Here is a 63,796-nt window from a genome sequence, read left to right as displayed (position 1 = left end):
AACACCGACAGGAACTGAAACTGAGGGTAGCAAGCATGATTAAATGCAAGAAATTTAAAAAGCGTTATTAAGACTTTATATAAAGCAGGGATCCAAGAAGCTTAGACGCCACCTACTGGAAACCAGAAGAAAAGCACCTTCTTTGCAGCAGGCTAAACAGAGACCTTTATATAAGATATCTTCTTTCTGGAAAAACAGCGGAATACACTTCCATTAATGCCCAGGCTCAGAAATAGTCCATTAAACACCATGAGTAACCAAGGTGACAAGACATCTCAGAAATAAAGAGAAAAGCTGAAAAACATAGAAATATGCGACTTAAATGACAGAGAATTCGGGATGGTACTTCTGGAAAAACTCAGTGAAATCCAAAACGACTCAAATCAACAATTTCAGGAAGTGAGAAAACAACTAGATGAGCAGAGCAGGGAGATTGAAACCCTCAAAAGGAACCAAATAGCACTTCTGGAGATGAAGAACACACTGCAAAAGTTGAAAAATGAAATAGCAAATGGGAAATAGGGTCGACCAAATGGAGGAAAGGAACAGCGATATCGAAGACAGAAATCTTCAGGAGACACATCTCAGTTCCAAAGACAAATATAGACTCAAAGCGAAAGGGTGGAAAATGATATTTCATGCAAATGGCATTCTGAGAAAAGTGGGAGTAGCGGTACTAATATCAGATAAATAGACTTCAAAATAAAAATGTAAAGAAAGATACTGAGGGACACTTCATAATGATAAAGGGAATCATACAGCAAGAAATCATAACACATATTAATATCTATGCTTCCAATCAGGGAGCCCCGAAATATATAAAGCATTACTAACAGAGCTAAAGGGAGAAACAGACCACAACGCTATTGTATAGTAGGGGATCTAAATACCCACTGTCAGATAGGGACAGATCATCTAAACAGAAAATCAATAAAGGAATAACATCCTTAAATGACACATTACAACAACAGGACATAATTGACATTTACAGAGCCTTTCATACCAAAACAGCTACTTATACATTCTTCTCTAGTGCACGCAGAACATTCTCAAGGATTGACCATATACTGGGACACAGATATCGCTTCAAAATATAAGAGGGTTGAAATCATACCAACCATATTCTCTGGTTATAATCCTTTGAAGCTGGAGATCAATTGTAAAAAGAAAGGGGGAAGAACCACAAATATATAGAGATTAAGCAACATGCTACTAAAGAATGACTGGATCAAAAAAGAAATAAAAAGAGAGATCAAGAGATACATAGAAATGAATGATAATGACAGTATGACATATCAAAACTTTAAGGATACAACATGGCAAAAGCAGTCATTAGAAGAAAGTTCATACCATTACAGGCCTATCTCCAAAAACAAGAACGAGCCCAAATAACCTAACGCTTCATCTTAAAAAACTGGAAAAAGAAGAACAAATGAAGCCTAAAGTCAGCAGAAGGAAAGAAATGATCAAAATTAGAGCAAAATTAAATGAAACTGTAAACAACAACAACAGCAAGAAAAACAGTAGAAAAAAATAAATGCAACAAAGAGCTGGTTCTTTGAGAAGGTTAATAAAATTGGCAAACCACTGGCTAGACTAACTAAAGAAAAAAGAGAAAGGACACAAATAAACAAAATCAGGGATGAAAGAGAAGAAATGATGACAAGACACCACAGAAATACAAAGGATCATACAAGAATACTATGAAAAATTATATAACACCAAATTTAATAACGTAGAAGAAATGGATCAGTACTTAGAAAAATACAACCTTCCTAGACTGAATCAAAAAGAACTGAAAAATCTAAATAGACTGATCAGTAGTATGGAAATTGAAACAATCATCAAAAACCTACCAAAAAAAGTCTAGGACCAGATGGCTTCACCAGTGAATTCTACCAAATATTTAAAGATTTAATACCTATTCTCCTCAAACTTTCAGAAAATAAAAGAGGAGGCAATACTTCCTAACTCATTTCTGAGGCCAATATTACCCTGATACCAAAACCTGGTACAGATAACACAAAAAAGAAAACTACAGACCAATATCTCTCATGACCACAGATGAAAAAATCCTAAATAAGGTACTAGTGAACCAAATACAGCAACATATTAAAAAGATTATATACCACGATCAAGTGGGCTTCATCCCAAAGGCACGGGATAGTTCGACATACGCAAATTGATTAATGTGATACGCCACATAAACATATTAAAAAATAAGAATCATGCGATCTTATCAATAGGTGCAAAAAAAGCCTTCGACAAGATACAGCATCCATTTATAATCAAAACATTTAACAAAATCGGTATAGAAGGAAAGTACCTTAACATAATAAAGGCCATCTATGACAAACCCTTAGCCAACATTATACTTAATGGTGGAAAACTAAAAACCTTCCAAGATCAGGAAGAAGACAATGATGTCTGCTGTCACCACTGTTATTCAATATAACACTGGAGGTCCTAGCGAGTGCAGTCAGGCAAGAGAAAGATATAAAATACATCCAAATAGGAAATGAAGAAGTCAAACTGTCACTATTTGAGGATGGCATGATTCTCTGTATAGAGAACCCTAATGACTCCACGAGAACACTACTAGAAACAATAAGCAAATAGCGTTCCTATATTCTAATAATGAATTGTCAGAAAAAAAGTGGAAAAAATAATTCCTTTTGCAATTGCAACAAAAAATAAAAAATCTAGGAATAAATCTAATGAAACATATGAAGGACTTATATAATGAAAACTACAAGACCCTATTAAAATAAATTTAAGAAGATACAAAGAAATAGAAAGACATTCATGTTCTTGGATGGGAAAAATTGACATAGTTAAAATGACCTTATTACCTGAAGCATTACACAGATTTAATTCAATCCCCATTAAAATCCCATCGGCATTTTTTTTTTAAAGAAGTAGAACAAAAAATCATCAGATTTGTATGGAGGCACAAAAGACCCCCGAATTGCCAAAGCCATACTGAGAAAAAAAGAACAAAGTTAGAGGCATCACTCTGCCCGACTTCAAATTATACTACAAAGCGACAGTAATCAAAACAGCATGGTATTGGCAGAAAAACAGACACATGGACCAATGGAGCAGAATTGAGAGTCTAGAAGTAAACCCATATTTATGTGGGCAAATAATTTTTGACAAAAAAAGCCAAAAACATATAGTGGAGAAAGGAAAGCCTCTTCAATAAATGGTGCTGGGAAAACTGGAAAACCACCTGCAAAACAATGAAGCTAGACTGTTGTCTATCATCACACACCAAAATTAACTCAAAATGGATTAAGGACCTGAATATAAGACCAGAATCAATAAAATGCGTAGAAGAAAACAGGAACTAAACTCAAGGACCTTGGACTTAAAGAGCATCTTATGATTTTGACCTCAAAGGCAAGGGAAGTAAAAGCAAAAATAACTGAATGGGACTACATCAAACTAAAAAGCTTCTGCACAGCAAAAGAAATTGTCAACAAGATAAAGAGACAATCATCCGAATGGGAAAATATATTTGCAAGCAATGCCTCTGATAAGGGCCTAATATCCAAAATATACAAAGAACTCATGCGACTCAATAACAACAAAAAAAAACAAACTCTCCAGTCAAAAAATGGCTAGAGGACCTGGACACTTCTCCCAAGAAGACATCCAAATGGCCAACAAACCTATGAAAAGATGCTCAATTTCACTAGATATTAGAGAAATGCAAATCAAAACTACAATGAGATACAATCTCACACCTGTTAGAATAGCTGTCATCAACAGGACAAGTAATTTAACAAATGTTGGAGAGGACGCGGAGAAAAAGGAACCCTCATACACTGCTGGTGGGACTGCAAGTTGGAAAACAGTATGGAGGGTCCTCAAAAACCTAAGAATTGATCTTCCATATGATTCATCAACCTCTACAGAATATTTACCCCAAAGACTTGAAAACTCATATCCAAAAAGATATTTACACACCGATGTTCATAGCAGCATTATTCATGGCGCCAGGACATGGAAGCAACCATGCGACAACCTGGATGGACCTCAAAATAATCATGCTAAGTGAAATAAGCCAGACAGAATAAGTAGAAAACCACATGCTATCGCTTATATGTGGGATATAAATCTAAAAGCAAGAAATGAATAGAACAAACTCATAGACATGGACAATAGACTAGTGGTTACCAGAGGGTATGGGGGAAGGAGGAGGAGGGAGGTAGAAGGGTAAAGGGGGTCAAATATATGGTGACAGAAAGAAATCTAACTATGTGAAGTGAACACACAATGCAATATATATGTGCCTTATTGTTAAATTGTACACCTAAAACACTGGATTTCGTTAACCAGTGTCACCATAGAAAATATATATTGAAGGAGAAATAAAGACTTTCTCTGACAAAAAAATAAATAAAAGAAAATAAGTTTAAGTAGGGAAGGGTAAGGTGATTTAAGGAAATCATTAGGTATCAAATATCAGATTATATGCGCATATGACAAACATGGTGATGATATAAGTGAATGCCTACTTCAGTGATTGCTCATTGCTAGAATAAGTCCAAACTCCATAATGAAGCGGCCACTCTATTTTATATAGCACTGTACAATATTAGTATTTTTAATAATATCCCCCCACTCCCAGCACTCCTGATCCCCTTTAACCTGCTCTACTTTTTCTTTTTATTATAAGACTTATCGCCTTCTAACATTTTGTATAATTTTCTTATTATTTTTATTGTTTGTTTCTCTTTGCTAGAATGTAAGCTTCCACAGTGCAGGAATTTTTTGTTGTTGTTGTTCTTTTTGTTCACTAAGTGAACAAAGTGCCTAAAATAGTACCTGGTCTGTTGTAGGTCATCACTAAATATTTGGTGCCTAACTGAATGAATGACCGTGACATTCACAATCCTTCACAATCTGGTCCCATTTTCTTTTCCATCTTCACCTCTTGTCATTCTCTCCATTCTGTGTCACTGATACTAGCAGTTTCCCATGCATACCATTTGTTCCCCCATATCTGTGCATTTACTCATAATCTTTCCTCTGCTCTGAATAAATAATCATGGATCTATGCAAAGATTTAGTTGTAAGAATGTTCTTCAGTCTGGGTTTGTACCAGTGAAAAAATTGAAATAGCCTTAATATCCATCAATAAGAGTAAGTTAGAAAAATCATGGTAAAATGATGGAGGGCATTTGGCACTTTCAAAATTACAAATGCACATAGGCTTTGAACCAGCAATTCAGCTTTTAGGAGTTTATCCCACAGATAAACTTGCTCATGTGCCAAATGAATATGTGTTGATGAGTCACTGCAGTGCTTTAGTCACTCCTATTAGACACAGCAGTGACAGAACTCATTAAATTATTATGTACAGCTATATTTATTGACGTGGGAAGATCATAATAGCTAACATTAATTCAACTTGCTATGTGTCAGGCACTGTGATAAGTGTTTTTATATATTTTTATCTTATTTAATCCTCATAACAGCCTTGTGAGGTAGTTACTTAAAATAGTCCTCATTTTACACAAGAGAAAATGGACTCAGGGAAGTTAATTTACTTACCCAGGGTCAGACAACTAATACAGCAAAGCTAAGGTGTCTGAAATTATTATGACAAAAAAGTATGTATACTACAACCCATTTTTGTAAGAAAAAGTACATATAGATATACAAATGTATATATGTGCATATAAAAAGATTGTAAAGGAATACATCAAAACATTAACAGTTGGATGGTGTGGTTGTGGGTGGTTTTTATTTTCTTTGCTTATTATTTTCTGACTTTTCAATTTCGAAGCTGACTTAGAAGGAGGAAGTGAAGCCAGCAGGCATGAATTACTTGTGTAATTTTAAAGATGACTAAATTTTAAAAGTTCAGTGGTAGTGTAGAACAGTGACACAGAGGGAAATGTTTTTAGGCTAAGATGAAAAAAACTAGCGGAGAGGAAGATCTTGTCCAGAGGGAAAGAGGATGCGTCCTGCGGCCAAGTGAACCTTAGTTTCAAGGGCACAGGTAGAAGAGGCAATCTTGAGGAGTAAGTTATCTTGTTCCTATGAGGCTGATGGGTGGGGAATGAGCAGGCACAGGCAAACAATGCAGTGAAGCAGGAAAGGGCAAAATAAAGAAGCAAGAATTGAGGGAGCTCCTGTTTGATTACCTGTGTCCTGTCCTTGAATTCCAAAACTAGGCCCTGTACTGAGGGATTGGGGTGAGGGTGGGGAGAGGATTTGGAACAGTTGCTAAGAGAAATTCAATACAGATATATAAAAGGATTGCTTCTCAGCCCTTGGGTCCCCCCCTGAGGCTAGCTGGCCTGGCTTTGTAGCAGAGCCAGTTAGTTTCATGACCTTCTCCAGCAATAGTTAGTAGCCTGGTAGTTGGGGGTGAGGAGAATGGATAGTGGGGTTTTCACAGGGCTGGAGATTGGCGGAGCAGGTGCTGCAGAAGGTCACAGGGGAGTAAGTCCATGGGTCAACACTAGCATGGTAAAATGGCTGATCATGAGGCTGACTTGAAAGGAGGAAAGGAAACTAGCTGGCTATAGATGACTTTTGGGGGGAAGGACAGGCTGGTGGCTACAGGGCCCAGAGAGTGGTAGAGGGAGGCCCATAGGAGGCTGAAGTCAGAGGGGTATTTCTTAGTTGGTATGTTGAAGCCGTCCCCTGGAAGTAAATGGAAAGGAGAAGCAAGGAAACCATGCATGATAAAATGGCAAAGACAGCATTAAAATAACTTACCTGATGGAGGGCAATTTGGCAATATCTATTATGATTACAAATGTACGTTCCCTTGCATCAAGCAATTCAGCTTTGAGGAGTTTCTCCTTCAGATACACTTACTTGCTTTTGTGCAAGATGAATGTGTAAGGTGAGACAATGCAGCATTATCTGTAATGGCAACAGATTAGAAACAGCCTAAAAGTCCATCAATAGTGATCTGATTAAAGTATGGCTCAAAAATGGAATGCTAGGTAGCTGGAAAAAAGGAGGAAGTTCTTCATGTGCTGATATGGAGTAATCCCCAAAATATTTTGTTAACTGAAAGAAGCAAGGTGCTTACCATCAGTGTGACTAGTTTGCAATTTACTTGCTAACTTATGCATTAAACATCTCCGGGAGGATACATAAAAAACTGCTAATATTGGTTGTCACTGAGGAGGGAGAGATATTGGCTAGGTGACAGGGAATGGAAGGTGACTTTTCACTTGTCCTTTTGTTTTGTACCTTTTTTTTTACTTTATGAAAGTATAATTCACAAATAAAAATTGTATATATTTAATGTGTACAGCACGACATGCCTTTTAAACTTTGAGCCATACGAATACATTACTTACTTAATGAAGGAACTAAAACATTATATATATTACACATATATGTATATATAATTTGAATCTCTTTTATAAATATGAAATCATAAAACAAAAGCACAACAAAAATTCCCATCATGATTTGTTTCAAACCAGTCAATTTGCCGGGGTGATGGGTAAGAATTTGGATGAAATGCAATTAACCATGGGTATATGGGGGTTCATTTTCACTTGAAACATGAAATTGCCATTTTAGTAGGTCAAAATGGTTGCATTTTGGCGATTTCACATGGTTTAAGCTAATGCTCTTCTTATTATTTTATGTAAATTTTACATAATATAAACGTTTCTAAAGAAAGGAAAAAAAAATGAGCTCCCACCAGGGCCTTGCTAGGAATATTTGTGTACTTTTTCATCCTGGCTCTTGTATCTCGTAATTGAGTGGAAATTCCCGTTCCCCAATTGACTTCTCAAACAGCAGTACTGCCTCACTGATTTCCCTTTATTATGGGACCCAGTACTGTTCTCAGGAATTTTCCTATTAACAACAATCTCTCCCCATCCTGTTGTGTGTTAATTGGGTACTACCTTATCCTTACTGCTGGTAAAGCCCATTCTGTCCTTGAAAAATCACTTCTTTAGTTTCTTATGATCACTTGATGTTCTCTTCCTACCTCACAATCTATTATTAGCAGTCCTAACTAATTTGGGGTCATGCCTTTATTCCAGTTACTTATTAATCAATCTGGGGGCTGATGTCTTTGGGACATTCAGTGTACAGCACCACAAAGTTCATCCCAAGCCATCAGTAGGCACACCTGTGTTCAACCTTTCAGCCAAGTTGCTTTGCTTATGTCTGCACTTCTTATGTTACCTTAGAGGCTATGGTGACTTTGGCCTGGCCACCAACACCTGTTTACCCATGCCTTGTTGTCTATCCTCAGGAAGCAGGTGCCTTCCTCTCACTGTCTACAGGCCTAGGCATCATCTCTATCCCATAGTCTATTGTTCAGATCTGTTTGCATTTCTCACTAGCACTCCAAACATTAAAGTTCTCCCAACTTTAAGCTTCCCCTTTACCAACTCTGTAAAGTGCCTCCTCTGACCCTATTCTCCTGGGAAGTCTGAGTTTAGCATACCTCCTATGTGCTCTCACAGCATACTTTATCACACTGAATTGTACTGGCCTCTTTATTTGTGCCACCCACCCCAGGCTATGAACCCTTGGATTAAGGATGGAGACCATGTCTTCTCCCTTGAATATCTCACAACTAGCATGGCACTGGGGACATGGTTAAATCTTCAAAATAATATATATATATTTTTTTTATTTCAAATACTTTCAACTTACAGAAAATTCTATACAAAAATAGCAAAAAGAACATTAACATATGCTTTATCAACATTCATCTGTTAGCATCTTGTTACACTTCTCTCTTTCTCTCTCCACACACACACTTTTTTTTCTGAAACACTTGAAGTTTCAGGCATCATTTCCCTTTGCCTTTTGATAGTTTAAGGTGTGTTTCCTAACAAAGACTTTCTCTTTTATAAACAATAAAACTAGCAAATTCAAAAACAATAACATCAATATAGTCATACTATTATATAATATACAGGTCATATTCAAATTTTGTGAATTGTCCCAACCAGGAATGTCTTTCATAGTTATTTTTTTTTCTGGTCTAGGATCACACATTGATTGTATTTAGTTGTCATCTCTCTTAATTCTCTGAAGTCTCCTTAAATCTGGAACAGTCCTCAACCTTTCTTTGTCTTTCATGACATCAACATTTTAGAAGAGTACATGCCGGTTATTTTGTAGAATTTCCCTCAGTTTGAGTTTGGCAAATTTGAGTTTGAGTGTACTCATGATGGGAGGTTATGCATTTCTGGCAGGAGTGAAATATGTAAAGGCACGTGATAATTGTTGGTGATGTTAACTTTGATTACTTAGTTAAGATGATGTCTGCCAGATCTTTCCACTGTAAAGATACTATTTTTCATTTTGTACTTAATAACTAATGTATGGGAAGATACTTCGAGACTATGTAAATAATATGTTTCTCATAAAACTTTCACTCACTAGTTTTAGGATCCATTTATGACTCTTGCCTGAATCAATTATTACTATGGTGGTTGCTGAATAGCATATTTTCAAAATAATACATATGTATTGATTAAATGAACTGCTCATTTGTCCTACAGAAGGGCTGCCTCCTTCACTAGCAGAGCAGTCTCTGGTTGGCTGCAAGAGTGGTGTCTAGGCAGAGACAAGCTGGCAGCTTGGCTCTAAAGCACAATGATAATTTGCAATGCTTGAAAACCTTAGATGAGGTCGGTTCTCCTGCAAGCCCAGCTGGCCTTTATCAGAGCTCAAAATGGAATCCATGGCTTCCCCAAGATAGTCTCCATGCTGAAGGATAGCAGCAGCAGCTGTTCGCTCAGCAGGCCCCATGTCTGGCCTGCTCTTACTGTTTTCCATCGAATTTGAGGGCAGAGGGGTAACGAAAGTGGGACACTCTTGCCTTCTATTTTGACTTATTTGAAAAACATAAAGTGGAATTCAGTATTCCACACAAGCTCCATTGCCATTCTGGAGACCCACATTTTAAGACATTGGATCAAGGCATCACTTTTATGTGGATTCATGTACAGAAAAGGAAGGGCACCATGACTACATGGAAGGTAGAGGGAAGTACACAGTGGGGTTATTTCTGTTTGACAGCTGTATTAGTTTCCTAGGTTCTGCCATAACAAATTACCACCAACTGGGTGGCTTAAAACAAAAGAAATTTATTCTGTCACAGTTCCAGAAGCTAGGAGTTTGACATCAAGGTGTAGCAGGACCATGCTCCTCCAGATGTCTCTAGGGGAAGATCTTTCTTGCCTCTTCCAGCCCCAGGTTTTCCTTGGTTTGTGGTTGCATAACTCCAATCTCTGCCTTCATCTTTACATGGCCTTTCCCCCTCTGCATATGTATGTGTACTCCTTATGTTTGTGTCCGTGTCCAAATTTCCCTCTTATAAGAACATCAGTCATATTGGATTAGGACCCACCCTAATGACCTCATCTTAACCTATTTCCAAATAAGATGACATTCAAGGTACCTGGGGCTAGGACTTCAACATATTTATTTGGGGGACCCGATTCAACCTATAACAAGAACTATATCTGAAATCCAGCTCATTAGAGAACACAGAGCGGGGTGCCATTTGCTATAGTACTTCAGCCCAGTGTAACAGAGCCCTCTGGCCCTCCTGCTCACTCCCATCTCGGTTGTCTTGCCAATATGTAAAGAAGGAAAATGAAGTAGGCAGATCATGCTCATCTCCCTTGGAATAGACTTTGGACATAATTTTCAAATGATCACAAGGTATTCGTGTAACCATTGCATAGCGGAACATAATAGAGAACAATCCACAGTCTGTAAGGCTCTGGCCCCTGTATTCCTCACAGAATTTTCATAATTATGATATAAATAGATTTGTCACTATTTGACAGATGGGGAGCATGAGAGCCAGAGAGGTGAAATGACTTCCCACAGGTCACACACCTACTGACAGGAAGTTCCGTGCAGAGCAGATTCATGTCTGTGAAGCATAGAACCTAGACCTGTGGTAGGTGCTTAGTAAATTTTTGTTGGCTGAATGAGTAAATGAATGACTAAATCTGGGACTACTGTAGCTCTGGTCTTCATTTCATGATCCATTACTCTTTCCACTGTACCTTACAAATGACTGTAGACTGAGGTATGGTCTCAAGACAATGACTGGAGTATAGATGTGAGCGGGTTGATTTCAGATTCTTTTGCTATATTTGATAACCTTCTGAATTCTGTGGTAATGAGCATATCAGTCTGTAAGTGATTTTTTTCCTGCTGTACATCTGATAAATTGATTAAGAAACCATTTTGTCAAAGTACTTAAACCATTGACTTTAGTTTTACTTGAGCTACATAATATTTGTCTAAAATTATATTTGTATGAAAAACAGGCCTTATCACATGGACAGTGTTATTATAACAGTGTAGCAAGGAAGTAATTTCCTATATTTGAAATGGAATATTGATGTTCTCTTATGCCCATTTCTGGGTCTTCATAACATCACTGAGGCAGCCAAGAAAGCTCCAGTTAGCCTAGCCAACAAGGACTTACAACATGCTGATTGCCCAGCCCTCTGCTAGGTACTGTGGCAAAAAGAACAGAAAGAAGCTCTCTCAAGGAGCTTACAGTCTAGTGAGTGATGTGGCATTCACAGGGGAAACAGTGGACAAAGAGAAGGGTAACTTTTGCTAAGCACCTGTTAGGTGCCAGACACTTTACAAACCGTGTAAGGCAGGTATTACTCCCGTTTCACATATGAGCAAACTGAAGAGCAGAAACTTTAAGACAACTTGCCTAAGATCACATAGCTAGTAAGTGGTAGAACTAGGATTTGAACACAGGGCCCTGCAACTCAAAATTAGAGAATATGAGAGCTTACAGTCCAGTGCTTGGTTGCATGGGCTAGATGAGATGTACTGAAGAAATTTCAGTGAGATGCATGGAATCTACAAAGGCCAAGATGGGGCCTCTGGGTGATAGTGTCAGGAAGCTGATAGCCTGTGACAGTGCTTCCATCCCAAATTCCTTTATAACCTGCCTGTTACAACTGCCTGTTCTCACTGAAGGGCTTAGGCCCTGTCGGCTCTTCTGATGTATTTGGGGAGGTGGGGAGGGGAAGTTGGTACACATTTTCACATGCAATGCAAACTTCCTCCCTCTCTGAAGCTAGCTGAATTATTTTTCCAAGTGCCTGATCTTCTGGGGCAATTTCTCCATGTTTCTCAACCCCAGAAGCACAGCTCCCTCTGAGCTGAAAGGAGCCTCTCTGCTTCATGCAGTAGCCTGGTGCCTCTTATTTCAGAACCACAAGACCCCACACCCTCCTGTCCTGCCCTTTCCCTCCTTCCTACCCTTATGCTTCTATTCAATCTAAGGCATGAAAGGAATTTAACATGTTTTTCCTTTTTTCCTTAACAGTGAGAAGAACTGCTTTAGTCAGATATAGAACCTTCCCAGTCTGCTCAAGGCATTACCAATCAAGTATCTCCATTCAAAACAGCAGATCTGTAGAATAAAGTAAAAGGAGAGCACATGCATTCTCTTTTTTTCCCCAATGAAGAAATTAAGAGGGAAAAGGAAAACTTCCTTCTTAAGTCTGTAGTTCATTTCATAGCATTATGGTATGTTGGGTTAGGGAGGTGGGGGTAGGGTTCTCTCAAAGGAAAATAATTGGATAAATAAAGGGTTTTGTGGAGCACTTAAAAGTAATTCAGGATGGTGCTTGAGATTTTTTTTTAACTTTTTATTTTAAAATAATTATAGATTTATAGGAAGTAGCCCTTCGCCCAGTCTCCCCCAATGACTACATCGCACATAATTATAGTAGCATATAGAGGCCAAAAAACTGACATAGGTACAATGTATGTATATAGTTCTATGCCATTTTATTACATATATAAATTCGTGGAACCACCACCATACTCACGATACAAAACTATTCCATCACTACAAAGATCTCCCTGGTGTATCCCTCCCTTTATAGTTACACCTATCCCACACCCTCCCACCATCCCTAACCTCTGGTAACCATTAATTTTTTCTCCATCTCTATAATTTTGTACTTTAAAAAGTCGAGTTACCTTAAAAAAATGGATTGGAACCTCTAGTTTTCACAGAATCTCAGGCTCAAAGGAGTAAATTGCCCAACCCAATCTTCTGGCCCTGCCCAAATTCCCTCTACAACATCTCTTGTAAGTGTCCATCTAGCCCCTACCACAAACCAGAACCTTCTCCAGAATTTTAGGAGTGTTGAGGTATTTGACATAAAAAAATTTAGGGTAAGGACATTGTTTTCTTCCATACATGTATTCAATAATTTGGAAAAAAAACTCTTACCTTTATATTGAATATTACGAAATGCCCTCTCACATGTTGATTTTCCCACCACGCATTGTTCTGTCCCAAACAAGTATCTCCCTTTTCCATTCCATTTACCTAATGAGAGGAATGAGAAACCTGGAAGACTCACGGAAAATTCCAGAAATTCCTTCCTTAACTACAAATAGTCTGACCTTCAGCATTTGGGGACTTTCGAATGTAAGTGGTTCATGTGTGGTATTTACTTCCTTAGCTGATTGTGACTGTGTTATCTACATATCTGCAAGGGTCATTCCTTGAGATAATCTGAACTGGAGCCCAACTCCCAGGACTCCCTTGTGGGTAAGAGAGCTTTGACAGGGCACTTTGCAGCCCAGAACATTAGAAGATAATGAATCAAAGTCATGCTCAGACCAGAAGGGGCTAGCAGAAGTGAAGCCATGTGGGGTTTCGTGGCAAGAATTAATTTGGATCCCCCATTTTTTCTCCCCTGGACTGCTTTGAAATCTTTCCACTTTGCATGAAATTAACTGGCTCTTCACAAAGAGCACCGTACTCTCCTCAACTGGACAGCAGCACATACACAAATCCAGACTCAGACCCAATGGGGTATGTCCTTTAGAAGAAATGAATTCAAACTAATGGTTCCCTCCACAGCCAGCCCCAGAGGCAGAGGTGGGGCAGGTATCTGACTTTGCGCCAAGAGACACTGCAGTCTAATGCTTGTCCTCTTTCTACTTGAAGTCAGTGCAATAGTGTCCCAGCTTCCTACTTTCTGAGTAGGGGTCCCTGCCTTCCAGAATACACATCACTTCCCCTTAGGTGACAGAGAATAATGAGCAGTGAGGGAGGGAAAAGGAGAATGCAGCTAGCTATGTGACCCAATCCAAGTGACATTGCTGAGTCCACATCACAGCTTACAACCCACAGCCTTCAATATGCATGATGAATGCAGCTACTCATGTCTCAGCATTTCCTCCCTCACCAAATAACCCACAGGTGTAATTTGTAATTTCCAAAGTGAAAAGATATTTTCAACTGATATAATAATCCTGAGATGTTATCAGCTGTCTTGTGTTTTTTTAGGGGATAATTTTGTGGCTACTCTTGTACTTTTTCTTCAACCTATGGTAAGTGGAAAAAGTCCTTATAAAAGTTTCAGAGGGAAAATAGGGTGATTAAAACATTCAAATACAGTATTAAAAGTACTGTTTTAAAATATTCTTCAATGTTTAGAAAAACATTCTTTAACTCTTAAAATGTTATCCATTTTACATTAGATGGCCTTTTTTTGGCCTATTTTGACTCAGTTCTTAGTATTGTTCACCATATTTTTTAGCATGAGGGCGAGGTTGGCCATAATATAAAGTCCATGTTAAAAAACTTAACTTCCACAGCTGAAAGCTTTTTTAAAAGGAAGGGTTTATTGAGCCATATGCTAGGCAGAAAAGGACCAGGTCCTGGGGCATGAAATCTAAAACAGCAGCAGCACCAGGTAGAGAGTCAACATTTCCACTGTCCCAGGCAATTTTATACATTATGTTTTGGGAAAGAAATGATATCACTTGTTTTGAAAGAATTTACATTGGCTACAGGTAAGGGGAATGGGGAAAGGTAAAGCGGCGGCAGTTCTATCGTAAGTGAACAGTCCTTAAGGAAGAAAAATTTACTACTTTCGATTGGTTGCAGGCGATGGTCTTGAATATTGTGCATATGCAGGATGTGGTGGCATCTAGTGGTCGGCTAATAGACACCTGGAGGTTTATTAGAAGCTTAAACACACATTCAAGAATGTGAACAGTCTTGTTAGTTGAGCCACGACTATTAACTGCTTAAGTATTCCTGTGTTTCTTACTCTCCAGCCACTGTAATTTAATTCAGAACATCTCAGAATTTTTCTGTTGTCATCGTTATAATGTGAGATTAAAAAAAAAGAACGAGGGATAAAGTGATCCAAATAGTTCTTTTAAGGCAGAGAAGTGCATTAGGAATTTGATTTCATGCATAAAGACAATTAGCTTTGTTGAGCCAGTAAGTTTACTACTTTTCAGTAGGATTAGGTTCACAACAGCAAGTCGTGTCCAAGTCATTTCATTGTAAAGTAGAAAGTCAGTTATAACCCCTACAGGGGCCTATCACAAGCCAGTTTGCATGCCTTTTCACCTGGCCGTGAGGGCAGATTGTCCTGAACTGGATCCCTGGGGCTTTGAGTTGAGCACTTCATCAGATTTCTGCTAGAAGCAATTAATCATCAAATCAGCTCATTGCAAAACCAAAGAACCATGCTGATCCATTAATGCAGGTCCCCAGGGTCATTAGGGCAGCAGAAAGAGAAGGAAATGGCTTAATCTCCCAGGATTAGAGGGGAGAAGTTCCTGAGATCTAATGAGTTCCTGCTAAACTGGGGGTATGCTCAAGGAATTATGATTTTTCTACCTTTCCCTGTAATATTCCTTCCAAAAACCTATCCAGAAAACAAAAGGGCCTATTGCATTGCTCAGCAGTTCTCAGCCATTTAAGGCTCACAGGTGATTGGAAAGTGAAATAGCAAACTACCTACCCTTCCTGCCTATATATTGTCAAACTGGTCTGATTTTTTTTAAAATTCATTTACCAGTTATTTTGGTTTACAGCTAATCTTTTTGTTCTGGGAAAGCTTGTGGTTTGCAGTTTGGTTCATATTTGGGTCAACAGTCACTGTTAAGAAGCGATACTGTTCCAGTTTTCGGTGTTTTTTGGGGGGCTGTTTGTTTCGACTATCGAAATATTTAGCTGACTACATGATATTTATGCAGGATAGGGCAAATTACCCCAAGTTGGTGGGGAGACCAAGCTCCGTACCGAGAGAAGAAGAGGGTCCTTTGGTGGGGAGTATAGAAAGAATTCAACACACACACCAAAGTTAGAGTCAAAAGGAAAGTTTTTTTAGGAAAAGGGTAACACTCCACAGAGTGTGGTCTCCTCTCAGAGGCAGACACTGAGAGGGACCCTGAGTGTTCAGGGAATTCAGTTTATGTATCATTCTTTAGTTCCTGTAAATTATAGTTTAAGACTTTGTTAACCCATTTCCTTTGATGTGGACACGCAGTGAGGAAGGGGAAGAGTATGTAGTATGAAAAGGTAAGAATATGTAGCGTGAAAGGCCTGTTGGCAGTTTCCAGACTTTAATCCATAGGTTCCCCATGGTTTTAGCCATAGGGAATGAATGACTTTATTTGTGTAGGGCGCCACTTAAAGACTCTGTTTTTCCTGTTTCCTCTTCACAGATGTGGGGAATGGGTTGTTAGCAATCCCAGCAGAAATCTTCCTTTGTTCTACAGGAGTCCTCCTGGCCTGGCCTCAGGGCTAATCAGCACACTGCAGTCTCTGAAAGTACCTTGATTCACATTTTAATTCTCTTGCCTTCTCCCTACATTAATGCCATATTAACTGGTTAAAAAGTGGGAAGGTCTTTCAGTGGAGCAAGTGATTTCTTGCTTGAGAGCGGTTTGATTTTCTGTTGTCATCAAGATGACTAGTTGTTTTGTGTTGTGTAAACATATACTATCTCCTTTTCTTTTTTTACTGAGTTGCCCCAAAAGTGGACTCCCTATTTTGGAGACAGCATGCTGTAAATGGTAACATCATAAACTCTGAAGCTAGACAGACGTAAATTTATTAGCTGTGAGACCTTGGAAAGGCTAGATAATATCTTTGAGCTTAGTTTTCTCATCTATAAATTGGGCATGATAATATCTGCCTTGAGGTGTTGCAGGATTGTTAGCCTATTTTAAGTGTCTACTTTTGGCCAGGCAGTCAGTGCTTCATAACTTTTAATGCCCATACAGATGTTCTGGGGATCTTGTTAAACTGCTGACCCTAATTCAGTAGGTCTGGGGTAGGGCCAGAGAGTCTTCATTACCAAAAAGTGGTGCCCATGTTGTTGGTCCACAGGCCACACTTGGAGTCACAAGGGTCTAGATATCAATTGCAAAGTGCTAGCACAGTTAGTGCTTAATACATGGTCACCCCAAAATAATCCAACCACTCACTTAAAAATTACTTGGAAGAAACCCTTTTTCCACCAAAGTAATACCAATCTTCCTATAGCTAGGTTTCCATTGCCTTTGCAAAATGTCTCATTGAGACTGGCCATGGTGGGTAATCTCTGAGTTGTACTTTCTGCTCAGTTTTGCTGTGAATCCCAAACTGTTCTAAATAATACAGTTTACCAAGAAAACACACACACACACACACACACACACAGCCACACACACACAGAAAACACCTGTTTCCTAACCGCCTGAGAACAGCAAAAGATACAGATTACCTAGTACAATGATTAGCACCAAAAGCATGTTCATTAGGAGAACTTTCACTTCAATTCTCTAAATAAATCTATTCCTAACCTTGCCTCCCATGACATAATCGTGCAAAAGTAATTTATCCATCCATCCCAGCATTAAGCACATTTTTTCCCCTTAAGAGCTCACACTTCATTTTGCCAAGATGGGTTTTGCATTGTTTTTCTCTACCCTGGTGGACTAAAATCTGTCTACATCCTCATGAAATAATTTCATTTATTAAATCAGGGCTTTCCCCCACCTACCTGCATCACATCCTAAACTGCCTGGTTTATGGGTTCATTAAGTCAGTGATTCACAAAGCAATCGCCCAGCTAATTGGGAAATGCATTTAATAAGCTGGACGTTTCCTATCATCATCTTCCTTGAACTGGACCCAGTTTTTATTAGGTACTAAGCTGACACAGCTCAGGGCACATGTCATTTTAAATTTTTGGACATCTTTTGACAGGCAAATCAGAGAGAAACTAAATGAACAAAATGTAGGAAACAGCCAGCTTGAGTTAGGTCTGTTTGTAATTCCTTGCTTTCTTGGTCAGATAAAGCCTCTCCAAACCATTGTCCTAATTCATTCCTCTTTTTTCTGCCTATCACTTACTTAAAGGGCCTTTGATGGACAAGACCTCATCTCAATGGGTGAGTCAACTCTTTGTCATTTTGTTTAGTATTTAATCCCTAAGAGTAATGTTCTGCTCTGGTATGTTGTTTATCACTTCCAGATTATAGGTGTAGCAAATATTTTCCTAATGAAATAATCACTAACTTGAAATTCTGCTACTGGGATAATAAAGCTAGGCTCTGTGGGGAATCTTCTAGTGTAGCTACATGGTCCCAGTCCCAGGGCCCTCTCCAATGTTTTTTTAGATCTATTTTAAATCGTTCCTTTTAAAATGTCAGGGCTTTAGGTGCTACTTGAAATCTTCAATCTCTTTCATAATAGCAAAGTTTTGAAACCTCAGCGTTCTATTTCTGTGTTCATGTTGAAACCCTATAGGTGTCTCCTGTGTAGCTACTATATAGTTTTTCCACTCAGTTGTTTGGTGAATGAAAATATCTAGGAGACATTCGTTTCCAGAATCCTTTCTAGAAACCTGAAGCTTTACATGCAGACTTTATACAACTCTTTTTGAGGTGAACTAGGGTGGCAGAATTGTGCAGGCCTAACGATTTTGAGGTGGCAGAAACACCTGCAGTGACAGATAATTACAGCTATTGCCATAGCTCTTGCTGTGCGTTTCCTGTTTGCTAACTGCTTTTTAGAATGAATCATATTTGTTTTCACGATGACAACTACTTCTTTATCTTCTCCCTGGATTAAACTTTGTAATACCTGTGGCCCCTTAGTAAGCTTGGTTCCTTCTTCACTACCCTATGTTCGGCCCTTTTAATCATGGCAGGAAAAAGTTTTCTCCATGGTAGATGGGTAATAATGGCACACACATCATAGTCAAATATCTCCCTGGAAACTTTCAAAACAACTCCCTTTACCTTGTGGCACACTCATCCTTGCCTTTTCTTGTGAAACCAACTCCTTTCATTTATGAATCAAGCCCACCCTTCAACAGCCAGCTCAGGTCCCCCCAACTGCATTTGTGGAGTATGCCACACACTTCAGCACAGAATTGGATCAAGGGCTGCTTGTGGTTCATTTTCTTTTCTGCCCTTCCCCCATGCCACCACACACTCAAATGTGGGCTGTAAATCCAGACACTGCAGACACACAGTGTATGATCACTTGCCAGGCACCTAGTTCTCAATGATTACAGCCTGTCAAAATGCAACACAGTTTGAATTAAAGGGAAGACTTAAGTGAGTTGAATTAAGTAATCTCTAATAGGAAGATTCTTGGAATCTACTTTGGAAATTAATTTTTGTGGGGGTCCTTTTTACAAAACTGAGAAATTACACTAAGGAGGGGAGGAAAACAACTACCGAGGGGAGACATCAGTTACGAATTTAGTCCTTGATATGAAATATTGCTACTGAGTCATCAAGAATTAACCTCTTCCGAATGTATAAAAGAATTCATTATCCCATATTGTCTAGCACCTTTATGGTTTCATTTTTTTACATTAAACATTTTGATCCATTTGGTATTGATCCTGGTGGAATGCATCGATCCAACTTCATTTTTTATCTAGATTGCTATCCAGTTGTTTTCATGCTATTTATTGACAAGTATATTTTTTTTCTCTACTGTTTTGAAATGACACTTCTATCATATACTAAATTCCTGGATGTATTTGAGTCCATTTCTGTACTTCCAATTATTTTCCATTGGTCTATTCATAGGCCAGTGCCACAGTGTTGGAATTACTGGAGTTATATAAATGTTTTAATTTCTGGGAAAAGTTCTCCCTTTACTCTTTTGAAGAGTTTTCCTAGCTATGCCTATTTCTCCATATGAATTCTAGAATCAACTTGTCTAGGTAAAAAAAAAAAAAAGATACCAAAACCTCTTGGAATTCTTATTAAAATTATGTTAAATTTATTTAACTTAGAAAAAGAGAAATATTTATGATGTCAAGAATACCCATACCCAAGAACATCCCAGATTCTTTCTATTTGTTCAAGTATAGTTTTGTGTTTATGAGGAGTATCTTATAATTTAAAGGTTTGGGAACTTTTTAAAGTTTAAACTTATGTTTCTTTTGGTTTAGCTTTTGCTATTGTATCATTAAATCTCCTAACTGGTGTTTGTGTGTACATATGTATCTATGACTTGTGATCTTGGAGTGGGGTAGAGTTTCTACCTATGATTCAAAACTCAGAAGCCATAAAAGATTAATAAATTCAACTACCTCAGAATAAATGTTACATGCTAATGATACCATAAGTCAAGAAAAAATGATAAACGGAAAAGAAATATTTGCAACTCATATCATCAGCAGCTCCTATAAGTCAATAAGAATAAAAACCACCCACTCACCAGAAAGCAGGGGGTGGGGGACAAAGGATATGAATAAATAACTCTGTGAAAAGATACTCAACCTCACTTACAAATTAATAAAAATTAAAACTATACTGAGATTCCATTTCTCATCTACCAGATTGGCAAAACACATGGCTGATGAGACTGTGGAAGAACACTCTCATGCATTGTTGATAGAACTGGTCAGGAAGGAATTGGTAAAATGAATTATGCTACATGCCATGTAAGAAAATACTATACAGCCATAATAAAAAGAATGAAGATACTCTAATTACTGATATAAAAACGTTTTCCTAGATATAGTGTTAAGCAAAAAAAAAAAAAAAAAAGGCTGGGTGCAGTATAGTGTATAGAACATGTTACCATTTTTATGTAAAAGCATAAAAATAAGATTTCCCCCACTATCCTAAAGTATTCTTATTTTTATGCTTTTATAAGGAATTGCATCCCTATGAAACCTTTCATAAGCTGAAATGATGTAAAGCAAAGAAGCAATTACCTTAGACCACATCTTGCTAAGGGATGCAAGATTAAAGCACACATGCTCACAGACACAGTTCAAAGCTATGACGATTGATGCTGACATGATAAGTGTGGTTCCAGGGGAAGGAGCTTAGTGGGCCCACTCTTGCTGTTCAGGGTAAGTGCTGTAAAAGAATGCTATTTTTACTTTTTGCCTTTTTTCATAAAAGCAGAAATCCTCCAGATTCCTTTCAGTTAGGGAAAACAGGTACTAAGTAAGTTTTTCTTAAAAGTGAAGAAGTGTAAAGCAAACTTTCAAAAAAGCAGGGGATACCTGCATGTATGTGTTTGGATAAAAAATAGAAACAATAGAAGCATATTTAAACTAATAAAAGTGGTCACTTGTAAGGGGCTGAGTGGACAGGGAATGGGGAAGACAGGGATGGAGAGGAGTAATTTTTCACTGTATACCTTTTTATAGTTTTTGATTTTTGAAGCATGTAACTGTTACTTATTCAATAATATTTTTTAAAAAATTAACTCCCTTAGTAAATTAAGAAACTTAAGACAGTTTAGCTCACATATTTCACTTATTTTTCCTATTTAACTCACAGGAATAGGAGACAGGTTTAGGAATTAGGAGAGCTAAAACTGTGAGAGGTAGGTAACCCAAATAAAAAGTATAAGTCAATGTGAAACTTGGGTCTCCATTTTCTTTTATTTTTTTAAAGTAATTTTTCTTTACAATGTGCTCATACACACACATGTGTGCACTTGCATACACACATACACAGGACTTGAGATGGACAGAGAAACAAAGATAGCCTCCAAACATAAGGGTTTTTTATAAAGTTCAAAATAGATTACATTAACATTTATGTGCTTTTTAGTCACTACACAATGTACAGACATGATCTGTTTAATGATTTATGCTCCCCAAATGGTTAAACAATGAGGATTTTCTAGGAAAGAGTATATGTAAAAGCTTTTAGTTTAGAAGCAAAGTACTGTTTCTTGCAAAAACCAACCTCAGGCAAATATTTTGTGTTTACACATATTCCTTGAGAGTACTATAATAGCAGTGCATAAGTTCATTCTGTAAAAAGATCTGAAAGATGATTTTCAAGAGACTCTTAATGCATTGTGCTCTCAGATAAAAATCCTAAATCAAAAAAGAGCAGTTAACTATGATAATAACAGTTAAAACAGCATATATATGTTAGAGATCAGAAGAGGCTATAAAGAAATGTAAATACTTGTGCTTTGGGGCTTTTTTGATAAAGTTGTTTTAGTAATAAATACAAACTTAAAAAATGTTTCAGTGACTGTTATAAAATAGACACAAATATCAAGGATTTTCTATACTTGGTTTAGGGTTTAAAGGTGAAAAATCATCTCACATAAACCACCCGGCATCTGGTAATCCCAATCTGGGCTAGTCGCTTACAGTTAGGCAAGAGGCTGGGGAGAAAGATAAAGTGATTTTTTCTTCCTATCAACATAAAGCATTATCCAGAGGTAAAGCCAGGGTGAACGAACTAAACACATACCTACCCTCCTTTAGAATTCTTAGACCAAACAGAGGTCACCGTACTTTTATGAGGTTTTAAAAAAAATCCCACATAATTGGTATCTGGACCACAGTTTATTCTGTGATTCAGAAGATGAAATAAATATGTCCTGTGTTCTATGAGCTCTAGGATAAGCATGATTCCTTAGTACTTTGTGCTTTTTTAAAAACCCTCTATACATTAACTGTACAAGTCATTTTTATAAACATCATGGCAACTGTTTATAATGATAGAGGACAAAATATAATTTACATAGTAATGCTGATGTTCCTAGCCAGGAAATAAATGTAATTTAATTTTTATGCTGGTCAGTTTGCTCTTTTAAGCCTTTAACTTTGAAGAACATGTGACCTTAACAATTAAAGTAAATTAGAAAAAAGATGAGAAAATAACAAGTGCTTTAAAGCCTTTTGCACAATAGATTTAGATATAAAAAGAATTTCTTCAAATAATTTTTTAGGTGTCACTCAGGAGCATCCTGCTGTCTGTAACATAATGTACTAGAGTTCTTTGAATAAAACTATAGAGTAATTTAAAATATATATTATACATTTATAATTATTGTAAATCATTCAATAGTTTATAGCATGTTAATGGAGTGAGATAGAGATAAAAGGCAGTCCACATTCATATTTTCAAGGTAAATTTACTTGAGAAGTCAATTGAGTTCCTTGCTCATGTTCTAAGTATAGCCATTGTGATAAGACCTGAAAGGGGAAAAAAAGGGAGAACAGTTAAAGACATGCATTTTATAAAATCTTCCATTCAATGAGCAATTGTTTAGCCCTCAATGAGCAAATAAAAAATGGCACATAGGCAAACACTCTACCAAGAACTCAAAGTCAATTTGAATTTAGTTGATACTATACAGAAGAAATCCATTTACAGCAATGGGTAGTCACTGGATAGATTTAATTCACTAATGTCTGGCCATAGCTAATTTTTTTTAACAAATATACCTCCCACTTTGCTCAGTCACATCCACTATAATTGCAGACATGCCATTTTGTTGACTTCATCAACAAAAACAATGCGGGTCCATTTGTATCCCAGGGCCCTAGGGCCACAAAGGGGCAGAAGCATTAGTATTCCTCCTTGGCTTGTCTCCTTTGAAGAAACTCCATACATAAAACCATAAAAATTTAATAATATACTCAGTCCTAAATGAGTATTAAAAAAACGTGAGCGATAAAGTACAGAGATAGAGAATAATTACCTGGGACTGGGGCAGTCAGAAAAGATACTCTAAAAGATAAAGTTGGAATCAGTCTAAAAGATGGACAGGAAAGATATTGAACAATGAGATGGGCAGGCATTCAGGTGAGGGAAGGTCAAGGGCATGGAGGTGGGACTAGAACTCTAGATGAGCTTTCGAGGATCAATAAGTAATCTAACGGCTCTAATCAAGGACTTATGTAGGGCAGCAGCTAGACAAGAGTAACTCAGGGAGGTCTGAAACAGAGTATGGAGAGTCTTAAATGCTAAACTATGGAATTATACTTCATTCATGGACTATGGGGAAGCGTTGAAGGTTTTTCAGTAGGGAGTGGTCGTAAAACCAAAACAGAATGGAAATCAATCTGACAGCAATATGATTGATGGTTTGAGGGAGAAAGTAACGGGGGATAGGAATAGGAAGAGAAGAGACAGAAGGTAGGGAGACAACTGAGAAGACAATTTTGAAGTGAGAAAGAGAAAGAGCGCCAAGAATAATGAGAGAATACTGAAAAGAGTTGGCATCTCAGGAGAGGTGAGAGAAGACTATGAGGAAAGAGTCGTTCATCGCCAGAATACTAATCCTTGACACATAAATAAATTTTTTTCCTGAAACTTCTGAACTGCGTTTATTAAATTTACAAAGCATTCAACATCATTAAACCTGAGCTCCAGAAAATATGAAGCAAGTTTCCTTTTTGGAAAATAACAAAACTCAAAGACTAGGTCAGAAGGGTGTTTGAGGCCAGTCAGAGCTGATAGAGTATCAAGTATTTTCTCTAATAGTCATATCTAAGAACATAGAACCCAGTATCTGACACATAGTAGGCTCTCGAAAAATTCTTGCAGATCTAAATCTGAGCAAGAGAATTAAGGATAGTGATCTCATATTTCCATTTACATGAATAAATTTTTGTTCAGTTAAACTGATTAAGATTCCAAGTCAGGATGACTACAAGAATGACTTAACAGGAAACAAGAGAACTTCTTTAAAGAGAAAGTTCACAATATTAAACAAGGCTTCATTGTTCATCTTTATGACTGAATTTACTTTGTCTGTTTTCCTAGGATCAATTCCTAGAAGTAGAAATGTTGTATCATGGAATATATGTATTTTACACGTTTTATACCACTGTAAGTCTGCAAAAGGAAAATAATTGAATATATACAGTATTAAGTACTAGGATAAATAAGCTGAAAGGAAGTAAATGTGAGCCAAAAATTAAATCTTAAAATATACTTTACCTCAACATGCTTTTAAAGCAATCTTTTATGTTTTTCTAAAAAAATCAATCTACTACCACCATCACCCCTATATACACATAAGACCACCACTACCACCTCCAAGCCATAAAAATTGCCTACAAATATGCCCCAAATGTATCTTTAAAACACTTACCTAAGATATAAGCAGCCACTAATTTTTGATTCACACTTAAGTGGAGGTAGAGAGGTACCAGCGATTCCACATCCCCCAGTGTAGGAAGCATCAGAGCTGCAATGCACACCACTCCCAGGAAGACAGTTAGTAAACTAGGTCCTGAGGAGACAGTTCTGTTATCTATAAAAAGACAAAAATCCCTGAGCTTGCTCCTAAAACAACTTACACAAATGTTTTTTCACATACACTGTCCACCACTCACCAGGATTCTGATTTTGTCTAACTACTCTCATTCCCCCATTATTCCCACTCCATGGGGACTTACCTGCTGGACTTATCTGGAAACCTATAACTTCTGAGTCATTATAGGAAGGAATGTTGAAACAGCATTGTGAGGTAGTGAGTTCCTGCTGAAAGGTTACCATTCTGCCCCCCATCACACACACCTTACCGTACTCAGTAGAAAGTGTTCGAGCATATATCAATGTGTATGTTTATAAATTACATGCATGAATACTGTACTATTAAGCTTAATATAAAACAATATAATACAAATAGAATTTTAAAAGAATGGGCTAAAAATAGACATTGAAGTTCTGATATTTTCTTCTTGTACCTCAATAGATTGCTCCATCTGGAGCCCACTGCACTACAGCTCTACTACCTTCCGGAAGCATCTTAGGTAGGTCTCCAGACAGGTTTGGTCCTAATAACTGCAGCATCCTGCTACCATTTTTGAAAACGTGAAGGTAGCAAAAAGGCACTACTTGAGGGTTTTAAAGTTGCCTATGAAGACTCTTATGCCCTCTGCTCTACCTCCATTTATAGCAAAGAAGAAAGCAGCAAAAACAAAATTTGGCAAACATACTAAATAGATGAATACATTCTAGAGATCTGCTATACATATTGTGCCTGTAGTTAACAGTAATGCATTGTACACAAATATTTGTGAACAGGGTAGATCTCATGTTAAATGTTCTTCCCACAATAAAATAAAATTTAAAAAAAAAACATTTATTATCTGGCCTGCTATTCTACAGTTCTGGGTTTATGTGTACAATATTCATACCCATATTTTTAAGAAACCTAATAACAGCATTTTCTATCATATGGCTTTCCCACTACCTTTCCTTTCATTGAAAGGAATACCCAACAGCAACACAATCTTTGTGTTTTATTAATGCAATAACGCTGTTCATTATTAAATACAGATTTTCTAAATTATTAATACCTTAGCTGTTGTGCAAAGTTTAACTGAGGCTTGTCAAAACCAGAGAAGTATGAAAACAAATTCAAATTTGGTAGTGATTATTGCTTGAGATGAAACAATAGCATAAATACCTAAAAACAAGTCTTATTTCAGTTAATAAATGAAGTATTTTTACATTTATATTTGTTACAAAGGTAAATTTTCAAGGAAAACATTTACAACAATTACACTGCTCACTGCAAACCCACAAAAAGAAAATTCCAAGGAATTTTTAGTAGAGAAATTCCAAAAACATTTGCATAAGTGCTTGAAATTTTTCAAAATGGAAATAGCTCTTTTTTGATTGTTGTAAAAATTTTATAAAGATAGAGAAAACATAAAAGTTTCTATGTAATCCTATCTTTCTAGAGATAACACTGTTAATGACTTGGTATAGATCCTTTCAGGTTTTTTAATATCCACATAAACATGTAAAATATTTTTTCCTAAATGAGACCATATTATACATACTGTTCTATGTATTTTTTTTTCTCTCACTTAGAAATAAATCTGAACCTCTTTCCATGCCAATATATAACCACCTATATCATTCTATCAGATCCATGTAAATGCTGCCTGGCAACACATCTCACAAACATTCATAATTTAGTCAACCCCCAAATGATGGGCTTTTAGGTCATTTTCAATCTCTTATGATTATAAACAGTGATAAAGAGCATACTTTTCTTAAGCCAGAGGGCACTGACTCAAACACTGCATAGACATAGCAGTTCATTAGTTATTGTAATTAAGACAAACTGAAATTCAGATGCATCTTTTTAAAACATCTTTTTTAATAACCTGGGTTTTGGTGTTTTGTGGGTTCCTCTTAGTTAAATTTCTATTAAATGAAAAAAATTAAGTGTATGAGATTATAGGTGCTTTTAAAAATTTATTGCTATATGTTTTTATATAATAAACTTAAGAAACTTCTCATTTTACTGCCTTTCGATACGTTTTAAAATCCAAATTTTTCATGATATAGCTATAGCCTTTGACCATTTTCCAGCTAGCTCAGAGCCTCACAACATTGTTGCACTTGTAATATGTCTAATAAACACTTTCCAAGCTACAGACATGAAAAAATAATGCCATTTCAAAACTTCCCCCAAAACAATCTCGATTTTTGTCAACACTTTAGTTCCGAGAAACTTAATGGAAAACCTTTAAATTCTACATACTGGAAACCACACATAAGTTACTGCAGTCATGTGCCACACAACGATGTTTTGGTCAACTACAGATGGCATATGCAACAGTGGTCCCATAAGATTATAACCGCGCTGAACAATTCTTATTACCTAATAATGTTGTAGCCATCATAATCTCATAATGTAATGCACTACTCACGTGTTTTTGGTGATGTTGGGGTAAACAAACCTACTATGCTACCACTCATATAAAAGTATAGCACATACACTTATGTACAGTATATAGCATTTGATAATGATAATAAACCACCATGTTACTAGTTTCTGTATTTACTATATTATACTTTTTATCATTATTTTAGGGTGTATTCTTTCTACTTATAAAATAAAGTTTGCCATAAAACAGTATGCTGTATTACACCAGTGGTGGCTGTCTCACGGGTCCTGTGTTTTCCATGTTTCCTGATTGCATCATTTTCTCTTGTGCTTGACTTAATCTCATATTATTCTATGCAGTAACATGCAATACAGATTTGTAGCCTAGGAGCGATAGGCTATAACATATGGCCTAGGTGTGTAGTAGGCTATACTACCTTGGTTTGTGTAAGTGCATTCTATCATATTCACAGAACAAAACTGTCTAATAACACATTTCTCAGAACGTATCCCAGTCATTACATGGTATATCACTGTATTATTTTAATAGTTAAAAATATCACTTTGTCAGCATAGACTAAATCAATCACCATTATACACTATTAAAGGAGAAAACATTACTCAGTTTCCTGTGGTAACTACCTACAAATAGGACATGTTGGCCAAGAATGGATATGAGACTGTTCTGGTATTGCCTTTGCTCTAGAGGGTGGCAACGGCAGTGGAAAACTTGTAAGACAAAGATAATCAATCCAACAGACCTTACCAGATAAGAAGTCCAGCCTTCCTAATGTAGCCCATGCACATATTTCCTGTGTAACTACAGCTAGTCCTTCTTATCCATGAGTTCTACATCTGCAGATTCAACCACCCTTGATCTGAAGATGGTTAAATCCAAGGATATGGAACAAATGGGTATGGAGGGCCAAATAAGGTACTTGAGAATCTACAAATTTTGTTATCTGAGCGGGGGTCGGGCAAGGTGTGATTCCTGGAAGCTATCTCCCTTGGACACCGAGGGACAGATGTACTCTGTGCTGAGGACACAATGGTGAACAAAACAAATAAGGTATCTGCTATCATTGAGCTTCTTGACATGGATGGCTTAGAAAGAGTTTTTTTTCCAAAACAGAGGTCACCATGTGTTATTCCAGTATCACCTATCTTCATTCATCTTCTCCAACTTTACAATTAGGAGAATACTTCAATATATTTCAGATACCAATTGTTCATTATAAAAATAAGAATAAAGTGCTCAGTTAATACACATTGCAATTATTTAGCCTTTTAGGGTGATTTTTCACCTGAAGTCTAATAAATTTAAAAATAAAAGGGGAAAAGTAAATATAACTAAACTTTTAACCCTTAATATTCTTGACTATTAAACTGGTCTGTAAAATATAAAAATGAGTTCCAATGACCACTTTAAGTTATGAATTTAACATCAAACAACAAATACTCATTACATGCCTTTCTTGTTCTATAGAAGGCATTTTAAAGGGGAATCTTGCATTTGATAAATATTTATAAGCCACCTTAATATTGATCTGAGATCAAGGTGACATTTGACAGAGGGTCTCTTTCACCTTTAAAAGAAGAAAAGCTGGTCCTGTCAGTCAATAATAGTTGCTGAAAAGAAAACAATCTACTAGCTACTACCTAGTTCCTAGTATGTGTATCACCAGAAAATGTGGGCACTCCCTACGTGGACTGAGAAGGCTCTTGGCTACAGTAAATCAAAGAGGCATTACCTCCTGTGATATCAAAATAAACATGCTAAGATGAACAAACTGATAGGGATCTATGAATTAATATAATAACAAGTAGACTTTTTAAATTCCTCATATATAATGTGGCAATTTCAAGTACAGCTGCTGTCACAGTCATATATCACTATCAATAAATGTCCATGGTTTTATATGGAAAATTTTATCTTCCTCCTCTTATAATAGGGTTGAAGGGGATAATAAGAAGTTAAGAGCGGGGTTGGGGGGAATGATGTCCAAAGAGTTGAAGATGAGGATAGTGTCAATGTTGAAAGAATATATCATAACACTTCTGAATATCTAAGCTGGAAGGAAATGAGGAATGGAGAGGGATTCAATTAATAGCCCACAGGGGATATTATAATCTACTTAGTTTAATTAACTTCAACTTTAATGAGATTTTTTTTCAAAATAATATGAACAGTGCACCAAGCTTGGCTTATTGCCAAACACAATCTCTCCTTCTTTGAACTAATTAAATGAGAAAGGATATAGGAAAGTCACAGAAACAAAAGTATATAATTGCCAAATTATGCTAGTATTATAAAGTATGGTACCTGCATTTTCAGGTTTTATAGATTTAAAAGGTCATGGCAACATTTGCCCTCTCCTTACAGCCTCGTCTAGTCTTGTCTCCTTTGAAAGTCCAGCTCTTGGCCTTGGGCTTGATTTTAGGTACAGATCTCTAGGTTCGGTTTTGAAGTAGTTGATTAGGTTTAAAGTGGCAGATTATTGTTCTAGTAATTATTATTGGCTCCCTGGTTTTAAAATTAGAAATGTATAAGATCTCAATAGGGCTTCAAAAACAACTCAACATTACCTGGTTGAAACGACTGCTCGAAAAATAAACTTTCACTTAAATGTTCCTTTATTCTTTTTTCCTCTTCTTCCTTTTGTTGTTCTTTTGCAGAAGGGAGAAGAGTAGCCACAACCTCTTTCCTTCCTAAAGCCTTCCTCTGGCTTTGCTCAGAAACTTGGAGACGGAATTTGTCTATTACACCGTAGTGACAGGATCGAACATCTCTGTGACGAATCACACTAAAAGCATTCAAAAATAACAAATACTGTTTAGGTTTCTGGGAGCTTGCCAAATAGAATTCAGCAAGAGATTTCATACATTAAAACAATATTAACTGACTATAACCAAATACTCAAATACAGAAATTTGCTAATGATGTTAAAAAACAAATCACAGTAAAACCCAAAAAGAAATGGCTAATTCTAAAATATTTGATGGAAACGCATACTCTAAAACATACAATAAAAGTCAAGTAAAAAAATTCCTTTGGGCAATGGCATTTTTTCTGGATATCTGTATACAACAATATTTACTAAATAAGATACATGAAATTGTTTCTTCCCCACAGAAGTCTCATAAATTTCTATTGCCGCTTATTGTTTAAGTAATTAATCTTACCCTAGACTTAAAGTCCATGCACACAGGTAAAAATAAGCAATTTCATAAGTAAGTAATCCAGTATGACCAAACCAACAGAAGGCTAACAATACACTTCTGTATCTCTGAAGAGAAAAGAGTATAAAGCACTTGAATTTTTATGAGAGTTATCTGCAATTCCATTTATTTTACTTTGTTCTTAATAGAGAACACAGAACAATTAGGTTAAAGGTATTTATTTGGCAAGAGACTACATTTCTTTGAATTGTTCTTGCTTATTGTATACTGAATGAAAATCAAAAGAAATGTGCAAAAATACATCCTCAAAGGTACATCATTTTAAGGCTTTGAGATGATGAAATGTATTCGAAAGAAAAGACTTCTGTTTCTCATTCTCACAGATTTAAACAAATATAGATTAGTTGGTGGCTTGAATTAAGTACTGGTCAATGGGTCCATCTGGTCACTACCAGTTCTGAAGTGAAAATTAAATATGGAAAGCTTTAACAAACAATCATTAATTTGATACTCTAAGATAAAATTATCTGGAAGAGCTCAGATAACCTTTTACAGATGAGTAGTTGCATACTTGCTTCCTGTTTGTATAGCTTAACTTCCAAGCTTATTAAATGAATCATTGCAGATGAACTTATATACCACTGTTCTGAGAATGTAGTATTATTAGTTTCCCAAATGTCACTAAATAGCAAGATGTTCCAAAGAAAGCTAAATTCCCTATTATAGAAAAGTTTGAATGAATAAGTTAGAACTTTAACCTTCATAAATATCCCTGTTATGACTAAAAGCACAACAATGAGGAAATGTTCATGGAAATATTAATACACGCATCAGTCCCAACATCATGAAATATTAAGTATTTGGTCAACCTGTTTAGATCATAGAAACTTCTTAACAAGAATTTTGATAAACTAAAAATTTCAACAAAAATTCAACATGTAATAAATGCCTATGTGGGAACAGCTTTAAGAAAAGACCTTTGCCAAGTTACACACATAAATATTAACACACTTAAAACATGTTACCAGGAAGTGATTGGGACTTACATATCCACACAACACTGAGGCTTTACTGCACCTGCAGCATCAACGACAACATACTTATTTGGAGTAGTACACAAAACTGAAAGAAAAAGTCACAATGGCCATTAGTGTTTTGTTTTGTTTTGTTTTTTAATTAGCTTCTACAAGTAAAAAATTAGTAGGGACTGTTAAAAGCCATCAAATAGACCTAGGAGACTCACCTTTGAACTTTAAGGCAAATTCATAGGGATTATATAGAGTCAACACTTGCTTATGTGTTGACTGGTCATCTGCATAAAATATTAGCTCCGTGGGAAACACAAAAACAGGAAGATTTCCTTCCACTAACTCTGGATGTCTTTTTTGTTGATGCATTGGCACTGAATCCCCCTTGCTGTAGCTTCTGTTTTTACACTCTCAAATCTATTTTGGACTTTTCTTAAAGTCGGTTAAAAACACCAAAGCATTTTGGCAATCTAGAAAGAGAAGAAAAGAAAAAGAAAACTGAATGATAAAACGGTTTTCATTTGCTGTACCACCACAAAAGGCATGTTCAGCATGCATTAAAATAGGCCCCCAAATCATTTAAACACGACTTTTGACTTTTCCTCTTGGCATACTTATATAGCTTTTTACCAAACTATGCAAATAAATTTATACGTGCTCCTTTCACATTCAAGATTTCAACCCATGATAAATAACAGACTCGATTGAAGGAATAAAGGAGGCATTCTACCTCAAATTAATCACCTTTCAAAGAGATGAGATCAATGGAACACTCTTTTTAAACATCAGATTTTTTAAAAAACTAATTTTGAGAGCCAATCAGAATTCTTAAAGACTAAAACATGTAAAACAAAGTAAGTTTCCATGATTTATGGGATAAAAACATGAGAATCATTTTTACACTCATTTCAACAATGCTTTAGTTAGTGCCTTCTGGCAGCATGGGTGGGAGATTAATCTTTTTTTCTACCAAAACCCAAGATAAACAAAAAAAATGTCTGGAAGGGAAGCCAAATATCCAAACTTGCTAAACAGGCCATGGAGTTTTCTATGAAAATTCAGTCAGTAAGTAGACCTTGGCATTCCAGTGGCACTGTGCCTCCCCTCCTACGTCAAATACACAGGCTTCATGAGAGCTATTTTTTTTCCAACTTCAATGACCTTTTTGGATTCCTTCTGGGGTTCTTGAATATGTTCCAGATAGTTGTAACTGGCAGAAGTCTGACTGATAAGTGCTGTTTCTGTGTTTATTTCCTAATATAATTTTAAGCAAAATTCTAATTTAGCTAGAACTGTATGACTTTTTAAAATAAAATACAAAAGCTAAAACATACAATCAGAAATTGTCTGATTTTCACCCTGTAGATCATAACTTTAAAATAGGCCATAAAGCATTTAGTACTTTGCATTCAGGTTCTCATACATTCAAAGAGAAATAAAACAAATGATTAAATTGTTTGGGGCACATGTGCTCTGATTCTGATTGAAGCCTGTCCACTGTTTATCAAATACAATACTGTATAGTCATGTATGCAAATTTTTCTTTTCTTCCAGCTGAATACCTTTTATAGGCCTGGAACTATGTCAAGAGTTGCACAGAGACACAGAGATGAATAATGCACAAGCCCTGTCCTCAAGAAACTCAAGTCTCATTGATGAAACAAAATAAATATTTAAGCTACCTCTAATATAATGAATACTGTTGTTTATCAAGTACTAGGGAATTAGAAGACTACATGAATAATTTTACCCGGAAGAAAGGCCAGGAGATGGCATTTGAGGTAATCCTTAAAGAAAAGAAGGGTACACACTTCTGTGCTACGGATTGGGGGTATAGGTAGGGAAGGCATTCAGGCCTAGGGAACAACATAAGCAAAGGTGCAGAAACGTGACAGTAAGGGAGAACTCTCAGAAGGTCTTAATCCATAGGCTGTCCCCGATCATCATGCTACTTTATATCCACATACTTTATGGTATGCATGCAGCTCATAACAGTGTTTTTTTTTTACTGAGCTGAAAGGGCCTATAGACATTTTTATTTGTAATAATATTTAGCATTTGTATAATTCATAACAGATTATAAACTTTTCATTATATACATTGAATGAATTAATATATATAAAGCTTTTAGTAGTTACTGTAGTCCAAGCAATGTTCTAAGTGTTTGTTGTTGTTATTAAATTAGGAAGAGACCAGACTAAGACAAAAAATGTCAGCAGGCCACCTCCTTCCTAATAGTATTCTTTCCACTATACCAAACGTACTGTCCATTTCAATAAAAGATTATTCTGAAAAGCATCTGATTAAATAATTGTAATTTTAAGTTTTTATTTGCCATGAATTTCTTTTCCTAAGAGCCATACACACTTGTATTTGGATAATGTGCTCTCAGAAGTTTGGTATCTTATTTTTTTCAATAGAAAATAATAAGCTCTATAATTACTTTCTCAGTAAGCTTGGCTATCAGGAATAGACCACCTAAATTTGGCATCACTGAATAATATTAACATCACATTCTAAAACAAGATGAGAAGTTAGCTTATGATAAAAGGTGGAATCTCTGATTTGTAGAAGCCAGTTTAGTCAATAAATGTTGATAAAAGAGGGTATACATCTAGGGAAAAAAAGTTGAATTTATTTCTCACTCCTTATAAAATTCCAAAACTTTATTAAGGTAAATTCCAAATGGATCAAAGCTTTAAATGCACAGAAATAAAATAAAACACTAGAAACCATGGGAAATCTATTTTTTATAATCTTAGGCTTTCTAACAACCAGAAACCGAAAACTATTGATAAATTCAACTATATAAAAATTCCTAAAATTTTGCATGGCAAACAACTTTTTTTAAGCAAAGCCAAAAGAATATTTTCAATCCATATTATAGGCAATGTCTAATTTCCCTACTATATAGAGAAGGCCTACAAATCATTACAAAAAAGACAACTCGATATAAAAATGAGCAAACACTATAATATTTTATAGAAAAGAACAAATTTTTTAGACTTACAAAAGGTTGTATAACATCATTCACAAGAAATATAGACTAAAGCTATACTGAAATAAATGTTTTTACTTGTCAAATTGGCAAAAATCAAAAAGTTTGACAGCACTAGGTGGAGCAATCAGGCATGTTCTTAACATTGCTGGCAGGGAGATAAATTGGCACATCCACTGTATCTGCCAAAATAAAATGCACATTGTAATGCAGGAGCCTCAGGTCTGGAACTTGCTCCTGGGTTTGGATATTCCAGAAAAACCACTAGGAGGACCAGAGGGGTGAGAAATGCCGTTTATTACTCACAAGGCAGGGAAGCTTCAGCAGCGGCTGCTTGGAGCTGCAGGAAAAAGCTGCAGCTGACCAAGAGCAAGCAGAGTTTTTTATGCCCACAAACAGAGGGAGGGTTAATCTTATTGAGGTAGCAGCCACCTTCTCAGACGGATGGGAGCAAGGTGTGCTGCTTGGTTACAGGAGCAGATAATGTCCATGGGAGCAGCAGAAAACGTCCTTAGGAGTGGGCACTGCCGAAAGCTCTTTGTGCACTGTCTTTTTTGGCTGCTGGCCAGGTAGCTATCAGTCTCCTGAGTATGTGGAAGGGCTGTGTTCTGAGTTAACCCTACACTTCACCCCAACATAGCTCCTCCATCTCACATTCTTCACGTCACCTCTTCCGGACAGGAGGTCCGTGGATGATTGGAGCATTTGTATATTGCATCTATATATCACAAATAAAGACTACATCCTAACACTAACAAGAGTACACATAAGCCAAGCAGTCCTGTTACCAGGTAATGGCCCCAATGGCTCAAGGAGGGCCACCAATTGGTTAAGGGCTTTGTTCCAAGTGCTGCAACACATGTGGCTACAATTCCTGTTACAACTCCCACCAGTTTCTTGATCATCCCTCAATATTGAGGGAAGAGAGGCAACAACCGCTATGGCTGCTTTTTGCTAAAAAGAGGCAGAGTTCAGGGGTTAGAGGAATGAAACTATCCTACATTCCAGTGAACGTATTGTTAGTTTTTGGTTTACTATGACTACAAAGCAACTTTCTACATGAGTCTACTTATTTGAGTCTCAACTTCCCCAGAGGTATTACTGTAGGTTTAGCAGGTTGTATTAGCCATTGTATAGATGCCTCCTATGTCTATGAAAACAAAAGGAAAACAAAGGTTAATAATCGGAGCAAATTATAAACCAGCTTCTGAGTTTGTAAGGCTGTCAGTAAAGATTTCTAGATATAAGGCTGGAAGCATCTTCCACAACTTGAAATCTCCTTGATGATGTCCTCGGACATCAAGGCAAACCCTTTGTGTGGCCCACATAGCACCAGTCACTGAGATTGTTCAAACATAAGCTGTTGTGGCAATCTCTTTAATTTTATATTAAGTTGTCCATCTTTGGCTTGCATGGCTTGGAAAAAGCAGTTATAGTTTTCAATAATTCCTAGTTAAAGGATGGAAAAAACATTACAAATTGAAAACACATTCGAAAATCCACAGAGAGATATTGGAGAAAACTAGAAGAATTCAGGACCCTGTCCGATTTACAAGTAGAAAATAAAATAAAACCTAAAAGACAATGAATAGCATAAGAATCTAATGTTTACCTAGGTATATTTCAATTTTTTTAAGTTAATTTTTTTTTCACTTATAGTGGGCATACGATACTGTATTAGTTTCAGGTATACAGCATGATTAGACATCTATATAATTCACAAAGTGATCACCCTAATAAATCTAGTGCCCCTCTGACACCATATATAGTTATAATATTATTGGCTATATTCCTTATGCTATACTTTATATCTCTATGACTATTGTGTAATTACCGATTTGTACTTAACCCTTTCCCCCCTTTTCACCAACACCCCCAACTCTCTCCCATCTGGTAACCCTCGAAATGTTCTCTGAGTTTTTTTTGTTGTTGTTCTTTAGATTCCACATGTGCGCAATCATATGGCATTTGTCTTCCTCTATCTGACTTACTACACTTAGCACAATACCCTCTAGGTCCTTCATGAAATATCTTTTTCCATCCCATTACTTTTAGTCTGTGTGTGCCTTTTAATCTGAAGTCAGTCTCTTTTGTAGGCTGTATATGTAAGGGTCTTGTTTTCTTATCCATTCAGCCACCCCATCTTTTGATTGGAGCATTTAATTATTTTTCATTTGAGGTACTTGTCAATAGATGTGTGGTTACTGCCATTCTTTATTTAGACTTTTGATACGTATATATTTTTTCTTCTTATTTTTCCCCCTGTTTAATCCCCCCTCCCACTTCCACCCTTGACCAAGGGATGTTGCCATCTCCTTTTTTTTTTTTTTTTTTAAGAACTTCTGGATCTGAAGTGAGTGTCTCTTCCCTACGCATGCGGCGTGAGAGGAGACACTTTTTGCATGGTTTGTGGCTCCACCTGGGATGCGAACCCAGGATCTTCTGAGTGTAAAGCAGACATGCTAACCACTACGCTATGGAGCCACCCCTATTTTTTCTTCTTAAAGAAGTCTCTCCAGCATTTCCTGTAATACTGGCTTGGTGGTGATGAACTCCTTTAGCTTTTTCTTGCCTAGGAAGCTCTTTATCTGTCCTTCAATTCCAACTGATAACTTTGCTGGGTAAAGTAATCTTGATTGTAGGTCCTGGGTTTTCATCACATTGGATATTTTGTGCCAAGCCATTCCAGCTTGTAAAGTTCTGTTGAGAAATCAGCTGCCAGTCTTATGGGAGCTCCCTTGTATATAATTAATTGCTTTTCTCTTGCTGCTTTTAAGATTCTCTCTTTGAATTTAACCTTTGACATTTTAATAATGATGTGTCTTGGTGTGGGCCTCTTTGAGTTTCTCTTTCTTGAGACTCCCTGAGCTTCCTGGGGTTGTATGTATATTTCCCCCACCAGGTTAGGGAAATTTTCTGTCATTATTTCTTCGAATAGGTTTTCAATTTCTTGCTCTCTTCTCCTCTGGTACTCCTACGATGTGAATGTTGTTATACTTGACAGTGCCTCAGAGTCTTCTTAAACTACTCTCATTTTTGGAGGGGAGGGGATTCTTTTTTCTTGTTGCTGTTATGATTGGGTGTCCTCTGCTACTCCATCTCCTATGTCACTGATTCAATCCTCCGTTTCCTCCACTCTGTTGATTCCCTCTAATGTACTCTTCATCTCAGATATTGTATTGTTCATTTCTGACTGGCTCTTTTTTTGTTTTCCATCTCCATTTTTATGTTTCCTATTTCTTTGTAAAAGTTCTCATTGAGTCCATCTACTCTTCCCATAAGTTCCTTGAGCATCCTTGCAACTAGTGTTTTTGAACTCTGCATCTGGTATATTCCTTGTCTCCATTTTGGTAAATTCTTTTTCTGGAGCTTTGTTCTGTTCTTTCATGTGGGACATGCTTGTCTTCCCATTTTGTTTGCCTCCCTGTGTCTGTTTCTATGTAGGTAGGGCTCCTAAGTCTTCCAGTCTTAGAGAAGCTTTGTGTAGTAGGTGTGCTGTGGGGCCCCTTGGCACAGACCTGGGAGGAGTCTAGCTAGCTGCAGGCCAAGTTCAGCCATAGCCTGTGTACCTCCAGGGCCACCTGTTAAGAGTCACCAAGCAATCCACATATGGCTGCCATATGTGGGGCTTGAGGCTGTTCAGCAAGAGGTACAGGGCACGCTAAGACCAGATGCTGCTTCTTGGAGTTTTGTGAGCCTGTGAGAGACTTTATGAAAGTCTGCAGCAGGAACCAAGACAGCTATATGGCATAAATCACTGCAAACGGCTTGGGTGGGCCCACAAGTGGGGAGCAGCAGAGTCTCAGGGAATCCCCTAGGTGAAGTGACCTGTGTTATCCAGGTCCACAGCGCCTGCATCTGCAGCCTGGGTGTGGGGAGGACTCAACAAAGGAACAATGGCTTCTGCCTGCGCTTCTATCTGGGAGCAAGCCACCCCTCTAGCCCTTGCGTGAAGCCCGACAGCTCAGTGCCTCCCTATAGGTCCCTGGCGCCCCTCGAGCAGCTGCCCCAGTGCTGGAGCTCAGAGTGAGTAAGTCCATCAGCAAGTAAGGCCAGGCATGGGCCCTTTAAGTGGAATGTCTGTGGCTCCTACAGTCTTCCGTCTTACTCAGCCACAACCTCTGCTGGTTTTCAGTCAGAGATTGTGGGGACCCCTCTTCCTAGCACTGGAACCCTGGGCTGGAGATCCCAGTGTGTGGCTGAGACCCCTTGCTCCTCAGGTGGGAGAGGTGGCTCTGCAGCCAAGATAGCCCTCCTGATTCTCGATCGCCACATGCAGTTGTGGGACCCGGCCATTTCACGTCTCCGCCCCTCCTACTGTTTTGAGGTGACCTGTTACTTGAGGTGACTTAGTTGTTGGGCTTCTGTTCAGCCAGGCCTCTGGTGAATCCGCATACTGGTTCCTCTGGAGTTTTGTTACAATTTCGGTGTGGTCGCTAGAGGAGGTGTGAACAGCCACTACCTTCTAACACCAACTTGAATTTTTATCAGGACATGTTTTTTTCTCTCCTCTCCAACTACCCCTATATTTACCAAAGATAGCCAAATTCAGATTCATTAATTTGCAAAATAAGTCGTTTCAATAAACTTGGCCTAACTAACATTTGCGTAATCCCAGCAAGAATTTTAATTAACCAGCTAGGCACTTTTAACTCTGCTTTGCTAGAATTTTACAAGGAATCTTCAGATTGATCTTAAAAGGCTTCACAAGGCCAGAAAAGTCAAGGTAAGGACTTGCCCTCAGAGGATGCCTAAAATACCTATAGGTTTCAGTTGAGTTTCTCTCTTCTTGAGATCTCCAAAATATCTCGAGATTCTTGCACCTGCCAAGAAGTGACACTCTTTACTCAAATAGGAAGGCTGCTGGGAACCAGGAGAGCCATGTACCAGGCCAATATTCCCAAAGGCTTTTATTGGCTTCCAGAAGTCAACCTTAATTCCTTAAAGTTGTTTGGTCATATCTAAGTCTCTGCATTTCTCTCAAATATGACACTCCAGTCAAAGGCTTGGTAATAAAAACTAGTTTCCAATCATGTCCTGTTATAAAGAGAACAGATTGTTATTGAACTTATGCAAATAATCACATTGCCATGAAATTAAGACTACTTACTCACTAAAAGTGTTTGGATTCTGGAGGGGTAAGTAGGGAGGAAAAGAAACACTCCAATTCTGCACAATTATTAGCAAAACCTAGTTCTTACTGTTGTGGAGATTCAATTTCCTTAAGTAGCCAAGGGCCTGATTAAGACAACATAGAACATGGAAAACGATTTTGATAAAAAAAATTTTAAAAATTGTTTTCTTCAGGCAGGAAAACCTTTTCTATAATATCAGTAGCAGACTAATAGTCCAAGAAACTCTGTCTTATTTAGCAGAGGGAGAAAACACAACTCTGATTTTAAATTAGTCTGCTTTTGACATTTAAATTTATTTCCAATCTTGTTTAGCTTAACCATATCTACAGTTTCCTCTTTCAAGATTTCACAGACCTTCTGCAACTTTATTCATCTCTTCAGTTTGCCTCTTCTTACTCCATTAAAAATAACCAACTTTAGGACAAACTACTTTCCTTTTATCTCCTTTAAAATACACCTCTATACCTTATACCTTCTGTTACTAAACATACACAGTTCTCTTTCAATTGTAATACGAATTCTTAACTCTCAGAGACCTCAATTTCTAATGGCAGTTAGAAAGTAAACAATTAACATCCTTTAGATTGGCAAATTTATGAATATATTTTGTAACCTCTAGAAGTATTTCATTTGCCCTTGACAGTTTTACAGAGGCTGGGAAAATGTGGGGGCAAGGTATGGCTTGCTGTAAGTCTGAAAGAGAGTCAGAGGTTAGCATGACATCATCAATATACTGGTACAGTTGTATGGTAGAGGGTTTAGCCTAGCCAGTCAAATCCTCAGCCACAAAACGATGGCAAATAGTGGGGCTATGGAGATACCCCATAAGTAGGACAGTGAAGGCCCATTGTTGTCCTTCCCAGGTAAAGGCGAATTGATCTTGAATGGGTAAATATTTTGGACATATCCTGGTCCCATAAAAAGTCATCCAGGCAAGGAGCTGAGGGTTGAGAGTATCCCCGGCTTGAGGTCCATTCAAAGGTACAGACAGGTGCCAGCCTGTCAAGCAAGGGTTGGAATTTCTGCTCCAGTTTAAGCTGCTGCCACAGAGCTACCAGGACTGTATTGGGTTGCTTATTAATCGTTTCTGGGTCAACCCCGGCCTTTATCAGATCCATCCATAGTTGCCTTCTGGTCACCTTTACTGGGCCATCCTTACTTTCTGCCTGCACACCCACAATTGACTCTCTCTTTCCCCTGGACCCATCAGGCCCCCTGTTTCTGCTTGGCCAGTTCCATTTTGTCCAAATTGGGAACAACCTGTGCTGCCACCTAGATTGTCCTCCCCCCTCGGGTGGACAGAATGGGCACCAAAGTACCATAACAGGCCAGCAGGGCAATCTGGATGATGCAGTCCCGCATACCTGCAGTAAATGGCACCACATCAAGGCCCTCAAATGGTTCGATGTAAATAGCATGCCTCATTCCCATCTCCCTAACGAACACTTACAGTTCTGACATGGATATCTAGCACAGCTGGGCCATCGGCAAATTGCCTTCATTTGGACAAGCCCTGCGGCAACCCGCCATGAGCCAATTCAGCAGAGATGCGTTTTCTGCATATTGGATTGCCTCATATGTGTTGGCGCAAAGAGAGTGAGTGGTGACAGAGGCCATGTGGGTTAATTCCTCCCCAGACAGTATTATGCTGTACACACCCATGTCCCAGAGGTGGAGTAGCCACCCTGCGATGGGCTCTGATCCTTTCGGGCTCTGATCCTTTCTGGTGGAACTTGGCAGCCAGCTCTACCAAGTTGTATATGGCTGGGCAGAGGTGTATAGATGTTGAAGGGGAGGAGGCGGGTTCCTCGAATCTTGCTGCTCGGGGCATTTCTATTGTCTTTAGTTTCTAAACAATTACCGTGCAGGCCCGAAACACACATGTGGCTTCCTCTGGGAGGGACGCCTCTATTTCTTCATCTGACTCAGACTTTCTGTTGTGGGATCCCACTTATGGGGGTTCCATTCAGACTGTGTAATTACTGCCCAAAAGCTCTTGTTAGCTTTTGCCCCCAAACCTGTGCAAAGCAGCAGGCTAGGTCCTGCTGCTATTCGCTAGTCTATTCTGTCATCCAAGAATATCCTTGCTATTGGCCTATGTGACTCACAGGTCTCCTTCTAGCCTTACTTCCTCTTCCACATTCTTCACCCTTTCCTCAGCCTGCAACTGTTTAGCGGTAGCCTCATGCAGTGCCTGCAGAAGGGGCCAGCCCACTGCGGCTGCTACGACCTGCAGCTCTTTCTTTTTAAAGAATACAATTCCCCTACTTTCAGTAAAACCTGTAAGAGGCCCATAGGTGTGTTGGGGGTGTCCTCCCATTCCTTTGTGGGCTCCAAGAATCTAAAAGGCTTGCCACATCAAACAACATGGACCTAGAGGCCCACTCCGGGATTCCTCCTGGCAGACTCTCACCAGGCATGTTCTCCCACTCACTTGAAGTCAACTTAACCAGGGTACTTTCCAGAATACCCTCCCAGCTACACCAATTGTAATACAGGAGCCCCATGCCTGGAACTTGCAACTGGGTTTAGATATTCCAGAAAAACCACCAAGACCAGAAGGGTGAGAAATTCCACTTATTAATCATGAGGCAGAGAAGCTTCAGCAGCAGCTGGTCAGAGCTGCAGAAAAAGCTGCTGCTGACCAAGAGCAAGCAGAGTTTTTTAATGCACACAAGCAGAGCGAGGGGTAATCTCACTAGGGGAGCAGCCACCTTCTCAGACAGATGGGAGCAAGGTGTGCTGCTTGGTTACAGGTGCAGATAACGTCCATAGGAGCAGGAGAAAACGTCCTTAGGAGTGGGCACTTCTGAAAGCTGCCTCTGGCCGGGCAGCTATCAGTCTTCGGAGTATGTGGAGGGCCTGTGTTCTGAGCTAACCCTATACACACACACCCTCAGATCTAGATATTCTACTTCTAGGAATTTATCCTGTATAAATATTCCCCTTGTGTGAAATTATGTATGTGAAAGGTGGGTTTTTTTTTTTTTGCTTTTTTTTTCAGCACTGAGGATTAAATAATTCATGTGAAGCACATAGAATGAAGCTTGGCAATCAATAAGAGCTAGATGTTGTTGTCAATAGCAAGATTGGAAACAGCCCAACTGTCCATTAATAGTCGATTCATTAAATAAAGTATAATACAGCCATCCGTTGGGATACCAAATATCTGTTAAGAAGAAAGAGGAAGCTCTCTGTGTAGTGTAGATTTGGACTGATCTTCAAGTGTAGCGTTAAGTGAGAAAAGCAAGGTGCAATGCAGAGTGTGGAGTATGCTGCCATTTGTGTGGAAAAGGGAGATAAAAGAATACATAAACCTATTTTCATGGATATGGGTAAAATATCTCTGGAAGGATAGCCAGGGCTGCCCCTGGAAAGACAATCTGAGTGGCTGGGGACAGGGGTGGGAGGAGAGTTTCCTCTGGATACACTTTTGTATGTTTTGAATTCTGAACCCTATAAATACCTATTCAAAAGTTTTTTTAAAGGTCAAATTAAATAACAACCCACTAAGGCCTAATTTGGAAAAGGTACCAGTTATGAAATACAATATGGAATTTAGAAACAATGTGTGAAAAATCTGTTAATTGCATTTTCCAATTTATGATCCTTTGATAACATTGAAAACCTTAATACTATGTGTAAAATAGAATAATTTCAGTTATCTAAAATAATTTTACATGCAACATAAACTCATTACAATAAACAAAAGGTTTATTTAAGATAACTGGCAAATAGGAAAATGTAAAACTTTTTGTTATAAAGGAATATGAGTTGATTTGTAAATCTGACTAGAAGTCAAAATTAACCACACAGAACAAGTGCTAAACTCTTGGTTCTAACTCTAAGGAGAAGTTAGTTGTCACAGGTCAGAGTAGAAATTTTACTAGCTTTAAGCTTTCTCTTTACCAGTTGAATACGTACACATTTTCCTATGAATTGTGAATAGGCTGACTACCCCTGGTCACCATAAGTGTTTAATCATTTATGAGCAGTTTATTATCCCTGTTCCCATCTCTCACTTATCTTGCCTAAGATAAAAGTGGCCTCCTAAACTTCAACCAATGGATATTAGGGAGGAATTAGCACCAGGTCACCAGGGCAATACTGGAGACTGCCAAGAAACCTAATGAAGATAACATGTGCCTTTAATTGATGGTTTTACAGATACTAACACTTTCTCCTTGCTCCAGTCCATATTGCAAAATGATAAGGTATGAAAATTCTGGGGACAGATTATATACTAAGCCAATAAAACCTTATAGCGAATTGGATTATAAGGTTGCTTTCCAAAAGTCAAGCACACACAAAGTCAAAGAATATTAGCTCCCGACCCTTATCATTTTACTGCTGAGGAAATCATGCCCAGGGTGGTTAAGGGACTTACCAGGGTATTGGTGGCACGACTCTGGTCTTCGGACTCACACTTCCCTATACAGTCATCATCTCCTCTGTGTCTCAATTCAAAAGTCCTGCCTCCCTTGAGTGACGTCAGAAGCATGGCGGAGTGAGGGATGTCCCCGGATCTCTCCCCTTGAAATAACAACAAGCTCAACATCTAAAACTCAACAAATAACACCCAACCTGAACACAAGCACGTCTGAGTGAGTGATCTAGGCTTAAGAGTTTCCAGAGGTCAGAACTACGGGAGTCTGGAGGGTAGACTGAAAGGAACAAAGAAGCTGCCTCATGCAGCCAGAGCTCCCTGCAAGAGGAGGGGGAGGGGAAAATTTGAGGCAGGTTCCCCGAACAGCCCTGCCTGAGGGATCAGCAAGTTCTACGCATTGGTGCCCAAGGATCAGGGCAGAAAGTGGAGCGGGAACTAAGTGTGGAGGGGCAACTGTGTCTTAGCAGCCGCAATTGTGAAGCAGGAGGCTGAGACACAGAGACTAATAACAACCCCCACCAACCAACCCAGAGCGTGCCCTCCCTCCACCCAATATCCTCTCAGACCTAGCACCATGAAGCCCTAAGAGAATCTGACCAAATGATATCAAAACAAAACCCACTATCAGTACCCTGGGAGTGAGGGTAGCCAATCGTGACATGAATATTTGATATACCAGAGAGAGAAAAAGCATTATTAGCCTCAAAGCAGAAATCCAAGAGGCTTGGATGCCACTTACTGGAAATCAAAAGAAAAACACCTTATCAACAGGCTAAAGAGAGACCTCTATATAATAAATCTTCTTTCTGAAAAAAAAAAGCAGAATACACTCCCATTAATGCCCAGCCAGAGAAATAGCCATCAAACACCATGAACAACCAGAGTGACAGGGCAGCTCAGAAAGAAAGAAAAATCTCCAGAAAATAAGCTTAAAGACATAGAAATATGCAATTTAAAGGCCAGAGAATTCAGGATTGCACTTCTGAAAAAACTCAATGAGAGGCAAAATAATTCAGATAAACAATTCCAAGAAATAAGAAAAATATAGGTCAGCAAAATGAGTTTTTTAGCAAGAAGACTGAAGCCCTAAGAAAGAACCAAATAGAACTTCTGGAGATGAAGAACACACTAAAAGACATGAAGAGTAAAATAGTAACATTAGGAAATACAGCTGACCAGATGGAGGAAAGAATCAGTGATACTGAAGACAGAAATCTAGAAATAATTTAGAAGGAAGAAGAAAGAGACAGAATGAAAAATAATAAAAGAAATACGAGAAATAGCTGACACCATCAGGAAAGGCAACATAAGAATAATGGGTATACCAGAAGAAGAGAAGAAGGGATCAGAAAGCATATCCAGACAAATAGTTGATAAGAATTTCCCAAATCTAAGGAATGAGATGAAGCTTCGAATTCAAGAAGATAACAGAACATCCAATTATCTCAACCCCAAAAGGCCTTCTCCAAGACACATTATATTAAAATTATCAAAAATTAAAGACAAAGAAAGAATTCTCAAGGCAGCCAGGAAAAAGAAGACAGTAACCTATAAAAGAAAACCCATTACACTACCTTCGGACTTCTCAGCAAAACCTTACAAGCAAGAAAGGAATGGAACCAAATATTCAAACTATTAAATGAAAGGAATTACCAGCCAAGAGTAATGCATCCAGCGAAGCTCTCCTTTACATGTGAAGGAGAAATAAAGACCTTTCCAGACATACAAAACTTGAGAGGATTCTCCACTATGAAGCCTGCATTACAGGAAATAATGAAAGGAGTCAGCTCACCTGAAACAAAATGACAAAAAATTACATAACTATGAGTAAGAAGACTAGCAGGCAGACAGAAGCAGGATAGGTCAACTCTTATTAAGAACAGGGTGTTATAAGCTTAAACTATAAGAACAGAATTGCTATTGCAAGTTAGAAATAAATGTTCAGCATACATAGGGACAATTTGAGACAACAATAACAGAAAATAGAGGAATCAAAGACCCAAATTCTCAAAGGGGAATGGAGATAAGACACACGAAGAAGAAAATGGAATACTATGTATGTATGTATGTATGTATGTATGTTATGTATGTATGTGTGTATACATATATGTGTATATGTATGTATGTACGTGTGTGTGTACATACACATACACATATACACATACACACACATACATACATACATATACACATATATGTATACACACATACATATATATACATACATATATACATACATATATGTATGTATATATAAATATATATAAATATATATAAAACTTATATATATAATATATATTTATATGTATATATATTTACATATATATAAAATACATATAAATATATGTATTTTATATAAATATATTTATATATATTTATATGTATATAAATATATATAAAACTATATATATGTATGTACGTGTGTGTATGTGTATGTGTGTATATGTGTATGTGTATATACACATATGTGTGTATATTTATATATATTATATAAATATATATAAATATATATTTATATACATTTATATAAATATATATAATATATATAAATATATTATAATATATAATAAATATATATTATATATTAATAATATATATAAATATATATAATATATATATAAATATATAATATATAATAAATATATATTATGAAATGTAAAGTTGTATATACATATACATATATATATTTATATATATACATATATATGTATATATATATGTATATATATATACATGTATATGTGTATATATATATACATGTATATGTGTATATATGTATATATATGTGTATATATACATATATATGTATATATATAAATATAAAGATAAAGATAAAGATAAATAAAAATATAAATATATTTATATTTATATATATATATATATAAAACTATACTTTACATTTCATAATGGTAACCACACAAGAAAGATTCAGAACTGATGTACCTAACATAAAACAAGAAGGTCCAGAGAGAAAATCCACAAAACCCAACCCCCAAAAAAAATTTTAAGAAAAAAACAGAAACACAAGGACAAGGAAGCAATGGAAACACCGAGCTACCAGAAAGCAAAAGATAAAATGTCTATAGGAAAATCTCATATTTCAATAATCACCCTAAATGTAAATGGACTGAACTCACCAATAAAAAGGCACAGAATTGCAGAATGGATCACAAAGCAAATCCCAACCATATGCTGCCTCCAGGAGATACATCTCAGCTCCAAAGACAAATATAAACTCAAAGTGAAAGGGTAGAAAATGATATTTCAAGCAAAAGGCATTTAGAGAAAAGTGGGAGTAGCGGTACTAATATCAGACAAAATGGACTTCAAAATAAAAAAGGTAAAGAAAGATACTGAGGGACACTTCATAATGATAAAGGGAATCATATACCAAGAACACATAACACTTATTAACATCTATGCTCCCAATCAGGGAGCCCCGAAATATATAAAGTAATTACTAACAGAACTAAAGAAAGAAACAGACCAAAACACTATTGTAGTAGGGGATCTAAATACCCCACTGTTGGATATGGACAGATCATCCAAACAGAAAATCAATAAGGAAATAACATCTTTAAATGAAACATCAGACCAACTGGACATAATTGACATCTACAGAGCCTTCCATCCCAAAACAGCTGCTTATACATTCTTCTATAGTGCACACGGAACATTCTCAAGGGTTGACTACATACTGGGACACAGAGATAGTCTCAACAAATATAAGAAGTTTGAAATCATACCAACCATGTTCTCTGATCATAATGCTTTGAAGCTCGAAATCAACTGTAAAAAGAAAGTGGGAAGAACCACAAATACATGAAGATTAAACAACATGCTACTAAAGAATGACTGGATCAGAAAGAAATAAAAAGAGAAATCAAGAGATACATAGAAATGAATGATAATGATAGTACAACATATCAAAACTTCAGGGACATGGCACGGCAAAAGCAGTAATAAGTGGAAAGTTCATATCATTACAGGCCTATCTCAAAAAACAAGAATGAGCTCAAATAAACAACCTAACACCTCATCTTAAAAAAAATAAAAAAAAAAACTAGAAAAGAAGAGCAAACGAAGCCTAAAATCAGCAGAAGGAAGGAAAAAGTCAAAATTAGGGCAGATTTAAATGAAATTGAGAACAAAAAGACAATAAAAAATAAATACAACGAAGTGCTGGTTCTTTGAGATTAATAAAACTGACAAACACCTGGCTAGACTCACTATAGAAAAAAGAGAAAGGGCACAAATAAACAAAATCAGGGATGAAAGAGGAGAAATTATGACAGACACTGTAGAAATACAAAGGATCATACAAGAATATTATGACAAAGTATATAACCCCAAATTGTATAACCTAGAAGAAATGGACAAGTTCTTAGAAAGATACAACCTTCCTAGACTGATTCAAAAAGAACTGGAAAATCTAAGCAGACCTATCAGCAGTATGGAAATTGAAACAATCATCAATAACCTATCAAAAAAGTAGAAGTCCAACACCAGATGGTTTCACCAGTGAATTCTACCAAACATTCAAAGGAGATTTAATACCTATTCTTCTCAAATTCTTCTCAAAAATCGAAGCAGTGGCAATTTTGCCTAACTCATTTTCTGAGACCAATATTACCCTGATACTAAAACCTGGTAAAGATAACACAAAAAAGAAAACTACAGACCAATATCTCTCATGAACACAGATGCAAAAATCCTAAATAAGATACTAGCGAACCGAATACGGCAACACATTAAAAAGACTGTATACCATGATCAAGTTGCCTTCATCCCAGGGGCAAAGACAAGATTTAATATACACAAATCGATTAATGTGATACACCCACATAAACAAAATAAAGAATAAGAATCATATGATCATATCAATAGATGCAGAAAAAGGCTTTGACAAGATACAGTGTCCATTTATGATCAAAACACTGAATGAATCAGTATAGAAGGAAAGTACCTTAACATAATAAAGGCCATATATGACAAACCTTCAGCCAACATTATTCTTAATGGTGAAAAACTAAAAACCTTCCAAGATCAGGAACAAGACAATGCTGTCTGCTATCACCACCGTTATTCAATTGGAGGTCCTAGCTAGTACAATCAGGTAAGAGAAAGAAATAAAAGGCATTCAAATAGGAAATGAAGAAGTCAAACTGTCACAATTTACAGATGACGTGATTCTCTGTATAGAAAACCCTAGACTTCACAAGAACTCTAGAAATAATAAATACAGGGTTTTCAGGATACAAAATCAACGTTCCAAAAATCCATAGCATCTACGGCCCTGCTACCCTGAACAAGCCCAATCCTGTCTGATCTTGGAAGCTAAGCAGGATTGGACCTGGTTAGTACTTGGATGGGAGACCACCTAGGAAGACCAGGTACTGTAGGCATAAAAAAAAAATAAGGGATTGTAAGCTGACAAGGTCCTCACAATCTGAGGTCAACCAAGGGTTGTCTTGCCTAAAAAAAAAAAAAAAAATTCATACTTGTTCTCTACTCTAAAAATGGATTGTCAGAAAAAGAAATAATAATAATAAAAAAAAACAATTGCTTTTGTAATTGCAATAAGAAGAATAATATACCTAGGATTAAACCTAATGAAATATTTGAAGGACCTATATAATGAAAACTATAAGACTCTATTAAAAAAAATTGAAAAAGACACAAAGAAATAGAAAGATATTCCGTGTCCTTGGACTGGAAGAATCAACATAGTTAAAATGACCTTAATACCTAAAGCATTATACAGATTCAATGCGACCCCCATCAAAATCCCATCAGCATTTTTTAAAGAAATAGAATAAAAAATCATCAGATTTGTATGGAAGCACAAAAGACCCCTGAATCAAAGCTATCCCGAGAAAAAAGGACAAGGCTGAAGGCATCACTCTGCCTGACTTCAAATTATTTCTACAAAGTGACAATAATCGAAATGGCATGGTATTGGCAGAAAAATAGACACACAGACCAGTGGAACAGAACTGAGAGTCCAGAATTAAACCCCCATTTATATGGGCAAATAATTTTCGACAAAGGAGCCAAAAACATACAATGGAGAAAGGAAAGCTTCTTCAATAAATGCTGCAGGGAAAACTGGAAAGCCACCTGCAAAAGAATGAAACTAGACTGTTGTCTATCACCACACACCAAAATTAACTCAAAGTGGATTAAGGACCTGAATATAAGACCTGAAACTAAATTGCTCAGAAGAAAACATAGATACTAAATTTATGGACCTAGGACTTAAAGAGGATTTTATAAATTTGACCCTAAAGGAAGTAAAAGCATGAATGGGACTACATCAAACTAAAAAGCTTCTGTAGAACAAAAGAAACCATCAACAAGGCAAAGAGACAACCACACAAATGGTAAAATACATTTGCAAGCAGCCTCGGATAAGGGCCTAACACCCCAAATATACAAAGAACTCATACAACTCAATATCAATAGAAAAACAAACAATCTATTTAAATAATGGGCAGAGGACCTGAACAGACACTTCTCCCAAGAAGACATACAAATGGCCAACATGTGAAAGGATGCTCAACTTCACTAGCTATTAGGAAAATGCAAATCATAATCACAGTGACATACCATCTCACACCTGTTAGTATGGCTATTATCAACAGGACATATAATAACAAGTTTGGAGAGCATGTGGAGTAAAAGGAACCCTCATACACTGCTGGTGGGACTGCGAATTTGTATAGCCACTATGGAAAACAGTATGGAGTTTCCTCAAAAAAGTAAGAATTGATCTACCATTATGATCCAGCAATCCCTCTACTGGGTATTTACCCAAAAAAACTTGAAAACATTTATCTGAAAAGATACATGCACCCCAGTGATCATAGCAGCATTATTCACAGTGTCCAGGACATGGAAGCAACTGAAGTGCCCTACGATAGATGATTAGATAAAGCAGCTGTGGTACATATATACAATGGAATATTACTCAGCCATAAGAAGAGATGAAATACTGCCACTTGCAACATCATAGATGGACCTTGAGATAATCATACTAAGCAAAATAAGCCAGACAGAAAAAGTTGAAAACCAGATGATATCACTTATATGTGAGATATAAACCTAAAAGCAACAAATGAACAGGACAAACAGAGATTCATGGACATGGACAATAGACTAGTGGTTACCAGAGGGGAGGGGCAAGGCGGGAGGTAGACGGGATAAAGTGAGTCAAATATATGGTGACAGAAAGAAGTCTAACTATGGGCAGTGAACACACAATGCAATGTATAAATGAGTCACTGTCGCATTGTACACTTGAAACTTATTGGATTTTGTTAATCAATGTCAGCCCAATAAAAAATAAAAAATAAAAAGTCCTGCCTCCCTGATGCTGTCACACATGCCCTCATCTCTCAAAAATTTCCCTGCTTTTCCTGGAAGTTCTCAAAGGATGATCCAAAATTCAAGTCTTGATACATGAGTTTCTTTTTCAGTTTTATAAAGAAAAAATTGAAATACAAGTCCACTTACTAAGTTGTATATGGTTTATTTTCCTGATTATGAAAGAATAACTATGGCTGTCAGTAACTATTCATTAGGGTATTAATAACCAAGGTTTATCTTATTCTTCCTCTCTGGACCCCAAAATTTTCCTCATTCTTCAAAGCCTAGCTCAGCGCCTCCTCCACCTTGAAGCTTTCCTCTACTACCCTGATCTACATGGATCTCACTAATTGTCATTTTTTAATGTACTTACTGTATGGATTGACTACTTTGACATTTGTGTGTATTAATTTTGACTCCCCTGATTTTGAGCATAATGCCATAGTTTTCCTGTGGGTTCTTTTTTCCCTTTTTGCATCCTTCATAGACCCAAGCTCAGTTTTAGGTACTTAGCAGATACTGAGCTTATCACTTAACCTACAAGTGTTTACTAATAATTGTCTCCTTCATCAAGAAACACTGCCCTTCCCCGTAGAAGCAAAGGGACCAAATTAGAGGAACAATAAATCTACGGTGGCTACTTGCCAGGGGTTAGGGTAAGAGGAGAACATACAATAGTATTCCCAGCTGCCTCTCCTGCCTCCCTTCTTCCCTATCTTCCTCCCATCTCCTCTGGCTCCTCAGTGCCCAAGTGGGCCATCAGTGTTTAGAAATCTGAGTCCTCAACATACCCCCATACCCCTGACCTTAACAGGGAGACAGTACGGCCAGGAGCTGGTGCTACAGGAAACTACCTTGTCTTCCTTGTCCTTTTCCTCCATACTAAAGGAACAGAAATGCAATCCTGAAATTTGAAAGAAAACACACTGGTACCACTTGTGACCAGTTTACAAACTTCTCTACCAAAAAAAAAAAAAAAAAAGCCTAAACACACTAAAATCCTCACACACACCTTCTACCATCAGTCCAGGGAGACTAGTACCCCAAAGTGTGATTATTTGTGATTATTTTCTGCTTCCCTCACTTTGGATTGACCAGAGAAAGGAAAAGATGAGACTCTGAGGTAAACAGGGGAGTTTCAATGTCTTCTACCACCGCGGATTCTAAACTTGGAGACTGTTAAAGAACACTTTAAAAGCACATTGTCATTTGCACACACACCTTTTTATGGGAAGAGGAGACTGCAAGAAAAATCAAATGAAGTAAGTGAAACTTGGGTATTCTTGTACTGAAGTGGTTCAAAGTTTGAAACGGTTAATGATTCAAAGTACAAACTTCCCCAGAAACCAGTGACCTATCTGCTTGGCTTCAGAGCACCAGCCATTTACTACCTGTCTGGGGCTCTACAGTGTTTACTCCGTTTGGGTTCCTAGCTCCACCTCCAAGCCAGCTCCCTGTTATCTGGGCACAGGGGCTATCTTCTTCCTCCATACTTGGTGGAGTCCTTGCCAATAGCCAAGTAAATGTGAAATAGTTAAGAGCCTAAGTTATTTGGCTTTACTCTCACTGGTATTAAAACCTCTCTTTCCTTCCCATTGTATAAACTCAGCTCTCTCCCTCTTTGAATTTCCAATATTGTCTATTAGGATTTTTAATGGCTGATATGTTCCTAAAGTCAACTCTTTCACAAGCGATGTTATAATGTTCACTCCATATTTTTAAACAGTTCAATGCTCAACATTAGGCAGTTTTGTTTTTATACATTTTCTAGGTTTTTTTTTTTGTATAATTTGATATCTTACTAATGGGACTGACTGCTATAAATAATATGTAGTGACAGACTATTACATATTCAAGATGTAAAAGGTGGGTAGTATATGCTTTAAGCGTTTAAAAAAATATGCGCTCCAGCAATGTCTTTTTAAAAACATTTTTAATTTTTTTTATTTTATTATTAGTTTCAAGTATACAGTACATTAGTTAGACAGTTATATAGTTTACAAAATGACCCCCCTAATTGCTCTTTCTCTCCTCTGGCTCTTCACCTAGCCTTTACATTAATGCTAACTGCATTCTCTATGCTGTGCTCACCATTCCTGTGACCATCTATCAACTACTAATTTGTATTTCTTTAACCCTTCACCCCATTCTCCCAGCCTCCCAACCCCGCCCCAACCGTCACCAGATTGTCCTCTATATTTGTGTGTTTTTGATTAGTTTGTTCTTTTTGTTCCTTAGATTCTGCATATAAGTTAAATCATATGGCATTTATCTTTCTCTAACTTATTTCACTCAGCATAATAACCTCTAGGGCCATCCATGTTGTTGCAAATGGCAGGATTTCATTTTTTTTAATGGCTGAGTAATAGTCCATTGTATATATGAACCATAACTTCTTTATCCAATCGTCAGTTGATGGGCATTTAAGTCGCTTCCATATCTTGGCTATTGTAAATTGTGCTGCCATGAACATAGGGGTGCATAGATCTTTACGAATTATTGTTTTGGTTTTCTTTGGATAATTACCCAGAAGTGCAATTGCTGGATCAAAAGTTAGATCTACTTTTAATTTTTTGAGAAACCTCCGGACTGTTTTCCACAGTGGTTGTACAAATTTGCAATCCCACCAACAGTGTATGAGGGTTCCCTTTTCGCCAACACTTTTTCTTTGATTCATTGATGATAGCCATTCTGACAGGTGTGAGGTGATATTTCATTGTGGTTTTAATTTGCATTTCTTTTAAGCTAGTTATTTCAAACTGTTGTTTTATTATAATATCCCAATATGTCTTCAGTTATTTCAAGATGTGCAATTCTTAAAGCAGAATTCATATTAATTCATTATATGAAATATATATATTGCTACATATTGCATTCTCAGAAGTTTTAGGATCACAAATTCAACAAACATTTACTAAGCACTTATTATATACCAGGTACTGTGCTAAGGAATATGGAGAAAAGATGAAAACATTGTCTCCACCTAGCAGGAAGAAGATACTCATAGTAGTTATGATATGATGTGGCAAGTGTTAAATTGCTAGTAGATACAAAATGCTCTGAGAGTATAAAGAAAGTGAGGTCTGCCTTAAATAGTAGTTTTCAGTAGGAGTGGAGGGGTGGGGTGAATTCCAGGAAGAATACATATGTAGAGGCATGAAAGGGACTCTTAAAATGAGCTTTGGCATTTCATATGGTTTCAAAAAAACAGCATGTATGAGGGAGTGGCAAGAGACAAGGTTGGAAAGGTAAGCTGGAGGCAGATAGTGATAAATCTTATAAGCCAAGTTTGGGGTTTTAGACTCGATTCTGGATGCCAATGTTTCTCCATATGTGGTACTGGACCAGCAGGACCAGCTTCACCCGGGAACTTGTTAGAAATGGAAATTCTTGGGTCCCACCCTAGACCTACTGAATCAGAAATTCTGGGGTTGGGACCCTCTAGATGATTTTGATACATATTACACTTTGAGAACCATGGCTCCAGGAAATGGGAAACCTCTGAAGGATTTTAAGCAGGAAACTGACCAGCTAAGATCTGAAGTAGGAAACCAGCTGACATTGACCAGTCAAGCAGAGGACCTGGCTCCAGAGTAGTTATAGTGAAAAAAAAACTGTTGAATGACTATGGCATAGAGAGATGATGAGGGCCTAGACTAAGGCAGTATGAATGGAGAGGAAACATATTTTTGAGATATTTTGCAGGTGGCCCAGGTTCAATCAGGTGAATAAACTATGTCAATACAAAGGTGTGACTGAAATAGTTTTTATATAAAAGCACACCATACTTTTGTTGAATGTAGCAACTGCTAGATGTTCTAAGAAAGAAATGGTCCACATTTATAGACCCTATAATAATGGAAGGTCAAGAGCAATTTCTATATGTTCCCATAGTATCAAGAGCAAAGGATGTCCTGGCTTATACATGAGTCTTCTGATATGCTTGGCATTTCTTCTTCCCACTGTAAGTTAGTAAACTGGCATTCACATATTAACATAGACATATTTTGTGAGTTTGGAGTGTGAATAAATTCCCGAGATCAATGTATAATTCCTGGATGAGCTGGCAAAATTAAATTCAAACCCTGAAAAGCTAAAAAAAGACACTGGTTCTGGTGATCTAACCAAGGTACTGTCAAGGTGAGACCCTGCTAGAGCCACCTTTTTATTCTAACTTGACCCTGGTCACATAGCCCACTTAGCTCAGGAAAAAGCTGTAATAAGTGAAAGAACTGGACTTTATACTATGCATGAAGCTCAAGTGGAACTGTTGTTCCTAATTGTGGAGGCAGGATTTAGCTGAGGCAATCTTCAGTTTCTCGATGGAGAGAATGGTGGGGGGGCAGGGAGGAGAAGGGGGAGAGAGAGAGGGAGGGAGGGAGAGGGAGAGGTTTACAGGTCAACCTATACAGCTAATTTACCAATGAGAATTTTGCAGAGTGAAATTTCTATTTCTGTTAGGACTCTAGATACTTCTTGTTACTGAACATTTTTTTAGTTGATACCAATATCTTGGCTTATTTGACCAACTTATTTCGGCCAAGAATAGTTTCTAATCAAAAACCACTATTTTAGGGAATTTGAGAGCTATAAAAGACCCTGGAGATTAAAACAAAACTTTCATATTACAGATGAGGAAATGGAGGGCCTCAAAGAGTAAATCACTTAATCTGTTTACTGTAGGGCAAAATTCTCCAGAATACTAGAAGGTGGCAAAATAAGATTAAGAGCAACACGGATAATCTGCTCGTTTAAGTTTTAGACAAGATTTTTAATTCCTCTATTTTCCATTTTAAACTTTTTTAAAAGCAGAAAAAGAATAGCAAATTACTTACTTTATTGGATTATTAGAGGATGAGGAAGGTTTTCTTGTAGTTTCTTAATTGTTTTGTTTTCAGAAATTGGAGTTAAATGTAAAAGCCCCATGAAAAAAAAAATAATATTTGGGAAGAAAATGTGCGTGAACAATTTAAGGGGAGATACATGCATTATTTTATAAGCTATTTGTTCTATTTTCTCTTTTGCCTATAAAGGGGTAACTTTATACTAAATAACATCCATTATATTTGATTGTATATTACATGTAAAGGGAATCTATCATAATCACCTGTCACAGATTTGAAAAATTTCACATTTTCAAATATCCTGGTATTTGAGTAAATCTCTTATTTTGAGAGTTCTAGAAATGCTTCGCAAACTAGTTTAAACTTGCATCCTGTTTAACTATGTGGAAGTGAACAACTTGAAAGGCACATTTCGCCCGTTTCCTGTTTTCCAAACTTTCCACTACTTTATACCAAATATACTGCAATCTAAAAGGTGGTGTCCACTCTCTATTAAATATCCTGTATATAGCATCTCATAGGCAAAGATTTCCCAGCACTTAGAGGAACCGTCGAGAAGATTTTCATCATCAAGAATATATTAAACTCCATGTATTCTTTGCCTGAAAAGGTAGACTTCTCCCTTTCAGTCTGGAATTCAAATTAAGAACGCAATGCATTCTTAAAAAACAGGACTGCTTTTTAGGAAAGACTAAAGGATCCAATTTTTCAAGTTTGCGTCGACCTCTTATTTCCCTCAAAGGTCAAAAATCCGGGAGTGTTTTCATTTAATATTTGCCCTCTCGCTCCCCGACGTGAGAGGTCTCTTTGAGTCTACTCTGGCAGAAATGCTACTGCAGTCCAGAGAGGACAGATGTTAACTTTACACTGAGGGGAAAACACAGAACAGATTAAAGGCCAGAGTGCAAGAGGGAGTCTCAAACAGTCCGTCCTAGGACTTCAACTGCACCTGATTGGGCCGGTCCCAGTCTTTCCAGCCCACGTCCCCACACCGGCCGGCTCCGTGTGAAACCGGTCATGTGAGCCTGTTTACAGCCGAGCAGCTGGTGCAACCATCAAGATCCATGCGGAGGTCCAGGAAAGGGGAAGCAGACAGGCCACATACCCCTACACCGCCCCCTCACATTTTGCATTCCAAGAATGCGCTCGCTCTCCCTCCCTGACTCTCCACCCCTTTCATCTCCCTCCAGCCACCCCGGACGCCTGCCTCCATCCCCGCCAATTTCCTTCCAGTTGCTCGCTGAGGGGACCGGCTGGGCTGGAGGAAGGAGGAAGGGCGAGGACGGTGTCACCCCAAATAGGGAGTCGAGCTCCCTCCCCCAGCCCTCCTCAAAACATCCGCCTAAGAGTTGTCCCCGGAGTCGCCTCCCCGGGGCAACCGAACTCTGCCAGGCAGGCACTGGGAGGATTCCGAGCCTTTAGCCTCCGCCCGGGCACAGACAGACAGACAAGACAGACAGACAGACACACACACACACACACACACACACACACGGGCCAGCTGGCAGACTGGGGCTGCGGTCTTATGCAGGTAGCAGAACGGCGGCAGTCAGCGGGATGGGGGCAGAAAGGACCCCATCTGATTCCTTCTCCCCACCTCCCACCCGAATCCCGGCGCCGCGGAGCCCTGCTGTCAGTCACCGAACCAAGCTCGGGGTTTGGGGACTGCTCGCTCTTTCTGCTGGGTCTCTCGGCAACGTAACTTCCACGTTTTCCCGAAGTCGGAGGAAGTGGGTGACGGGACGGTTGGGGACTCTCACCTCGACACACCAGCTCCTCGCAAAGCAGCTGCGACTGCTCCCCCGGTTCTTTGTCAGCGTCTCTAGGCTGCACTGCCTGCTGGGATACCGGAGGACTCAAATGCCACCTCTCTCCGCCCTCGAGGATGAGCTGCGGTTGGAGGGTGGGTGGGAAAAGGGATGAGAGGTGGGCTGGGGCTGGGGCGGGGTTCACCACCTTGCCTCTCTGGTTTCCTTGTTCTCTGTCTCTGATCTGCTCCTCCCCTCCCCTATCCTCCCCTTCCCTCCCAGCCCGCCGGCTCTTGAGGAGACTGGAGACTCTTACAAAGGTGCCATCTCCCTCTGCACTTGTTAGACAATCACCCTTGACTCCTCCCCTTTCTTACTCCCCTACACACTCACATCCAGTGAGTACCCAAGGCTATTTGATACTACCTCTGAGTACTCCACTCCTCAGTGCTTCAGGCTCTGTTTAGGCCCCATTACCTTTTGCTTGGATAGTCCCTCCACTCTTGCCTTTGTCTATACCATCTCCCAGGCAGCAACCAGAGGGATTTATCTAAGGTGTATAGGTGACTGTGTTACTCTTCTGATTGAAACCTTTCAATGTCTCAGCAGTACCTACAACTCCTTACCATGGAATATAAGGCCCTCTGTGATCCTTTTCTAATGCACCCAATACTCTAGCCCAATATACTGGCCATCCATGGAAGACAACGGGGCCTCAAGACAACTCAACCTGCACTGGCTGCCCCAAATCCCCCCCACCCTTAAAAGGAGGCTGCGCAGTCAGTAACGATCATAGGCCCTTGGGAGTATCATTAAACATAGAATTTTCAAAATTAAATTTTAATGATGTTCAGAAAAGAAGAGTAATATGCAGCTGCCACAGGTCTCCTCTCCACAAGTATAAGGCCCAAGGAATTCTCCCTAGTTGCCCACCTGAGCAATGGGCTGCCAGAAAATATCCCTTGGGCTCGGGCTTCTGATGCCTTTGCTCAGCTTACCTCAATTTATAATGCTCTTCTCTGTCTTTAGAATACCAATCTATTTTTCAAGGCCGCTTCAGCAGCGGCTGGTCAGAGTTGCAGGAAGAGGCTGCAGGAAGAGGCTGCAGCTGATCGAGAGCAAGTAGTTATTTTTTTTTATGCACACAAACAGAGGGAGGGGTTATCTTATTGAGGTAGCAGCCGCCTTCTCAGGCAGTTGAGAGCAAGATGAGCTGCTTGGTTACAGGAGCAGGTAAAGTCCATGGGAGCAGCAGAAAACGTTCTTGGGAGTGGGCACTGCTGATAGCTCTTTGGGCACTGCCTTCCTTGGCTGCTGGCCAGGCAGCTATCAGTCTCCTGAGTATGTAGAGGGGCTATGTTCTGAGTTAACCCTACAGCCATCCATATGTCTTCTTTGGAGAAATGTCTCTTCATGTCCTCTGTCCATTTTTGGACTGGATTTTTTTTTTTTGAGTTAAAGGAGTTCCTTATATATTGTGGATATCAACCCCTTATCAGATTTACGATATATTATCCCATTCAATTGGTTGTGGTGTTGGGAAAACTGGACAGATACATGCAAAAAAATTGAAACTGTACCACCCTTCTTATGCCATATACAAAAAATAAACTCAAAATGGATTAAAGACTTAAATGTAAGGCCTGAAATCATAAAACCATTAGAAGAAAATATAGGTAAGAAACTATTTGACATCAGTCTAAATAATCTTTTTGGATATGCCCCCTTGAGCAAGGGAAACAAAAGCAAAAACAAATAGGACTTCCATGACAACTATTAATTCCTGCTCCATCACCACAGAACATTGCTTATTTTGTTTTGCAATTCTTCCTGACTTAGGTAATCACTAGTACTGTATATGTCTTCCTTTCTCTCCTACCTAGACTATGAATTCCTCAAAGCTGACCTACAGCTGCCAGCACCAATGCCTGATCCAGAAAAGATATCAGTAAAATTGGATGAAATGAAATCCTTCAACTCCACAGCATCCAAAACCCTAAGTAGGCCCAGAAAGGATCCTGGGCAACACCTCATACAACAAACACTATTCCTTCACTAGGTCATCTCCATCTTGACCCAGTCATGTGTCATTTTGCAAACATAAACTGGTTAGGCAGCACAGCATTGCAAAAGGACCAAAGCTGGTACTTCCCTTGCAGGTCAGACTGGTTTGTGGTATAGTATATGGTTGTGGAAAATTTAACTGGTACAGTTCCCATGAGAATCCAGAGTAGAAAAATTTTGTGGTGCCATATAAAATAACTGAGTTTCCAATGCAGACATATCTCCTACCTTTGGGAGGTTTTGGACTCCTATTTGCTTCAGACTACCCTTAGGTACCATACCCTTTAGAACTTCTATTCTTTTTTATAAGGCATTTTATTACAAAAGTAGACATCTTGCTTTGTGTTGTTCTTGCATCATTTAATGCATATTTATTTTCTCTCCAATTATGTTAGAAGCTACACTCTGGCAGGGTTTCCTCATCCCTAAAATGGAAACAAGAATTCTTGCCCTACCCAGTCTTTCAGGCTGATAAATGTTCTAATGTGATAATATTTATAGCATATGTGATAATGTAACTATAAGATGCTCTTCAAATATAAGCTCTGTTATATTTTACACTTTAAAAAAATCTTTATATTCTACTATATTAGGTGTGTGTGTGTGTGTTTGAGATTCCACATTAGGAACCAAAGCCTTTATTGCAAATTCCTGGACATAATGCTTTAAATTGCAGTTTTCTAAACTTGCCAGAAGAATCACCAGGAGCCCTTGTTAAAAACACATTCTGAGAACCTACCCCAGACATACTGAATAAAAATTTCCAGGTAAACTTCTGCTCCAACAAATCTAAAGTGTGGGTTTGTCCACGCCACCAACCAATTCTCTCACACCAGTTGGGTGTCCTATGATTCAACTCAATTTTGACGATATCTACCCAAAGATAACATCATATCTCACAGGTAAAGTGTTCCGTCCCACAAGACTACCCTCCACTTCAGATGCCAATTGCAGGACTAGATTGTTACCCGTGCTGTACTATTGAAATACTGGTCACAAATGAAAGGTTCCCACAACCCCCTCCTTACGTTCAATTCCACATATTTGTTGGTCAACACCTGTGAAAATGTTATTTAACCCATTATCCTGGGAACCAGCAGAATGACAGAGGTGCTTCCGGAAATTCATTTACATTTATAGAGCCTTAGACCGTGTAAATAGTAGGGAAAGGAATGCCACACAAATCACCGTTAGTTTAGGCACAAACCCAGTTGATGAACTGTGGAACCATAAAATTAAAACTTTCTCTAACAGGCAGAAAAGGAAAACAAACGTTACTCATTACTGTTTCTCTGCATGCTAACCTCTTAAATCTACAGTGCTGCCAAATCCTCTGCTATCTCACGTATGGCTGGGAATAGAATAGTTAAATATCCCAACAGTAAGAAAAAAAGTAGGCTTATAGGACAGCACTCGAGCAACTCTGTGTCATTACTAGTTTAGGTGACTTTTCCAAACATATGAAAGAGGAATCAATCTCAACAGCGATATTGATTGTATTTCATCTCTCTCCATTTGAACGGGTAAGCCTTTGTCCCGCATGTCTAGTAGTCCCTAAGGCTGTATGTGGACCTAGACGTCCATTATCTGCATTACGTATCTGATAATGTTTTTATTCCCCAAAGTAATGGAAATATATTGATATTCAGATGGTCCTCAGATGGGCTTACAGGGTAGCACTCCGTTGTGATGTCAAAGGTCAAGGAACCAGCTCTGCCTCATTGTAATTAGGATTATTTCTCCAGAAGTTCTGTAAGAGGTGGGCAAATGCTGAGCTTAGTTCATACGTGGGTTGGCTTGATATGCAGTAGTAAACAAAGTGGACTTTGAAAAGTTTAAACCTCATTAACTTTCAGTTTGGCATGTAATTGGTCAAAGTCTTTCTTAAATCAGGCAGAACATTTGGGTTAATAAAATCAAGTTGCATGGTTCACAGGGTACTTAAAATAATTAAAAGCGACTAATTATGAAGTTCCAATTGAAGGTGCTGGCATTCTGCCTCCCTGGATGGGTAGAAAGGATGATTGTGTTAAGTATATTCACCATTTGGTTTAAACATAGATTCTGCTGTGGAAAACCGTCTGGAGGTTTCTCAAAAAATTAAAAATGGACATACCTTTTGACCCAGCAATTGCACTTCTGGGTAATTATCCAAAGAAAATCAAAACAATAATCCGTAAGGTTCAATGCACCCCTATGTTCATGGCGGCAGAATTTACAATAGCCAAGATATGGAAGCAACCATATGCCCATCAACAGACGATTGGATTAAGAAGTTATGGTTCATATATACAATGGAGTATTACTCAGCCATTAAAAATGAAATCCTACCATTCACAAGGACATGGATGGACCTAGAGGTTATTATGCTGAGTGAAATAAGTCAGAAAGACAAAGACCATATGATTTCACTTATATGCAGACTCTAAGGAACAAAAATAACAAACTAATCAAAAACAGACTCACAAATATAGAGGTCAGTCTAGTAGAGGGAAGGGGTGCTGGGAGCTTGGAGAAAGAGGGGGAAGGTTAAAGAAGTACAAATTAGTAGTTGATAGACGGTCACGTGTTTGGGGAGCATGGCATAGGGAATGCAGTTAGCATTAATGTAATGGCTAGGTGAAGAGCCAGAGAAGAAAAAGAGCAATCAGGGGGATCGTTTCATAAACTATATAAGTGTCAAACCAATGTACTGTATACTTGAAACTAATAAATTTTTTTAAAAATTAAGTGTAAGAAATATTTTTAAAAAATATTGATTTTGCCAACGTGGTTTTAGAAGTGTTCAGAAGGAGTTTACTTAATGCAGAAAGTCCAGCTTATTCCCTACAATCCGTGTCCACCTGGAGCTAGAGGTAGGTGGAATGGGCAGGGACCTACTGGGTATCCTTTGAACAATGTCGGTAGGTAACCCCCTACTGCCCTCAGCGAAAGTGTCCCTGTAGCGTTCCTCCTGCCAGAATGGCTCTGTTCAGGATCGCTCCTTGGACTACACTAGTTGCATTATCCCCAGTCATCTTTCACGCTAAAAATGTCTTGGAGAAGGTACTACTTTGCTGAAATTAATCATGAACATCTCAGCAAGATTCTGTATAGCCACAAAGGAATGGCATGTTTAAGAGAGAAAGGAAGTTCTCATTACTTTGCAAGCTCACTCCTTTGCTATTGCCATTCTTGGTTTGTTTTCCTCACCTCATTGTAGCAATCTACTCAGTACTCAACCAAGAAGTCATAACTCAGAGGGAGGGAGAACTATAAAACTGACATAAAGGAAGATGAACATAAAAAGGACAAAGAGAAATTCAACCTTTTGTTTTTTTGGTGGTTGGGGCCAATAATGACTTGAAACCTAT

At 37.9% G+C, this 63,796-nt stretch overlaps 1 protein-coding gene, 1 long non-coding RNA gene and 1 pseudogene across 5 annotated transcripts; 2 read left to right on the top strand and 1 right to left on the bottom strand.

Annotated features, from left to right (window-relative positions):
• Window positions 1-21,661: 21,661 nt before the first annotated feature.
• MOSPD1 (motile sperm domain containing 1) lies at window positions 21,662-58,539 on the bottom strand. 4 transcript variants are annotated; one of them, XM_039875138.1, is made up of 9 exons: window positions 58,392-58,518; window positions 46,073-46,211; window positions 45,159-45,225; window positions 44,420-44,565; window positions 32,115-32,369; window positions 31,918-31,993; window positions 30,278-30,495; window positions 25,154-25,315; window positions 22,123-23,246 (listed from the first exon to the last, which is right to left on the bottom strand). In XM_039875138.1, exons 5-9 carry the CDS (start codon window positions 32,266-32,268, stop codon window positions 23,215-23,217), a joined length of 642 nt encoding a protein of 213 aa, XP_039731072.1. In that variant the 5' UTR covers window positions 32,269-32,369; window positions 44,420-44,565; window positions 45,159-45,225; window positions 46,073-46,211; window positions 58,392-58,518; the 3' UTR covers window positions 22,123-23,214. The 4 variants fall into 4 exon arrangements, with proteins under 4 accessions (XP_039731080.1, XP_039731072.1, XP_039731052.1 ...); XM_039875118.1 differs by lacking the exon at window positions 45,159-45,225; XM_039875129.1 differs by lacking the exons at window positions 45,159-45,225; window positions 46,073-46,211 and having other exon boundaries at window positions 58,392-58,539.
• LOC120612562 (uncharacterized) lies at window positions 25,723-33,587 on the top strand. The gene is made up of 2 exons (XR_005655486.1): window positions 25,723-25,817; window positions 33,454-33,587. It is a non-coding gene; the product is annotated as an uncharacterized LOC120612562 (long non-coding RNA).
• Window positions 49,706-49,824, top strand: LOC120613391 (uncharacterized; annotated as a pseudogene).
• Window positions 58,540-63,796: the final 5,257 nt, after the last annotated feature.

Source organism: Pteropus medius, unplaced genomic scaffold (assembly GCF_902729225.1).
Source record: "Pteropus medius unplaced genomic scaffold, Ma_sr-lr_union100, whole genome shotgun sequence".
Lineage (NCBI taxonomy): Eukaryota > Metazoa > Chordata > Mammalia > Chiroptera > Pteropodidae > Pteropus > Pteropus medius.
Note: the sequence above shows the minus strand (reverse complement) of the source record. Positions and strands in the feature narration are given on the sequence as shown.

Excerpts from the sequence above, each read along its gene's own strand:
- MOSPD1 (XM_039875129.1), bottom strand. The coding sequence starts at position 32,268 with ATGCATCAACAAAAAAGACATCCAGAGTTAGTGGAAGGAAATCTTCCT. Across the intron at positions 30,496-31,917 it reads CCTCAGTGTTGTGTGGATAT|TGTGATTCGTCACAGAGATG; the intron begins GTAAGTCCCAAT and ends GAATGCTTTTAG. Across the intron at positions 23,247-25,153 it reads AGTGGCTGCTTATATCTTAG|GTCTTATCACAATGGCTATA; the intron begins GTAAGTGTTTTA and ends TTCCCCTTTCAG.